Source organism: Procambarus clarkii, chromosome 37 (assembly GCF_040958095.1).
Source record: "Procambarus clarkii isolate CNS0578487 chromosome 37, FALCON_Pclarkii_2.0, whole genome shotgun sequence".
Lineage (NCBI taxonomy): Eukaryota > Metazoa > Arthropoda > Malacostraca > Decapoda > Cambaridae > Procambarus > Procambarus clarkii.
Genome location: NC_091186.1, coordinates 31,670,928 through 31,743,016, shown reverse-complemented (window position 1 = coordinate 31,743,016; position 72,089 = coordinate 31,670,928).

Sequence of the window (72,089 nt, the reverse complement as noted above, 5' to 3'; positions counted from 1 at the left end):
TGAGTGACAGCTGTCAGTGGCACGCCCAGGTGACTGGTAGGGCGGTACCTGGAGATGGATGTTGTACACGGGACCACACTGTAGTTATATAAAGTTTATATAAGTGTGTAGACTGACTCGGGTATGTAACCGGTCAGTGTAGAGATTTACCATATAAATGATCCAGTTGTCAATTCTATATAATCGGTCAGACTGGATTAGTGCGATGGAGTACCAGCATGTAAAATTATACCATTGTAGAGGTAGGCAGGCCAGTGGTGCAGGGAGGTCAGTGGATACCCTGAGGTCTGTGTAGTTAGCGATACATTTACCTGGTGATATAATTTTCATTGATTATGTGGATGCCATTTCTATGTGTTCGTTTGCATGTTTTTATGTACTGTGTTGTGTGGTGAGTCAGTAGATGAGAGTGCTGACTAATGATGCTAATTGCCTAATGATGCTAATTGCCTAATGATGTCATTAGCATGTGGGGTATGCTGACGGCATCATTATGCTGTAGGTTTGTGCAGTATTGTTATCAGATATACAATATTATTGCCCTGGGAGCTGTGTTGAGGGTTTAAGGGACCTCTATGATTATTCAGGGGAATTCACAGTACTTAATGAGAGCAGGCAATTGATTTGTTAATTGCCTTGCTGAGGTAAGTGTGTGCTCACAGTAGTCCTTTGCAACGGTTGCAAGATAAGGGGGGCAGTAATATTGGTATACTCTTGTTGTTGCACAACCGTGTGTCATTATTGTGTGGGCACAGTAATTAACGAGTTGCAGTAGCCGCAACCGTATGTGGGCAGTGCATTTGTGTTGTTGCATGCCATTGTAGTGTGACCTATGTAACACTGGGGTTACTTTGTTTCTTTAAGTTGTGTTGAGGACTTAAGGATTCAGTGAGTTAATTAGAAAGGGGTAATTAACTGGATAAGGGTGCACACTTATTGTTGAGTGAGTGAGAGGTGTTATGGGAGAACAGTGTTGAGCTTGAGTGAGATACGTCTCGGATGCAATTAATTGTCCGTGTGCCAACTAATTGACCACTCTAGCTAATTATGTAATTAGCCTTCTCATCAAGAATTCACGTAGTGAGAGAGGATCTGTCAGTATTTGTGTTAACGGAATTTGCTCGGGACTAATTACCTTTCTGGGGTATAGCAATTAGTGGCTCATGATAATTAGTGGAGTAATTAACGTCTGGAGTCTTGAGGACTCAGATGACTCGGTAAAGCGAGGTCATGGAGCTAGCATAACTCGTTATATTAATCATATCCTGTCTGAGGACAGTGGATTAATTGCACTCATGTTAATTAGGGGTAATTAACTCCTTTCCCGGGAATACACAGTGTTTGATGAGACCTGCTTAGGCAGTGCGGAGTGAGACGTATTTATGGATGATTAATTATCGGTCCTGGTGACAGTTAATTAATTGCTCGAAGTTAATTAGGGTAATTAACACTCACTATAGTAATTTTTGACACCGACTGTTGAGAAGCTACCAAATTAGGGTAGGCTTAGTTAACGTAACTCAATGGGGATGTAATTAGTGGTCCGTTTGACCTTAATTAAGAATTACTCACTGAATACTTGCAAGGAGTCAAGAGTGATGTAATATAAGAGTTTTGAGTTATTGTTAACAAGTTGACTTGTGTTATGAGAGACAAGTGTTAATGATTAACGTAGAGTACCTTCATGTTGTTGTCTATGAGAGACAATTGTTTCTGATTACCGTAGTACTTTGTTCCTGACTGCTGCATCAGTCAATTGACGTAATTAATCACATAATCAGTGGTAATTGATTAAGGGGCAATTTCTATTGTTTATCGTCTAGTGACGAGAGTAGAGTAACTTAGGGATACTGGAGCTGTGTCCTAGAATCCCACCTTGCCTGACTTTGTTTACTGTTTACAGTGCAACTTCTTGTAGGAAGTTGCAAAGAGTGTTCACACTGGGTTGTGATAGGGGGGAGTCACTGTTGGACTACCCGCCTAGTTACGGGGGTCACTCCTGTTTGGAAGGAGGACCCTTAAGCTTGTGATTAGAGTACCTGTCATGGAAGCCGTGACACTATTGATTGCATGCTTGTGTCTTCAGTGGGCATCATTGTCAGTTCACTTGTCAGCAGGATGGAGCCTGCTGTCATTTTTCAAGGGGCTGTTGAATAGCTGTGTTGCAATTGCCACTGGATGGACAATAACATAACCATTCGCTGTGGTGTAAGTTAGTCTGTGATATATTTTTTGATTTGCAATATTGCGTCATCAGTGGGCACACCTGTGTTCAGGTTAGTTCAGTATGCAGCCTCACAGCAAGGGTTGCTATTTAGCTGTTTGTTATCGTGCCACTGGATGGACATTAACGTAACGTAAACTCGGTAACGTAGTAGTTAGTCTCTTGTTATTAATAAATTGTTATGTTATAGAAAACGGTCTTTGATGTCAACCCTTCAACCATTCTTTTCCACCCATGTTCTGCTTTATACGATTAAATGTTGATGTGATCTTGATATGATGGCTGTCTTTGGGAATTCGAATTCCAATTCATAGCGCCACATCAAATATAAATATTTGATTGTGAGAACCCGTCGGTTACCCTTTATTAGTTTTAACGTCCTGTTTAACTAGGAGGAGCCAGCGGCCTATTGTGGACAGGTTTTCACCCTTAGTGGTGGTGGCCTGGCGGTTTGCTCCCGCTTTTCCTTTTTCTATTGGACTCATGCTTAACTGCCGTGAGCAGCCTTTAAACTTGTAGTCCACCTCCTAAGGGAGGTAGGCGTAGAAAAAATCTCACACCTGGCACTTCCACCACACTGCCACCCCTGGCACCATCACACTGCCACCCATGGCACCTCCACCACACTGCCAAACCTGGCACCACCACCACACTGCCACCCCTGGCACCACCACCACCACACTGCCACCCCTGGCACCACCACCACACTGCCACCCCTGGCACCACCACCACACTGCCACCCCTGGCACCACCACCACACTGCCGCCCCTGGCACCACCACCACACTGCCACCCCTGGCACCACCACCACACTGCCGCCCCTGGCACCACCACCACCACCACACTGCCACCCCTGGCACCACCACCACCACCACACTGCCACCCCTGGCACCACCACCACCACCACACTGCCACCCCTGGCACCACCACCACACTGCCACCCCTGGCACCACCACCACACTGCCACCCCTGGCACCACCACCACACTGCCACCCCTGGCACCACCACCACCACACTGCCACCCCTGGCACCACCACCATACTGCCACCCCTGGCACCACCACCACCACACTGCCACCCCTGGCACCACCACCACCACCACACTGCCACCCCTGGCACCACCACCACACTGCCACCCCTGGCACCACCACCACCAAGACACTGCCACCCCTGGCACCACCAACTTAACCTATCTTACCTAACCTAACTTACCCAACCTAACCTAACCTAACTTACCTTACCTACCTGTCCTAACTTAACGTAAATTACCAAACTTAACCTAACCTAACTTAACCTAACCTAACTTAACCTAACCTAACTTACCTAACCTAACTTACCTATCCTAATTTAACTAACCTAACCTAACTTACCTTACCTAACCTAACTTAACCTAACCTAACTTACCTTACCTTACCTATCCTAACTTAACTAACCTAAACTAACTTACCTTACATAACCTAACCAAACCTACCTAACCTAACCTAGCCTAGCTTACATAACCTAACCTAACTTACCCAACCTAACCTAACCTAACTTAACATAAATTACTTAACTTAACCTAACTTACCTTAACCTAACTTACCTATCCTAACTTAACTAACCTAACCTAACTTAACCTAACCTAACTTACCTAACCTAACTTACCTAACCTACCTATCCTAACTTAACTAACCTAACCTAACCTAACTTAACTAACTTACCTAACCTAACTTACCCAAACTAACCTAACCTAACTTAACATAAATTACCTAACTTACTTATCCTAACTTACATTACCTAACCTAACTTGCTTATCCTTACTTACATTACCTAACCTAACTTACTTTACCTAACTTACCTATCCTAACTTAACTAACCTAACTTAACTAACCTAACTTACTTCAGCAGCATCTTCCCCACTTAACCCCCTGCAGCATTTTCATCACATAACCCCCCAGCAGCATCTTCACCACATAACCCCAGCAGCATCTTCACCACATAACCCCAGCAGCATCTTTACTACATAACCCGAACAGCATCTTCACCACACAAATCCAGTAGCATCATCATTACATAAACCCAGCAACATCTTCACCACATAACCCCAGCAGCATCTTCACCACATAACCCCAGCAGCATCTTCACTACATAACCCCAACAGCATCTTCACTATAAAACTCCAGCAGCATCTTCATCACATAACCCAACAACAACTTCACCACATAACCCCAGCAGCATCTTCACCACATAACTCCAGCAGCATCTTCACTACATAACTCCTGAATCATCTTAACCACACAATCCTCAGCAGCATCTTCACCACATAACTACAGCAGCATCTTCACTACATAACCCCAGCAACATCTTCACTACATAACCCCAACAGCATCTTCACCACATTACCCCAGCAACATCTTCACTCATTACTCCAGCAGCATCTTTACCACATATCCCAGCAACATCTTCACTCATTACTTCAGCAGCATCTTCACCACATAACCCCAGCGGCATCATCACGACATAACCCAAGCAGCATCTTTATCACATAACCCCAACAGCATCTTCACTACATAACCCCAGCAGCATCTTCACCACATAACTCATGAATCATTTTAACCACACAATCCTCAGCAGCATTTTCACTACATAACCCCAACAGCATCTTCACTACATAATCCCAGCAGCATCTTCACTACATAACCCCAGCAGCATCTTTATTACAAAACCCCAGCAGCATCTTCACCAGTGTGACGGTGTCCCCCCCCCCCCTTATATTTCTCCCACGCCTGCAGTAAGAGTCATGTCCACTTTACCCGAGCGTTCTCTACGTCGCAGGCATCAGTTTGGTATATGTGGGAGAAAGTAGTGTTCTCGAAGTGCCGAGAAATTCATAAAAGAAGAGTACTTTGGGCTGTGGTTTAGGCCCTTTAGGAAGCCAATATGGCGCTGGCTCTTCTGTTTTCCCGCCAAAACTGTGTGACGTCAGTGACACCAGATTGGTCGCCGACAGCGACGTGGCACAGGGAGCCAATGAAAACCTCCCGTGGCGAATATGACGTCATGAAGGAACGGGGGTCCGGTCATCGCGCCGCGCTGGCGCCATCAGTCTAAGACAGCACGTCAAGGAGGTCGGACGTGCGCTGGGGGGTCCTGTCAGTTGGACAGTTTACCCCGTCTCTGGAGGTCTTACGCATCACCCGTGGTCTGCCAACACCTGTGGGGTCTTCCTTCGTTCATGTGTTGAACCGAAGAAGGAATTGACGGGATATTGAGCAACAAGTGCTCCAGGAACAGGTGTTGTGCAAGAGTGGAGTCTAGGCAGCGACGTATGCGACGGCTGATAGCTCCACAGTAATGACGTAGTGGATGAGCCAATCCTCCATGAGGGAATCAGTCTGACACGACACGTCAAGGTGGTTGGACGTGCGAAGATTGGTCCTGTCAGTTTGACAGTTGTTTCCCGCTCCCGTGGATTTTACGCGTCACCCGAAGTCTGCCAGTACTCTGTGAGGTCTTCCTTCGTTCATGTGTTGGACCAGAGAGGGAATCGACGGGATATTGAGCAACAAGTGCTCCAGGACAGGTACTGTGCAAGAAGAAGTGAAGTCTGTGCAGTGACGTATGCGACGTCTGAGGCAGTTCACCCGTTTGTGACGGCGTAGTGGCTGAACCGAGCCACTGGGAAGCAGAGGAAGAAGGAAACTATTCGGGAACCCGAACGACTGCAGCCGAGACGTAGGCGGGCAGCCGTAGCTGGGAGGAGAAGTTGACGGCCGGGAGACCGACTCCAACCCTACAAGAAGTCAAGGAGGAGCACGGACCTGCAGGGAAAAGGCACGGAGACGACGCGCTTACGGTGGGCCATTGATTGAGTTCCTGGAGGACACGACAGTGTATGTGTGGGGGCGTTCCCTACACGAGGCAGGAGCCAGGACCAGGAGCTACAACTCAACTCTCATCGGAGGATAGGTGGAAGTAGGTGATTCTAGTTTCCCTCCCAAATTCCCCTTTAGTCAGCTATATTATTTAGCCTGAGTATTTTGTATGTCGTGAGCAAGGCTCACCTATGTCACAGTAAGGCACCAGTGTGCAGAGTGGTACTATAAAGAGTACTCACGATATTTACGATTATTATTGGTGTATGCAGGCACCCGGAGAAATTGATGAATTTACTGTGTGGATAATGTCTTTCATGAGACTTTAATGTAATCATATAGTGAGAGAAAATATATATATATAATTATGTCAGTGTTTGGAGTCAGGCTATGTGCCCAGTAACTATGTTATTACCATTATTGATGTCTGACTCATCCATATATATATATATATATATATATATATATATATATATATATATATATATATATATATATATATATATATATATATATATATATATATATGTCTATGCTCGTGTATTGAATAATCATTCATGTGTGCAGTGATTAATTGTGTTATCCCCCACGGAAGGAATTACTGAGAACTCCAGTGATATATACTTCATAAGTTATCATTAAACGAAGGGCAGTGTGTAATACCATGACAGTGAATTATTGTCACATTTAATATAGAAATGTTTGATTGAGCCCAAGATCAGTGTAGCGAAGTATTTACGTGCTATTGTCGCAAATATTGTGTGTTCGAACTTCTAGTGATCTTTGAGAACTTAAAGAAATTGGCGCGTCACACCAAGCAAACAGATAAAGTAACATTCGCGCGGGGGGTAGTCGCCCAGCTGATTTTGACATTGACGAGAGGGGGAGTGTTGCCAGCTTAGTGAGTTCATATTATATGTGGGAACGAACGACTCCCGCCTGAAACAGCCGTTTGCTTATTGATATAATCTGGTGATGTCTTTGAATGAGTTTTAAGTAAAATACAAAGTACATCGGTGTTTCCATCATCCCCTCCATATTTCTTGTGGCTATATAATACCTGAAAGCAGAGAGTGATAGAAGTAAATACCTGCCTGTTATCAGATCTATTGAGTGGGTCCTTGCCACTGTTACCACAATTCAACAAAACCACTGATGTGTTACTGGACACCGAAAACACCAGTTGGCGACCTTGTGGTTAGTTGTAGAGCCCTATGACGGGGCGGGCATACAACAGTTAAGTGAACAAGTTGTGTTCCCACTCCTTCTCGATCAGAGGCCGGTTGGGATTGACTGGGATACTCTCCTGGCGTACAGTGGCGCCGCGAGGATAGAGTGAAGACCCGCAGGGCTACGGTGAGTGACCTTGAGTATACTGTTGCTCACCCGAGTAAACCCCAACATTGGCAACCTTGCCAGGATAACGATCAAGATAAAGGTTGCAGTTGTGGTACTTGGCAGTGGTATAAGGTATCAGGTACAGGTTATCACTCATAGCACAAGATGGAGGATAATAAAGTAACAAGGTTCATTGACAATAGAGATGAGCAGGTGCTGGAGGAGTGCACCAAGGCACAGTTACAGGCAATAGCAGACCATTTTGGGATAAAGCTGAGATCTTCCAGAGTGGGAGAGAGAAGACTGGAGATCATGGCACAGCTCAGGGCACGAGACGAAGCTTTGGGGGAGGAACGGCCACAAACACCTGCCAGTGTGGGAGAACACCTGAGCATTGGTGGGAGCAGCAGGGGATCCAGCGGCAGCAGGCACAGCGTTAAGCTGGAGATAATGAAGCTGCAGCTGGAAGCACAGCAGCGCAGAGAAGAGCGATAAGCACAGCTGAGGAGAGAAGAAGCACAGCTGCGCAGGGAAGAACAAGAGCGAGAAGCACAGCTGAAGCGTGAGGAGTGAGAGGCACAGCAACGCAAAGAAGAGCGAGAAGCAGAAGCACAGCTGAAGCGTGAGGAGCGAGAAGCGCAGCTGAAGCGTGAAGAGCGAGAGGCACAGCAGCGCAAAGACGAGCTAGAAGCTAGAATGAGACAGCAGGAGATAGAAGCTAACAAGCAGGTGGAGCTGAAGCGAGCTGAACTAGGACTAGGTGCACCTGCTCCGCCGCAACAGGAAGACCGCCGAGTGAGGGAGCGAGATCTGCCGGTCTTTATACCAAATGAAGCTGAAGGTTTCTTCGACCACTTCGAGAAGATCGCTACCTTGAAGAAGTGGCCGAGGGCGGAGTGGACGGAGCTGGTTCAGGGTAGGCTCACCGGTGAAGCTCGTGAAGCCTACAATATGCTTGACCTCCAAGAATGCACCGACTACGATGCTGTAAAGAGAGCTGTGCTCCATTCTTTCAAGCTCACGCCGGAATGTTACAGGAAGAGATTCAGGGAATGTACCCGTTCGCCAGGAAAGTCTTATGCGGAGACGGCGAGGGACATGGAGAGAAAGTTCCTTAAGTGGCTGGACTCTGAAGGAGCGAGGTCGGCTGAAGAGGTCAAGAGGCTAATGGTCATGGAGAAGTTTATGTCCGTGCTCTCTCCTGAGATCAGGGTTAGAGTAAAGGAGGCGGACATTAAGGACCTGAGAGCCGCAGCTGACAGAGCCGACATGCTGGAAGAAGCCCTGCGACCGCACCGAGAGGGACGGCACCGACCGCCCATACACTCCAGATATGGCAGAAGATATAGAAGGACGGACGGATGGAGGACAGGAGCGAGTTCTCCTGAGTCCCACCTCTCAAGTGGAGACAGGAGAGGCTCAAAGACTGCTGTGGAGCCGGTAGAGAAGTCCCAAGCTGAGAGCTCGAGAGTTGTTGCCGAAACCGAGGAGTCGATGAATGGCGCTACAACTGCGGAATATTCGGACATGTCGCGCGGGAATGCAGACACCCTGAGTAGCGGGGGAACGTTGCTTTCGTGAGGGTCGAGGACCCGATGGCCGAGTGGGTGCGGGATGAACCCGTACTGAGTGGGGAGAAGAGAGTTCATCCATTCGTGTGTCAGGGAACCGTAAGGATGGGGGACGCAGACCCCATCCCGGTGAAGTTAAGAGACACTGGGGCAGATTTTACCCTGGTGAGTGAAACCTTGTTCCCCGAGGGTTACGAGAGTACCGGTGTGGGGATGGCAAGTGTGACCACTGTGGGAGGCCCAGTGAGGATGCCCCTACACCAGGTGACTGAATTCTGATTATGGCTACCAGACACTAGTGGTGGGGGTCTGTGCCCAAGATGGAGGCACAGATCATATTGGGAAATGATGCATGTGGAGGATATGTCCTCCCGAATCTCGCGAAGGGCGAGGAGTGCATAGAGCACTATGAGGAGACAAGCGGAGTGTTAGACGCCTGTGGGGACGAGATAGGAATCGCCACGGCGGCGTTCCCGGTTTGTGCTGTGATGCCGAGGCAGTGCGAAGGACACAGAGGGTGTGGATCTGATAGTTCTGACGAGGAGACGTCCAACAGTCTGGAAATCGATCACCTCTTCATGGGACCCGGAGAACGAGTGGAGGGCGAAGGCAGCCCGGATGGTGAGGTGCAGGTGACCCTCACCAGTTCTCTAGGGGTAGACCGCACTCGTCTCGAAGAGCTGCAGCAGATAGAGTTCCCCGAATTGATTCATGAGGCCAATGGAGGACGTGTTGGTCCTGAGAGGGCCACTCATTGTTACGTACAGGATGGCATGCTGATGAGAGTGTTCTGCACAGAGCAGGGAACTGAGTGTGATGAAGCAGTAGGTCCTGCGTTTGCCATACATAACACAGTGGTGGAATCGTTAGGTTTCTCATCTTTCCAGCTGGTGTATGGACAGGGGGTGCAAGGTCCTCTGTCCATGCTGAAGGAACAATGCACATCAGGAGTGACCGTGGGAACGGTCAACGGATATGTAAGGAGCGTTTCGCATTGGCGGCAGGAATACTGGTTGGAAATTAAACTCATCCGATGGGAAGACAACGTAGTAGCAGATGCCCTGTCCTGTATGCACTAACCAGACATGACTCTTATTTTAAGGGAAGGGGTATGTGACGGTGTCCCCCCCCTTATATTTCTCCCACGCCTGCAGTAAGAGTCATGTCCACTTTACCCGAGCGTTCTCTACGTCGCAGGCATCAGTTTGGTATATGTGGGAGAAAGTAGTGTTCTCGAAGTGCCGAGAAATTCATAAAAGAAGAGTATTTTGGGCTGTGGTTTAGGCCCTTTAGGAAGCCAATATGGCGCTGGCTCTTCTGTTTTCCCGCCAAAACTGTGTGACGTCAGTGACACCAGATTGGTCGCCGACAGCGACGTGGCACAGGGAGCCAATGAAAACTTCGCGTGGCGAATATGACGTCACGAAGGAAGGGGGGTCCGGTCATCGCGCCGCGCTGGCGCCATCAGTCTAAGACAGCACGTCAAGGAGGTCGGACGTGCGCTGGGGGGTCCTGTCAGTTGGACAGTTTACCCCGTCTCCGGAGGACTTACGCATCACCCGTGGTCTGCCAACACCTGTGGGGTCTTCCTTCGTTCATGTGTTGAACCGAAGAAGGTATTGACGGGATATTGAGCAACAAGTGCTCCAGGAACAGGTGTTGTGCAAGAGTGGAGTCTAGGCAGCGACGTATGCGACGGCTGATAGCTCCACAGTGATCACGTAGTGGATGAGCCAATCCTCCATGAGGGAATCAGTCTGACACGACACGTCAAGGTGGTTGGACGTGCGAAGATTGGTCCTGTCAGTTTGACAGTTGTTTCCCGCTCCCGTGGATTTTACGCGTCACCCGAAGTCTGCCAGTACTCTGTGAGGTCTTCCTTCGTTCATGTGTTGGACCAGAGAGGGAATCGACGGGATATTGAGCAACAAGTGCTCCAGGACAGGTACTGTGCAAGAAGAAGTGAAGTCTGTGCAGTGACGTATGCGACGTCTGAGGCAGTTCACCCGTTTGTGACGGCGTAGTGGCTGAACCGAGCCACTGGGAAGCAGAGGAAGAAGGAAACTATTCGGGAACCCGAACGACTGCAGCCGAGACGTAGGCGGGCAGCCGTAGCTGGGAGGAGAAGTTGACGGCCGGGAGACCGACTCCAACCCTACAAGAAGTCGAGGAGGAGCACGGACCTGTAGGGAAAAGGCACGGAGACGACGCGCTTACGGTGGGCCATTGATTGAGTTCCTGGAGGACACGACAGTGTGTGTGTGGGGGCGTTCCCTACACGAGGCAGGAGCCAGGACCAGGAGCTACAGCTCAACTCTCATCGGAGGATAGGTGGAAGTAGGTGATTCTAGTTTCCCTCCCAAATTCCCCTTTAGTCAGCTATATTATTTAGCCTGAGTATTTTGTATGTCGTGAGCAAGGCTCACCTATGTCACAGTAAGGCACCAGTGTGCAGAGTGGTACTATAAAGAGTACTCACGATATTTACGATTATTATTGGTGTATGCAGGCACCCGGAGAAATTGATGAATTTACTGTGTGGATAATGTCTTTCATGAGACTTTAATGTGATCATATAGTGAGAGAAAATATATATATATAATTATGTCAGTGTTTGGAGTTAGGCTATGTGCCCAGTAACTATGTTATTACCATTATTGATGTCTGACTCATCCATATATATATATATATATGTCTATGCTCATGTATTGAATAATCATTCATGTGTGCAGTGATTAATTGTGTTATCGCCCACGGAAGGAATTACTGAGAACTCCAGTGATATATACTTCATAAGTTATCATTAAACGAAGGGCAGTGTGTAATACCATGACAGTGAATTATTGTCACATTTAATATAGAAATGTTTGATTGAGCCCAAGATCAGTGTAGCGAAGTATTTACGCGCTATTGTCGCAAATATTGTGTGTTCGAACTTCTAGTGATCTTTGAGAACTTAAAGAAATTGGCGCGTCACACCAAGCAAACAGATAAAGTAACATTCGCGTGGGGGGTAGTCGCCCAGCTGATTTTGACATTGACGAGAGGGGGAGTGTTGCCAGCTTAGTGAGTTCATATTATATGTGGGAACGAACGACTCCCGGCTGAAACAGCCGTTTGCTTATTGATATAATCTGGTGATGTCTTTGAATGAGTTTTAAGTAAAATACAAAGTACATCGGTGTTTCCATCATCCCCTCCATATTTCTTGTGGCTATATAATACCTGAAAGCAGACAGTGATAGAAGTAAATACCTGCCTGATATCAGATCTATTGAGTGGGTCCTTGCCACTGTTACCACAATTCAACAAAACCACTGACGTGTTACTGGACACCGAAAACACCAGTTGGCGACCTTGTGGTTAGTAGTAGAGCCCTATGACGGGGCGGGCATACAACAGTTAAGTGAACAAGTTGTGTTCCCACTCCTTCTCGATCAGAGGCCGGTTGGGATTGACTGGGATACTCTCCTGGCGTACAGTGGCGCCGCGAGGATAGAGTGAAGACCCGCAGGGCTACGGTGAGTGACCTTGAGTATACTGTTGCTCACCCGAGTAAACCCCGACACCAGATAACCACCGACAGCATCTTTACCACATAACCCCAGCAGCATCTTCATCTCACAACCCCAGCAGCATCTTTACCACATAACTCCAGCAGCATCTTCCCCACTTAACCCCCAGCAGCATCTTCACCACATAACCCCAAGCAGCATCTTCACCACATAACCTCATCAGCTTTTTCACCACATAGCCCCAGCAGGATCTTCACTACATAACCCGAACAGCATCTTCACCACATAACCCCAGCAGCATCTTCATTACATAACCCCAGCAGCATCTTTACTACATAACCCCAACAGCAGCTTCACTACATAACCCAAACAGCATCTTCACCACATAACCTTAGCAGCATCTTCATTACATAACCCCAGCAGCATCTTTACTACATAACCCCAACAGCAGCTTCACTACATAACCCCAGCAGCATCTTCACTACAAAACCCCAATGGCATCTTCACCACATAACCCCAAAAGCATCTTCACTACATAACTCCAGCAGCATCTTCACTACATAACTCCAGCAGCATCTTCACTACATAACCCCAGCAGCATCTTCACTACATAACCCCAACAGCATCTTCATTACATAACCCCAACAGCATCTTCATCACATAACCCCTTCAGCATCTTCACTACATAACCCCAGCAGCATCTTCACTACATTACCAAAGCCGCATCTTCACTACATAACCCCATCAGCATCTTCACTACTGTTGGGGTTTTCAGTTCTCTCTCTACTCGGTGAACAACCTTAACTGTACCTAATCCTGGCAAGGTCGCGATTGTTGGGGTTTTACTACTCTATTCTTACTCTGGGAAGATCACCAGTTATCTCAAAGATCACTCACTGTAGCCCTGCGGGTCTTCACTCTATCCTCACGGTGCCACTGCACGCCAGGAGAGTCTCCCAGTCAATCTCAACCGGCCTCTGATTGAGAAGGAGTGGGAACACGACTCGTTCACTTGACTGTCATGTGCCCTCCCCAACAATCGGGCTCTACGGTTAACCACAAGGTCGCCAACTGGTGTTTTAGGTGGCCAGTAACACCTCAGTGGACTGGGTGAATTAGTGGTAGCCTTGGCAAGGTCACACTCGAAAGACCAGGGATCAGGCAGGTACTTACTGTTATCACTCTATGCTTTCAGTATAATATAGCCACAAGATCAATGGAGGGGATGATATAAACACAATGGTAATTTTGTATTTTACTTAAAATGCATGAAAGATGTCACAAGGCCAAACAATAACAAATAAATCAACTGATCCTGGCTGCGGCCGGTAGTTCCCACGAATATTATGCACTCACTAAGTGGCAACACCTCCCCTCCTCGTCAAGTGTCACGATCAGCTGATCGCCTGGCCCCGCGCGAAAGTTTATTGTTTGTTTCCTAGATTCACGCGCGCTGTTTCTTTATGTTCTCCAATATTACTAGAAACTCGCACACTCGATATTGGCACAATAGCACGTATTACTTAGTTACACTGTACTCAGGCTCACACAGTCGTTTCTACAATCAATGCTACAATGACTCACTGTAATGGTTTTCACTGCCCTTCATTCAATGACATATTATGAAGTATTAAACACTGGAGTTTTCAGTACTTTCTCTCGTGGGCGATAACGCAATAACTCACTGTACTCACAAATGATTAATCACTGCATGAACATAGACATATATAATGTATATAAATCAAACATCAATAAATGGTAAATAAAATAGTTTCTGGGCACACAGCCTAACTTCCAAATACTGGCATAATATTATATATAATTTATCACTATATGTTCACATCCAAATCCGTAGAAAGATATACAAAACACAGTAAATTTATCACTTGTTCCGGGTGCCTGTACACACCAATAAACAACATAAGTATTATAAGTACTCTTGATAGTACTACACGGCAAACTGGTGCCTAACTGTGACACGGGTGAGACTTGCTCATGACATATAAAATCCTCAGGCTAGATAATATAGCCGACTAACATAGCTAACTAAAGGGGAATGGGGAGGGAAACTAGAAACACCTACTTCAACCTATCCTCCGATGAGAGTCGAGATGTAGCTCCTGGTCCTCGTGTCGGGAACGCCCCCACACACACGTCGTCGTGTCCTACCGGAACCACTCGTCGTCCCACCGTTTACGTCGTCGTCGCCCTCTTCTCTGCAGGTCCGTGCTCCTTCTCGACTTCTGGTAGAGTTGGAGTCGGTCTCCTGGCCGTCGACTTCTCCCAACAACGGCTGCCGCCTACGTCTCAGCTGCAGTCGTCCGGAATCCCCAATAGTCCTCTCCTTCCTCAGCTACCCAGTGGCTCTGTCAGCCACTACGCCGTCATGAACTGGTGAACTGCCACAGACGTCCCATACGTCACTGCACAGGCTTCACTTCTTCTTCTTGCACAGTACCTAACTGGAGCCCTTGTTGCTCAATAACCGTCAGTTCCCTCTCTGGTTCAGCACATGAACTAGGGAAGACCTCTCAGAGTACTGGCAGACTTCAGGTGACGCGTAAATCCACGGGAGCGGGAAACAACTGTCAAACTGACAGGACCAATCGTCGCACGTCCAACCTCCTTGACGTGTCGTGTCTTACTGATGGCGCCAGCGCGTTGCCCGGACCCCCTTCCTTCGTGACGTCACTTTCGCCACGGGAGGTTTTCATTGGCTCCCGGTGCAACATTGCTGTCGGTGACCAATCCAGTGCCACTGACGTCACACAGTTTTGGCGGGGAATCAGGAAAGCCAGCGCCATCTTGGCTTCCTAAAGGGCCTATACCACAGGCCAAAATATTACTATTTCACAAATTTCTCGGCTCTCCGAGAACACTTCACTCTCTCCCATATATCAAATTGAAGTCTGCTACGTAGAGAACGCTTGGGAAATGTGGACATGACTCTTACTGCAGGCGTGGGAGAATTATAAGGGGGGGAACACCGTCACATACCCCTCCCCTTTAAATAAGAGTCATGTCTGGTTAGGGCATGCGGGATAGGGCATCCGCTACTACGTCGTCCTTCCCCTTGATGTGCTTGACCTTGATCTTTGTCAGACTCTCAGTGTTGGTGAGACGGGGGCCGTCTGCCCTGGACCACTTTCTTTCCTCCTCCGGGAGTTCTCGGTCCCCCTGTACACACAGAACCGTCTTCCGCTGGGGTTCTCGGGACACCGTTCCGTCCTGCCTGGCGGCTCTTCCTTCCACAGTGAAGAAAGGTCTCAGGCGGTCTACGTGTCTGTTTCTTTCGGGGTCTGTCCGGCTTCCAATCTCGTACGACACTGGACCCAACCGTCGCATCACTTGGTATGGTCCCTCGAACCGCGACTCGGTCACCGTACCTTTACCTGGCAGCAAAACTATCACTTGGGATCCGACCTGAAAATCCCTTTGCGCAGCTCTCCTGTTGTACCACTCCGACATCTTACGCTGTGCCTCCTTCAGGTGTTTCCCAGCCAGTTCCTTCGCTAGGGTGAGACGTTCTTTGAACTTCTGGACATATTTATTCACCGTTCCCACGGTCGCTCCTGGTGTCCATCGTTCCCTCATCATAGATAGCATGGCATAAATAATATAGATAAATGGAAAGTAAGCCCGCTCAGGACCCACACGTCCTCCTTCGGCCTCACTAACCAATTCGGGGAACTCCTCCTGCTGCAACTCTCCGAGACGAGTGCGGACTACCCCTAGAGAACTGGTGAGGGTCACCTGCAACTCACCATTCGGGCTTCCTCCGCCCTCCGCTCGTTCTCCGGGTCCTACGCAGAGGTGATCTGTTCCCAGGCTGTCAGTCGTCTCCTCAGCCCCATCAGATCCACAACCTCCTTGTTCTTCGCGCTGTCTCGGCCTTACAGCACAAACTGGGATCGCCACCAGTGCGATTCCCTTCTCGTCCCCACAGGCGTTCAACTCTCCGCCTGTCTCCTTGTATTGTTCTAGGCACTCTTCGCCCTTCACGAGATGCGGGAGGACATATCCTCCACATGCGTCATTCCCCAAGATGACCTGTGCTTCCATCTTGGGCATTGATGTACAGACTCCCACCACAAGGGTCTGGCAGCCATAATCGGAATCCAAAGTTACCTGGTGTAGGGGCACCCTCACTGGGCCTCCCACAGTGGTCACACTTGCCACCCCCACACTGGCACTTTCGTAATCCTTGGGGAACAGGGTTTCACTCACCAGGGTAAAATCAGCCCCGGTGTCTCTTAGCATCTTCACTGGGATGGGGTCTGCGTCCCCCATCCTTACGGTTCCTTGACACATGAATGGGTGAGCTTTCTTCTCCCCATTCAGCACGGGTTCATCCCGCACTCCCTCGGCCCTCTGGTCCTCGAACATCACTAAAGCAACGTGTCCCCGCTGCTTAAAGCGTCTGCATTCCCGCGCGACGTGTCCGATTTTTCCGCAGTTGTAGCAGCGGACCCTTGGCGGAGACCATCCGCCACCGCTCGCCTTAGCACTGCCTTCAGAGGCCGTCGCTCCCTGTGTCCATCTCGCACCACTTGTCGTTTCCTTCGTTGCAGTAACAGCTCCCGAGCTCTCAGCTTGGTTCTCCTCTATCGGCTCTACAGCACCTTTTGTTCCTCTGTCGTCCCATCTCGAGCGGTGGGACTTGGGAGAACTCGCTTCTGTCCTCCATCCATCCGTCCTCCTATAATTCCTACTGCTTCCGGAGTACACGGGTGATCGGTGCTGTCCCTCTCGGCTTGGGCGTAGAGCTTCCTCTAACATGTCGGCTCGGTCGGCTGCGGCCCTCAGGTTCTTTATGTCCGCCTCCTTTACCCTCATCCTGATCTCAGGAGAGAGCACGGACATAAACTTTTCCATGACCATTAGTTCCTTGACCTCTTCGACCGACCTCGCTCCTTCAGAGTCCAGCCACTTAAGGAACTTTCTTTCCATGTGCCTCGCCGTCTCCGCATACGATTTTCCTGGCGACCAGGTACATTCTCTAAACCTCTTCCGGTAACACTCCGGCGTGAGCTTGAAGGAACGGAGCACAGCCCGTTTTACCGCATCGTAGTTGGTGCATTCTTGGAAGTCGAGCATAGTGAAGGCTTCGCGAGCTTCACCTGTGAGCCTCCCTTGAACTAACTCCGCCCACTCTGCCCTCGGCCATCTCTTCAGAGCAGCAACTCTTTCAAAGTGATCGAAGAAACTTTCGGCTTCACTAGGCACAAAGACCGGCAGGTCTCGTTCCCTCACTCGTCGGTCTTCCTGTGGCGGCGGAGCAGGTACACCTAGTCCTAGTTCAGCTCGCTTCATCTCCACCTCCCTGTTGGCTTCTATTTCCAGTTGTCTCATTCTAGCTTCTCGCTCGTGTTCTTCCCTGCGTTGCTGTGCTTCTCGTTCCTCACGCTTCAGCTGTGCTTCTCGCTCTTGCTCTTCCCGGCGTAGCTGTGCTTCTCGCTCTTCACGCTTCATCTGTGCTTCTGCTTCTCGCTCTTCTTTGCGCTGCTGTGCTTCTGCTTCTCGCTCTTCTTTGCGCTGCTGTGCTTCTGCTTCTCGCTCTTCTTTGCGCTGTTGTGCTTCTCGCTCTTCTTTGCGCTGCTGTGCTTCTCGCTCTTCTCTGCACTGCTGTGCTTCCAGCTGCAGCTTCATTATTTCCAGCTTAACGCTGTGCCTGCTGCCGCTGGATCCCCTGCTGCTTCCACCAATGCTCAGGTGTTCCCCCACACTGGCAGGTGTTTGGGGCCGTTCTTCCCCCAAAGCTTCGTCTCGTGCCCTGAGCTGAGCCATTATCTCTAGTCTTCTTTCTGCCACTCTGGCAGATCTCAGCTTTACTCCCAAATGATCTGCTATAGCCTGTAACTGTGCCTTGGTGCATTCTTCCAGTACCTGTTCATCTCGAGTGTCAATAAACTTGGTTACTTTATCATCCTCCATCTTGTGCTATAAATGATAACCTGCACCTGATCTCTACTACCACTGCCAATTATCACCACTGCAACCTTTACTTCAATCGAATCCTGGCAAGGTCGCCAATGTTGGGGTTTTCAGTTCTCTCTCTACTCGGTGAGCAACCTTAACTGTACCTAATCCTGGCAAGGTCGCCAATGTTGGTGTTTTACTACTCTATTCTTACTCTGGGATGACCACCAGTTATCTCAAAGGTCACTCACCTTAGCCCTGTGGGTCTTCACTCTATCCTCACGGCGCCACTGCACGCCAGGAGAGTCTCCCAGTCAATCTCAACCGGCCTCTGATTGAGAAGGAGTGGGAACACGACTCGTTCACTTGACTGTCATGTGCCCTCCCCAACAATCGGGCTCTACGGTTAACCACACGGTCGCCAACTGGTGTTTTAGGTGGCCAGTAACACCTCAGTGGACTGGTTGAATTAGTGGTAGCCTTGGCAAGGTCACACTCGAAAGACCAGGGATCAGGCAGGTACTTACTGTTATCACTCTATGCTTTCAGTATAATATAGCCACAAGATCAATGGAGGGGATGATATAAACACAATGGTAATTTTTTACTTTACTTAAAATGCATGAAAGATGTCACAAGGCCAAACAATAATAAATAAATCAACTGATCCTGGCTGCGACCGGTAGTTCCCACGAATATTATGCACTCACTAAGTGGCAACACCTCCCCTCCTCGTCAAGTGTCACGATCAGCTGATCGCCTGGCCCCGCGCGAAAGTTTATTGTTTGTTTCCTAGATTCACGCGCGCTGTTTCTTTAAGTTCTCCAATATTACTAGAAACTTGCACACTCGATATTGGCACAATAGCACGTATTACTTAGTTACACTGTACTCAGGCTCACACAGTCGTTTCTACAATCAATGCTACAATGACTCACTGTAATGGTTTTCACTGCCCTTCATTCAATGACATATTATGAAGTATTAAACACTGGAGTTTTCAGTACTTTCTCTCGTGGGCGATAACGCAATAACTCACTGTACTCACAAATGATTAATCACTGCATGAACATAGACATATATAATGTATATAAATCAAACATCAATAAATGGTAAATAAAATAGTTTCTGGGCACACAGCCTAACTTCCAAATACTGGCATAATATTATATATAATTTATCACTATATGTTCACATCCAAATCCATAGAAAGATATACAAAACACAGTAAATTTATCACTTGTTCCGGGTGCCTGTACACACCAATAAACAACATAAGTATTATAAGTACTCTTGATAGTACTACACGGCAAACTGGTGCCTTACTGTGACACGGGTGAGACTTGCTCACGACATATAAAATCCTCAGGCTAGATAATATAGCCGACTAACATAGCTAACTAAAGGGGAATGGGGAGGGAAACTAGAAACACCTACTTCAACCTATCCTCCGATGAGAGTCGAGATGTAGCTCCTGGTCCTCGTGTCGGGAACGCCCCCACACACACGTCGTCGTGTCCTACCGGAACCACTCGTCGTCCCACCGTTTACGTCGTCGTCGCCCTCTTCTCTGCAGGTCCGTGCTCCTTCTCGACTTCTGGTAGAGTTGGAGTCGGTCTCCTGGCCGTCGACTTCTCCCAACAACGGCTGCCGCCTACGTCTCAGCTGCAGTCGTCCGGAATCCCCAATAGTCCTCTCCTTCCTCAGCTACCCAGTGGCTCTGTCAGCCACTACGCCGTCACGAACTGGTGAACTGCCACAGACGTCCCATACGTCACTGCACAGGCTTCACTTCTTCTTCTTGCACAGTACCTGACTGGAGCCCTTGTTGCTCAATAACCGTCAGTTCCCTCTCTGGTTCAGCACATGAACTAGGGAAGACCTCTCAGAGTACTGGCAGACTTCAGGTGACGCGTAAATCCACGGGAGCGGGAAACAACTGTCAAACTGACAGGACCAATCGTCGCACGTCCAACCTCCTTGACGTGTCGTGTCTGACTGATGGCGCCAGCGTGTTGCCCGGACCCCCTTCCTTCGTGACGTCACTTTCGCCACGGGAGGATTTCATTGGCTCCCAGTGCCACATTGCTGTCGGTGACCAATCCAGTGCCACTGACGTCACACAATTTTGGCGGGGAATCAGGAAAGCCAGCGCCATCTTGGCTTCCTAAAGGGCCTATGCCACAGGCCAAAATATTACTATTTCACAAATTTCTCGGCTCTCCGAGAACACTTCACTCTCTCCCATATATCAAATTGAAGTCTGCTACGTAGAGAACGCTTGGGAAATGTGGACATGACTCTTACTGCAGGCGTGGGAGAATTATAAGGGGGGGAACACCGTCACACTACATAACCCCTTCAGCATCTTCACTACATAATCCCAGCAGCATCTTCACTACATTACCAAAGCCGCATCTTCACTACATAACCCCAGCAGTATCTTCACTACATAACCCCAACAGCATCTTCATTACATAAGCCCAACAGTATTTTCACTATATAACCCCAGCAGCATCTTCACTACATAACTCCTGAATCATCTTAACCACACAATCCAATCAATTTGCGGTTCACTTCATGTGTTGTTGGGTGGTATGTCTTCAACACTGCACTCTGCCCTACACACACACATGTACATATAGACACCTACAAGGCACATGGTTTACACTCACACGTAGTGTAGGGGCACTATATGGGGTGTCCTGGCAGTCTCTCATATAAACACACTAGTCGCACACACAAACCGCGACCTTGGGTAGGGAGGGCACAAAAACTATTTTTCACGCGCGTGGTGCCCGAGGCTCCAGGTATCGTGGGGGCGGCTCACCTACCCCACGACTCTCCCCTCACCAAACCTCGATATTGCCACATTAACAATTACTGCCTTAATTTTTGGCCAATCCACACATCCAGGGCCTACCACAGTTGGTAGGAAGGACGGTGCACACTTATTAACGCTGTAGCTGACCTATTTGGCGCACTGAAGACTAGACCTTAGGCCTATGTCAAACCGGAGGATGGATACATCCTGTCTGCTCCTCCTCTAGCTTTAGGGCAACTCCTAAAAGAAAGAAAAATACCGTGCTATCACTAGAGCTTTGTGTTAAACAGTGAATTCACGAGAGAGGCCACGTGGGAAAGCCCACTAGGCTTTGTTTACATTTGGGTTTCAGTGATCAGTGGTACAGTAAATTAGTGAACTGTAACACAACAGACACAACGATACAGTGACAGACTCCAGAGCTTTGTGTTAGATAGAGAAGAACCACCATCATCAATCTATGGGAACTTAGTGAATCACCACGTGAGAGGCGATGATGGATCACCATCGCCATCCAAACATCGTCATTACTCATCTAGTTGTGTGAGCGAGAGGCTGACTGGCAGGTACCCTTCTCTGGTCAACTCTTCAGGTGTACAGAGTGAGGTAAAATATTATCAAATTCTTGTTCAGTATATCATATACATTTAAAACCTCAAAGTGGCTCATTTTGGGTAGAGGTTGACATTTACGGGACCCTCATAACACACCCACGCATGCACTCACACGTACGTTTGCACGCACACGTCCGTTTGCACACACACGTACGTTTGCATGCACCCACACGCAAAAACAAACACACACAAACACACAAACGTTCAGTCAGGCTAGAATGGATTAACAACTTATGTGGAAGGGGGATATGACCTAACTCCTAATCCAGCCACTCTTTTACCCCCCCCCCACTCCACCTCCCCACACTCTCTATCTCTCTCTTTCTTTCCCGATCTCCCTCTCTCTCTTCTCTCCCTCTCTTTCTTTCCCGATCTCCCTCTCTCTCTTCTCTCCCTCTCTTCCCCCGCTCCCCCTCACCTCCCCTCTCTCCATCTCCTCCCTCGCTCTCCCTACCCTCCCTCTCTCTCCCCCTCTCCTTCCTCCTTCTCCCTCTCCTTCGTCTCTTCCCCTCTCCTTTCTCTCCCCCCTCTCCTTTCTCTCTCCTCCTCTCCTTCCTCTCTCTCCCTCTCCTTCCTCTCCCTCCCCTCTCTGCCCATACACACACACACACACACACTCCTTCCCATCATCTGACCACCTGACCTGAAGTGACATCTCCGCTCCCTCCCACCCCGCCCCTAGTTTCCCAGGAATCGCCTCCCCTACAAACACACACACACACACACACACACACACACACACACACACACACACACACACACACACACACTGCACCCCTCTTCCACTCACCCCCAAACCCCACCCAATCCTCACCCCTCATATGCACCTCCAGCCCACATTTAACCCCCTCACCTTGTGACCCCCTAACACCTTCCCCCATCTCCCTCATCCCCTCTTCTACCCAAAAACACCCACCTACCCCCGATTCCCCCCTAACTAATACACCCTCTCTTCCACTCCCAGCACCTATGCTCCATTCTCCTCTCAGCCCTCTGCCCTCAATATCCCTCTCCCCCCCCCCAACCTCTCAACCTCTATCTGACTCTCAGTCTCACTCTATTTCTCAACCCCCCAATGCCATTCAGACTCTCCCTAACTTTCAGACCCATTTTGCCCTTCCTACCCCATAGATGCCCAGACCCCATTTGCCTACCAGGCACTCCCAGGCACCCCTCTAGCACTCCCCCCCCCCAAGACACCCCCACAGCCCCCACTCGCCCCCAGACACCCCCCAGTACCCCCTAGACCCTCAGCGAAAGAGGGAACTCTGGCACCAGAGTTTCCAAGAAGAGTCTCAAGGTTTGGTACACCAATGCTGATTGGATATTCAATAAAGCAGAAGAGATAAAAGAAAGAGGTAGTGAGGCAGACCCAGACATAGTGGCAATAGTGGAAACTAAAATAAATGGTATGATCTCGGATGCAATCTTTCCAGAGGGGTATCAGGTGATAAGAAAGGAAAGGACACAGAGACAGGGAGGAGGAGTGGCACTCCTAATAAAGCGGAAATGGAAGTTTGATGAGCTGGAAAGTTCGGGTACCAATGAAGGCACGAAATCCATACATGGAACTCTGACAGTGGATGGGAAGAAGATGATTATCTTGATACTCTACAATCTCCCACCAAACAGTAGAAGGCCCAGGCAGGAGTATGAGGAAAGCAACAAGGCATGTATAGATGAACTGCAGAGGGCAGCAACTATAGCGCATAGAATGAAAGCAAAGCTGCTGGTCATGAGGGACCTAAATCACGGAGAGATAGATTGGGAAACGAGGAATCCGGGGAGGATACCTGGGGAGCAAAGCTGGTAGACGTTATTGACAGGAATTTCCTAACACAGGATGTGAAGGAAGACACTAGGGAAAGAGGAGGGGATACGCCCAGCCTATTAGACCTCGTTTTCACCCAGAATGTAGAAGACATCGAGAATTTAAAACATGAAATACCACTAGGAGCCAGTGACCATTGTGTCCTAGCCTTTGACTACATGATGGAGCTTAAAATTGTGACCAAAGGACAAGAGGTCCGAGTAAGGAGACTTGATTACAGAAGAGGGGATTACAGGAGGATAAGAGACTACCTGGGAGAAGTGCTGTGGGAGGAAGAGATTAGAGGAAAAAACGCAAAATATGATGAACCAAGTCATATGGAAATGCAAGGAGGCTGAAGATAGATTTATTCCAACAATAAAGGAAAAAAGCAGGAGGGAATATAATAACCCATGGTTTAATAGACAGTGTCAGGAGGCAAAAGTGAGAAGTAGGAGGGAGTGGAGGAAGTATAGAAAACAAAGGACAGAGGACAACAGGATTAGATGTTACAGAGCTAGGAATGATTACATAAGATGAGTGTCGGAAAGGAATTATGAGAATGATATTGCAATCAAAGCGAAAAAGCAACCTAAATTACTACATAGCCATATAAGAAGGACGATGTCGGTAAATGACCAAGTGACAATACTAAGGATAATAGAAGGGGCATATACAGAAAGCGACAAGGAAATCTGCGAGGTACTGAATGCAAGTTTCCATGGAGTGTTCACAACCGAGTCTGAGTGACTCCCATTGTTAGAAGAGATTACCCTAGATGAAAGACTATTAGATATAGAGGTGATAGCAGAGGAGGTAATGAAACAGTTCACAACACTGGATGCAACTAAAGCGGTTGGACCAAACAAAGTATCACCATGGAAACTTAAAGAGGTAGCGCAGGCACTCAGCATGCCTCTGGCAATGATCTTTAATGAGTCACTTATGTTGGGAGAATTGCCCAGTTGCTGGAAGGAGGCAAATGTCGTACCGATTTTCAAGAAAGGTAATAGGAAGGAGGCACTTAACTATAGACCCGTATCACTGACAAGCATCCCCTGCAAAATACTTGAAAGAATAATTAGGCTATTCGAGAAAGAGACCTGGGAGTGTATGTGACACCTAATCTAACTCCTGAGGTACATATAAATAGGATAACGACAGCAGCGCACTCTACACTGGTGAAAATTAGAACTTCATTCAGAAACCTAAGTGAGGAGGCTTTTAGGGCGCTATACACTGCCTACGTGAGACCAGTCTTAGAGTATGCCGCGCCAACATGGAGCCCCCACCTGAAGAAACGCATAAGGAAACTGGAGAAAATTCAGAGGTTTGCGACGAGGCTTGTCCCAGAGTTACGAGGGATGGGATATGAAGAGCGTCTGAGGGAACTGAACCTTACGTCACTAGAGAAAAGAAAGAAGAGAGGAGATATGATAGAAACATATAAAATACTCAGGGGAATTGACAAAGTGGAAATAGATGAAATGTTCACACGTAATAATATCAGAACGAGGGGAGATGGGTGGAAACTGGAAACTCAAATGAGTCACAGAGATGTTAGGAAGTTTTCTTTTAGCGTGAGAATAGTGGAAAAATTAAATGCACTTGGGGAACAGGATGTGGAAGCAAACTCTATTCATACTTTTAAAATTTGGTATGGTAAGGAAATGGGACGGGAGTTATTGCTGCAAACAACCGATGGCTGGAAAGGCGGGATCCAAGAGCCAATGCTCGATCCTGCAAGCACAAATAGGTGAGTATACACACACACACTAGGGTTAGTGTAGACTAACAAACACTAGTGAAAATAAAAGGGATCAAGCAGGATGGTAAGAAAACAGAACACAGGTGGAGGAGAGGAACAGGACGAGTCATACATGGAGATGACTGTTTGCGCATGGAGGGAAATCACTGAGGAACTGAAAGACATGAGAGGACTCATAAATACACTGCAGAATGAACAAAATACAGCGCAAGTGGAGATAACAAACCTAAAATCAGGATCTCCTCAGAATGTGGCCCAGGGGACCAACCCCCAGGTACCAGAAGATGCAGCAATGGTAGGGACCCCTACAATGGGTGCCACCTTTGCTGAAATGCTGAAGAGCACAGGAGCAATGTCCGCAGTCAGGGAAGTTGTAATGAAAGCAGTAACCTCAAAGGAGGCAGCTAGATGCACGAGCCAGTTACTGGAAAGGAAAAAACCTGTAGTAGTAATAGGTGTTAAGGAACAAGAGGGTTCCACAAGGGAAGAATGGAGGTCTAAGGACAAAGCTGCAGTGGCAGGGATACTAAAGGAGATAGGTCTGGAAGGGGCTGAAACAGACATAGAGAAGTTTTTCCGAATTGGCCAGTACAACAAAGACAAAGACTGGGTGATCAAGGTAGTGCTAAAAAATCAAGTGCATCAAAGAGAACATACTAGCAAAAAAGAGCAAACTGAAATATGTAACGAATTACAGACAGGTATTCCTTCAGAGGGACATGACCAGGACAAAGATAATACAGGCAGCAGATGCAAGGAAAAGGCGCAGGCAGAGGGAAGAGAGCCAGGGAACCTCAACCCCCAACCCAGCAATCCCAGTGGGGAGTGTGGAACCCCAACCCAGCACCTCGGGAACCCCAGAGGGGCCTGCAACATCCCAACTCACCACCCTATAGGTGGGGAGTTCCAATATTCCACCCAATTCCACCCTCCCTCCCTACCTTGAGTACCTCCTTCCCTCCCACCCCCTGGTCTTCCTCCTGCCCCAAGCCGGCCCAGACATGAACTAAGTCCTCCATCCCCCACCCCAGTTCTAAGCCATCCTCCCCCTGCCCCTCCTTCCCCCACACCCCCACCTCCCTCAGAACCCCTGGTAACTACCCCACAGGAGGATGAGCCTACCCAAGCAGCAATGCCCATGGAACAGCTTCCTGCACTAGTGGGGAGGGTGGGTGAAAATGGACATAGGAAAGTGAGCTTCAAGGTAATATACTCAAACATCGATGGGATTACCAACAAAGCAAGTGGCATGAAAGGGTGCAGGAAGAAAACCCAGATGTAATAGGACTCACAGAAACAAAATTGTGAGGAGTCATAACAAATGATGTGTTTCCAAAGGACTTTTATATAGTAAGGAAAGAGAGAGATGGGAGAGGAGGAGGAGGAGTAGCTCTGCTGATAAGGAAAGACTGGAGCTTTGAAGAGATGGAAATTCCAGGCTGCGACGGATTCAGAGATTACATAACAGGAACTATGACAATGGGTGGACCTAAGATAATAGTGGCAATCATTTACAACCCTCCATGAAATGACAGAAGACCCAGTCAAGAGTTCGACAGAAACAACATGGCTACCATTAACATAATAGAGAGAGCAGCTTCAGTTGCTTGCAGGAGGGGATCCAGACTCTTAATCATGAGGTATTTCAAACATTGAAAGATAGACTGGGAGAACAGGAACCCACATGGATATGAAGACACATGGAGATCTAAACTTTTGGAAGTGAGTACAAGGAACTTTCTGAGCCAACATGTCAAGGGGCCCACAAGAATGAGAGGAAATGACGAACCAGCTAGACTCGACCTGATTTTCACCTTAAATGACTCAGAAATAAGGGAAGTTAAATATGAAGCCCCCATAGGAATGAGTGACCACAGTGTATTGATATTTGAGTATCTGGTAGAAATAGGGATAACCTGTCAAGGATGGGATTGGAAGGAAAAAGACTAAATTACCGAAGAAGAAAATATGACGAGATGAGGAACTTCTTAATGGGAATACCATGGGAAACAGAACTCAGAGTAAAGACTGTACAGGACATGATGGATTATGTCACTCAGAAGTTTTTTTTATTATTATTTTCTACCACAGACGTGGGCCGCACAGTTACAATGTTAAGCAGCATATATACATTTTCTTCTGTCCTCCATGGACAGGGTTAGAGATGTGTTAAACATATAGTTCAGGGGTTTATTGAACAATCAACTACAGAAGGTGATTCGGTGTTTAGCTAACCTACATACGTAAATACATAGATACACAGATTTACGTATGCCCTACATAAAGTGTTCGATGTGTCTATTACATAGTGTCATTAATGTGCATTTACAAAGGTGAAATGTAATTCTGATCAGCTTCCATATATACTTTATACACATACATATACATACACACACACACATATACGTACATATATATATACATACATACATACATATATACACACACACATGCATTCACATTCATTTGTCTCTTTTACTCTGACAGGGTGAGATAGCTGATAGAGAAACTAGTGTGCAATTAAGCACTTAATCACTGAAGGTGATTAAGGTGCTTTTACAAGCTCAGGTTATATAGTTACATCACATACAGACATTGTATAATTGATACATTACATGGTTAATCTTGGGAACATGTCCAGTATATCATCAAGTGTTCCAGTACTCATATAGTAATTACACAGTTCAGCATACCTTAGCCCAGGAGGGCGAAAGTCAGTCAATATGGGACATTCTACAATATAATGTTCAAGAGAGTGCATGTTTTCTCTTTCACATAGTTGGCAAATTGTGTACTCGACATTTGGGGTTTGAGAAAGCTGCCATATATGTCTATATCCCAGGCGTATTCTGGCCACTATAACATCACATTGCGGGTTCTTGTTCTATTAGTCCCATATGTGAATGTCTCCTCACGATATCTATCATAATATTTAATGCTACAACTTTCAGGAGGCTGCAGACAGGTTTATCCCAGTCTAAAAAGTGAAAAATTAGAAGCAACAGAAGAATCCGTGGTTCAACCAGGAATGTGCGGCAGCAAAGCAATTGAGTAAAAGAACATGGCGAAACTACAGGAAAAACAGAACACCAGAGAGCAGGGAGAGATACCAGAGAGCCAGAAATGAGTACATCAGAGTGAGGAGAGAAGCAGAGAGGCAGTACGAAAATCACATCGCGAGTAAAGCTAAAACCCAACCAAAACTGCTCCACAGCCACATCAGGAGGAAAACAACAGTGAAGGAACAAGTGATGAAACTGAGAAAAGGGGAGAACAGATACACAGAGAACGACAAAGAGGTGTGTGAAGAACTCAACAAGAGATTCCAAGAGGTCTTCACAATAGAAGAAAGAGAGGTCCCTGCACTAAATGAGGAGGCAAACCGAACAACCTTGGAGGAAATTTACATCACCAGTGATGAGGTCAAAAGGAATCTGTTGGAGCTGAATGTGTCAAAGGCTGTTGGGCCTGACAGAATCTCACTGTGGAATCTAAAAGAAGGTGCAGAAGCACTAAGTGTGCCACTCGCTATGGTGAATAACAGGTCACTGGAAACGGGAGACTTTCCGGAAAGCTGGAAGACAGCTAATGTAGTCCCAATTTACAAACAGGGTGACAGGCAAGAGGCACTGAACTACAGGCCAGTTTCTCTAACTTGTATACCATGCAAGGTGATGGAGAAGATTGTGAGGAAAAGGCTTGTAGATCATCTGGAGGGAAACAGCTTTGTAACACACCATCAGCATGGGTTCAGAGATGGTAAATCGTGCCTCACAGGCCTAATAGAATTCTATGACCATGCAACACAAATTAGGCAGAAAAGAGAAGGGTGGTCAGACTGCATTTTCTTGGACTGTCAGAAAGCCTTTGACACAGTTCCTCACAATGGCTGTTACAAAAGTTGGAGCAGCAGGCAGGAGTAAAAGGTAACGTGCTCCAGTGGATAAAGGAGAATCTAAGCAATAGGAAACAGCGAGTAACTGTGAGGGGAGAGACATCATAGTGGCGAGATGTCACCAGCAGGGTTCCACAGGGCTCTGTACTCGGACGCATCCTGTTTCTAGTATATTTAAACGACCTTCCAGAAAGTATAGACTCATTCCTCTCAATGTTTGCTGATGATGCAAAAATTATGAGAAGAATCCAAACAGGTGAAGATAGACAGAGACTACAGGACTACCTGGACAAACTGGAGGAACGTTATAGAAAATGGCTGCTAAAGTTCAACTCAGGAAAGTGTAAAGTAATGAAATTAGGAGAAGGGAGCAGAAGGCTGAACACAAGGTACCATCTGGGAGGTGAAATCCTACAAGAGGCAAATAGAGAGAAAAATCGGGGGGCGATATGACACCGAACCTGTCCCCAAAGGCCCACATCAAAAGAATATCATCAGCGGCTTATGCTAGACAAGCCAATATAAGAACTGCCTTAAGAAACTTGTGTAAGGAATCGTTCAGGACCTTGTATACCACTTATGTAAGACCAATCCTGGAGTATGCAGCTCCAGCCTGGAGTCCATACCTAGTTAAACACAAGACGAAGTTAGAGAAGATGCAGAGGTATGCCACCAGACTCGTCCCGGAACTGAGAGGAATGAGTTACGAGGAAAGACTAAGGGAGCTAAACCTCACAACCCTAGAAAACAGAAGAGTAAGGGGAGACATCATAACTACCTACAAAATTCTCAGGGGAATTGACAGAGTGGACAGAGACAAACTCTTTAGCGCGGGTGGAATACGAACAAGGGGACGCAGGTGGAAACTTAGTACCCAGATGAGCCGCAGAGACGTTAGAAAATATTTTGGGTGTCAGGGTAGTTAACAAATGGAATGCATTAAGTAATGTTGTAGTAGAAGCAGACTCTATACACAGTTTCAAATGTAGATATGATAGAGCCCACTAGGCTCAGGAATATGTACACCAGTTGATTGACAGTTGAGAGGCGGGACCAAAAAGCCAGAGCTCAACCCCCGCTAACACAACTAGGTGAGTACATGTACACAAACACGCACACACTGACAGGGGGACAAAGACAAACTCCCCCGGTCGCTGCTGGGCTGCAGATCCTCTCCCCCGGTCGCTGGATGGCTGCAGATCCTCTTTCCTGGTCGCTGCTGGGCTGAAGTTCCTCTCCCCCGGTCACTGCTGGGCTGCAGATCCTCTCTCCCGGTCACTGCTGGGCTGCAGATCCTCTCCCCCGGTCACTGCTGGGCTGCAGATCCTCTCCCGGGCGCTGCTGGGCTGCAGATCCTCTCCTTCGGTCGCTGGATGGCTGCAGATCCTCTTTCCTGGTCGCTGCTGGGCTGAAGTTCCTCTCCCTCGGTCGCTTCTGGCCTGCAGATCCTCTCCCCCTGGTCGCTGCAGATCCTCTCCCCGGGTCGCTGCAGATCCTCATAGTTTTCATAGAGCAGTTATAATAATGTGATTAGGTTGGCGAAGCTGGTTGTTGTATGGTGAAAAATTAATGGGTTGTTGTGAAAATGTTGTGGGTGTTGGTGAAGATGTTGTGGATTGTGGTGATGATGCTGAGTGTTGAGGTGAAGATGTTTTGGTTAGTGAAGATGCTGCTGGGGGTTGTGTGATTTTTTGGTGGTGAAGATGATGCTTGGGGTTGAGAGAAGATAATATGGTTGGTGATGAAGATGCTGGAGGGTTGTGTGAAGAAGTTGTGGGTTGTTGTGAATATGTTGTTGGTGGTTGAGTGAAGATGATATTGGTTGTTGTGAAGAGGCTGCTGGGATTGTGTGAAGATGCTGCTGGGGTTATGTGGTGAAGATGCTGCTGGTGTTATATGTTTAAGATGCTGCTGGAGTTATGTGATGAAGATGCTGCTGGTGTTATATGTTTAAGATGCTGCTGGAGTTATGTGGTGAAGATGCTGCTGGGGTTATATGTTTAAGATGCTGCTGGAGTTATGTGGTGAAGATGCTGCTGGGGTTATATGTTTAAGATGCTGCTGGAGTTATGTGGTGAAGATGCTGCTGGGGTTATATGTTTAAGATGCTGCTGGAGTTATGTGGTGAAGATGCTGCTGGTGTTATATGTTTAAGATGCTGCTGGAGTTATGTGGTGAAGATGCTGCTGGTGTTATATGTTTAAGATGCTGCTGGAGTTATGTGGTGAAGATGCTGCTGGGGTTATATGTTTAAGATGCTGCTGGAGTTATGTGGTGAAGATGCTGCTGGTGTTATATGTTTAAGATGCTGCTGGAGTTATGTGGTGAAGATGCTGCTGGGGTTATATGTTTAAGATGCTGCTGGAGTTATGTGGTGAAGATGCTGCTGGTGTTATATGTTTAAGATGCTGCTGGAGTTATGTGGTGAAGATGCTGCTGGTGTTATATGTTTAAGATGCTGCTGGAGTTATGTGGTGAAGATGCTGCTGGAGTTATATGGTGAAGATGCTGCTGGGGTTATATGTTTAAGATGCTGCTGGAGTTATGTGGTGAAGATGCTGCTGGAGTTATATGTATAAGATGCTGCTGGAGTTATGTGATGAAGATGCTGCTGGGGTTATGTGATGAAGATGCTGCTGGGGTTATATGTTTAAGATGCTGCTGGAGTTATGTGATGAAGATGCTGCTGGGGTTATGTGGTGAAGATGCTGCTGGGGTTATATGTTTAAGATGCTGCTGGAGTTATGTGGTGAAGATGCTGCTGGGGTTATGTGATGAAGATGCTGCTGGGGTTATATGTTTAAGATGCTGCTGGAGTTATGTGGTGAAGATGCTGCTGGGGTTATATGTTTTAGATGCTGCTGGAGTTATGTGGTGAAGATGCTGCTGGAGTTATATGGTGAAGATGCTGCTGGGGTTATATGTTTAAGATGCTACTTGAGTTATGTGGTGAAGATGCTGCTGGGGTTGTGTGGTGAAGATGCTGCTGGGGTTATATGTTTAAGATGCTGCTGGAGTTATGCTATGAAGATGCTGCTGGGGTTATATGTTTAAGATGCTGTGGTGGTTATGTCTTGAAGAAGAAGCTAAGGGTTGTGTTGTGAAGATGTTGATGGAGTTATGTGGTGAAATTGCAGCATGAGATTGTTTGGTGATGATGCTTCAGGTGGTTGTGTGATGAATGATGCATGTGGTTGTGTGGTGAAGATTCTGCTGGCGGTTGAATGATGAGGATGGTTGTCAGGGTTGTGTGGTGAAGTTGCTGCAGTTCGTTGTGTGATGAAGGTGCTATTAGGGGTTGTTTGGTGCAGATGACCGTCGGGTGTGTGTGGTGAAGATGCTGCTCAGGGTTGTATGGTGAGGATGTTACTGGAGGTTGAGTGAAGAGTAAAATGGTTGTTGTGAAGATGGTGGTGAGGGTTCAGTCAAGAGTATTTGTTTCTTTGTCAAAATTATTCAGAGGGTTGTGTCGTGAAGCTGATACTTGGGGTTGTGTTGTGAAGATGCGGTTGTATGTTTTGTAGTAAAGATGTTCCTTGGGGTTGAGTGATGTAGATGCTTCTGGAGGTTGTGTGAGGATGTTGTGGAATGTTGTTAAGATGCTGCTTGGGGTTGAAAGATGATATGAGTTGTGATGAAGATGCTGCTGGGGTTTCCTGAAGATGTAGTGGGTTGTTGTGAAGATAATGCTGAGGCTTGTATGATAGAGATGCTGCTGGGGATCGAGTTGAGATGTTTTGGGTTTTGGTAAAAATGTTCCTGGTGTTTGAGTGGAGATGCTATTGATGGTTGTGTGGCGAAGATGCTGCTGATGGTTGTGTGGTGAAGATGCTGCTGGGGTTGTTTTCTGAAGATACTTTTCTGGGGTAGAGTTAAGATGTAATGGCTCGGGAAAAATCCCTGCAGGGGGTCTGCAGGGGGTTATGTGAAGTTCTTGTAGGTTGTTGTGAAGATGCTGTAGGGTGTTGTGTGGTGTAGGTGATGCTGGGGATTGTGTGGGGAAGATTTTGCTGGGGAATGAGTGGTGAACGTGCTGCTAAGGGATGTAAGGTGAGATGCGGATTGGGGTTATGTGGTGAAGATGGTGCTGGAGGCATGAAGTAAAATTGCTTCTAGGGTTGTCTGGTGAAGATGACGCTTGGGTTGTGCGGTAAAGATGCTGCGGGTGGGTATGAAGATGCTGCAGGATATGTAGTGAAGATACTGCATGGGGATCTGATCTGAAGGTGCTGCTGGAGATTGAGTGAAGATGATATGTGTTGTTGTGAAGATGCAGCTGGGTGTTGTTTTGTGAAGATGCTGCTGGGGGATGAGTGAGGATGTTTTGGGTACTTGTAAAGATGCTACTCAGGGTTAAGTGTAGATGATACAGGTTGTGAAGATGCTCCTGGTGGTTGTGCGGTGAAGATGTTGAAGGTTGTCGTGAAGATTGTATTAGGGTATTAGTGAAGATGATGAGGGTTTATTGTGAAGATGCGGAAAGTGAGTTGTGTGTTGAAGATGTAGCTAGGGATTATGATGAAGATGCTGCTGGGTGTTGTGTGGTATAGATGCTGCTGGGGTTATGATGTTAAGACGCTGCTGGTGTTATGTTGTGAAGATGCTGCTGGGGTAATGTGGTGAAGATGTTGCTGGGGGTTTTGTGGTGACGATGCTGATGAGGGGTTGTAGTGAAAATGCTGCTTGGTGTTATGATGAAGATGATTCTGGGGGTTGTTATGAGCATGCTGCTGGTGTTATATGTTTAAGATGCTGCTGGAGTTATGTTGTCAATATGCTGCTGGTGGTTGTGATGAAGATGCTGCTGGTGGTTGTGAGGTTATGTTGCTGCTGCGGGTTGTGTGGTGTAGATGTTTCTTGGGGTTGTGTTATGAAAATGATGCTGGGAGTTGAGTGAAGATGATATTGGTTGTTGTGAAGATGTTGCTGGGTGCAGAGTGACGATTATATGAGAAGTTGTGAAGATGCTTCAGGGGGTTGTGTAATAAAGATGATAGTGGGAGTTGTATGGTAAAGATGATATGGATTGTTGTGACGAACCTTCTGGGGGTTGTGTGGTAAACATGCTGCTAAGGAATGTGATTTGGGATAAGGAATGTGGATTTGTATGAAGTTGCTGCTGATGATTGTCAGGTGAAAATGTTGCCTAGGGGTTGTATTGTGAGTAGTTGCTGTGGGCTGTGTGGGTGAAAATGTTGCCTAGGGGTTGTATTGTGAGTAGCTGCTGTGGGCTGTGTGGGTGAAAATGTTGCCTAGGGGTTGTATTGTGAGTAGTTGCTGTGGGCTGTGTGGGTGAAAATGTTGCCTAGGGGTTGTATTGTGAGTAGCTGCTGTGGGCTGTGTGGGTGAAAATGTTGCCTAGGGGTTGTATTGTGAGTAGCTGCTGTGGGCTGTGTGGGTGAAAATGTTGCCTAGGGGTCGTATTGTGAGTAGCTGCTGTGGGCTGTGTGGGTGAAAATGTTGCCTAGGGGTTGTATTGTGAGTAGTTGCTGTGGGCTGTGTGGGTGAAAATGTTGCCTAGGGGTTGTATTGTGAGTAGCTGCTGTGGGCTGTGTGGGTGAAAATGTTGCCTAGGGGTTGTATTGTGAGTAGCTGCTGTGGGCTGTGTGGGTGAAAATGTTGCCTAGGGGTTGTATTGTGAGTAGCTGCTGTGGGCTGTGTGGGTGAAAATGTTGCCTAGGGGCTGTATTGTGAGTAGCTGCTGTGGGTTGTGTGGGTGAAAATGTTGCCTAGGGGTTGTATTGTGAGTAGCTGCTGTGGGCTGTGTGGGTGAAAATGTTGCCTAGGGGTTGTATTGTGAGTAGCTGCTGTGGGCTGTGTGGGTGAAAATGTTGCCTAGGGGTTGTATTGTGAGTAGCTGCTGTGGGTTGTGTGGGTGAAAATGTTGCCTAGGGGTTGTATTGTGAGTAGCTGCTGTGGGCTGTGTGGGTGAAAATGTTGCCTAGTGGTTGAATTGTGAGTAGCTGCTGTGGGCTGTGTGGGTGAAAATGCTGCCTAGGGGTTGTATTGTGAGTAGCTGCTGTGGGCTGTGTGGGTGAAAATGCTGCTTGAGGTAGTGTGAAGATGATATTTGTTGTTTGGTGAAGATGCTGTTGTGGGTTGTGTTTTGAAGATGCAGCTGCTGGGGAGTTGTGCGGTGAAGAGGTTGCTGGAGTTGTGTTGTGAAGATGTTGTTTGTTGGTTGTTGTGCATATGTTGTTTTAGGTTGTGATGTGAAGATGATGATGTTGCAAAGATTTTGCTATGCTGTTGTTGATAAGACTCTGCTAAGATGTTAGGGTTCAGACAGCTGAGTGGACAGCGCTTCGAGTTCGTAGTCCGGAGGTTCTGGGTTTGATCCCCAGTGGAGGCGGAAACAAATCGGCAGTTTCTTTCACCCTGATCCCCCTGTTACCAAGCAATAAATAGGTACCTGGGAGTTAGCTGCTACGTGCTGCTTCCTGGAAGTGTTTAACAAAAAGGAAGTCTGGTCGAGGACCGGCCCGCGGGGATGCAAAGCCCCGAAAATCATCTCAAGATAACTCAAGAGATGGGTTATGTGGTGAAGATTCCGCTAGGGGTTGTATGGTGAAGAGGCCGCTGGGAATTGTATTGTGAAGATGCTGCAGGAATTTGTATGGTGAAGATGCTGCAGGAAGTTGTATGGTGAAGATGCTGCAGGAAGTTGTATGGTGAAGATGCTGCAGGACGTTGTATGGTGAAGATGCTGCTGGGGGTCGTGTAATGAAGATGCTGTAGGGAGTTGTATGGTGAAGATGCTGATGGGAATTGTAGGGTAAAGATGCTGCTGGGGGTTGTATGGTTAAGATGCTCCCAGGGGTTGTATGGTGAAGATGCTGCTGGGGGTTGTATGGTGAAGATGTTGCTAGGGGTTGTATGGTGAAGATGCTGCTGGGGGTTGTATGGTGAAGATGCTGCTGGGGGGTTGTGTGGTGAAGATGCTGCTGGGGGTTGTGTGGTGAAGATGCTGCTGGGGGTTATATGGTGAAGATGCTACTGGGGGGGGGGTATGGTGAAGATGCTGCTGGAAATTGTATTGTGAAGATGCTGCTAGGGGTTGTATGGTGAAGATGCTGCTGGGGGGTTGTATGATGAAGATGATGCTGGGGGTTGTATGGTTTAGATGCTCCTAGGGGTTGTATGGTGAAGATGCTGCTGGGGGTTGTATGGTGAAGATGTTGCTAGGGGTTGTATGATGAAGATGCTCCTAGGGGTTGTATGATGAAGATGCTGCTGGGGGTTGTATGGTTTAGATGCTCCTAGGGGTTGTATGGTTTAGATGCTGCTGGGGGTTGTATGGTGAAGATGTTGCTAGGGGTTGTATGGTGAAGAGGCCGCTGGGGGTTGTATGGTGAAGATGCTGGTGGGGGGTTGTGCGGTGAAGATGCCGCCAGGGGTTATATGGTGAAGATACTGCTGGGAGTTGTATGGTGAATGCTGATGCGGTTTGTGTGGTAAAGATGATGATGTAGGTTGAGTGATAAAGAAGCTGCTGTGATGATGATGCTGCTGGGGGTTGAGTAGAGATGTTTTGAGTTGTGGTGAAGATGCTGTAGGAAGTTGTATTGTGAAGATGCTGCAAGAAGTTGTATTGTGAAGATGCTGCAGGAATTTGTATGGTGAAGATGCTGCAGGAAGTTGAATGGTGAAGATTAAGGTTGTGTGGAGAAGTTTTTGTTTGGTGTTTGTTATGACCACTGTGACGATGCCCTCTCCAGTTTCTCCCATATGTCAGCTGTAAGAGTCATATCAGCTTACATGCAGGTTCTCTGAGGTGCAGGGAATCTTTTGAGGAATGATGCTTCCAAATGGTTGCTTATTTGGGGAGAAATTTGCATTTGTAAATTTGCAGGAAAGTGGAAAAGTTACGCCCTGGGTACAACAAAATGGCGCCTCCTGGCCTGCAAATCCTCCATTTTGTGTATGACGCCCACCGGTCGGTGATTTGCTGGCTGAAGTCACATGACTTCTTTGACCAATCAGAGCCCGCCCCTGGGTATGTGACGCCACCGAGAGACCTGGCCCGCCGCCTGCAGAGCGCCAGGCGCTCAGAGATACATGGCGCTCTGTTGAGAGCGGACGTGCGCCGATTGAGATTTCGAGTTCCGAGGTCTAGGACCCTCCTTAAGCGGATATACACAGCCTGACAAGTATATAGTGACTACCAAGGACTGCAGTTCTTCAGGGAAGTGCGAGGAAGCCTAATCCAGCGGTGTAAGGGCGACGTGGACCGTGAGTTGATTTGTCTTGGAGAAGTTGAGAGAGAGTTACTACAGCTGGAGGAGTGAGTGACTAGCCGTCAGTGGAACTCCAAAGCATTCAGAGCTGTTGTGATTGGATCACGCCCACTAGGAACTCAGAAGGGAGGAGATGCATCCTGATCCTTGAGTGTGGTCTAGGTGAAGGAGTGCTTGAGGGCACGACGTGTGCAGTGACGACTGGACGAGCCAACGCCCAGGAACTTCACTCAGGGAATGAGCACGGAGATGAAGAGGATCTTCACGACGCCATGGACTGGAGATGCTTCTGTAACACTGAGGAACGACGCGAGGAACGGAGTACCCAGCGATCGGCGACTGGATCCTAGGCGTCTGAGGACAGAATTAGTTAAGGTAGATCATTTTTCCCTCCCATATTTCCCTTGGTTGTTAGGCAAGATAGGCCTATTATTATGCTTAGGTATATATTAGAGAGCATATAAGTCATAGGAGAAGATTAGGCTGTGGGACAGCAGGTGTATATCATTCTGGTGAATGGTGAAGACAGCGTGTGGCCGGCTTGTGAAGAATTGAGGGACGAAGCTCATGGAGCCGCGCAGTGATCCCTTTAATTCATCAGCTGATGCGAGCTGCTGGCGGCCACCAGAGAAGCACTGCTGTCACCATTATTATTATTATTATTTCCTTAAGTCCATACATGTATCTCGTGTATTGTAGTTTACTTTGAGTAAAGTTATTATTATTTTGTCACTGCTTTTGGTGTAACCTCCATCTCATTGAGCTTTGTGGATAAATGACATATGAGTATACTGTACTGTTACTGGCATGACATAGAGAGAGACCTTGTGTTGGCAACACAATACTACATTTGAACACTGGTACTGGCATTCCCTAGAGAGTGACCCTGAGAGGGCAACATGACTGTATATTTGAATTCTAGTACTGGCAGCATATAGTACGGTCCTATGCTGCTGTAAATATATTATATTCGAACTACCGGCGTTGCTGGGACGTGGAGAGAATTACCCAGCTGGCGGCCAGAAGGTAAGAGGAGGAAGTGAGGCTACGGCCGGAAGTTCTGCAAATTCCCTGCACACATAGGTGGGCATGCCCGGTGGGAGAGTCACATACTGCAGGATTGAGCTTAGCAGTGTGGGCTGGCGCTTCTCCTCTTCCCCCTTGGGTGCAAGGTCAAATGGTGGCCGGTCTTGAGGCATTACTAGGAGAGCTCCCTGGGGGTGATATGTGATACCCCTAGTGGAGGGAGTAAAGTCCCACGGCGTGAGGTTATAGGATCAGTAGCAAATTCCCGCGCTGTTTAACTTTAACCTCATGTAACATAAGGCCAGGGTGAGCGGCGCGTAACGCCACGTATACTGAGGCTGGTGTATTGATGTACTCAAACTATTGAGTGATATCTGGGCAATAGCTTGAAAAACCTCCTTGTATGCTTATTATATATAATGCTAAATAAATGTTCTATAGGAAACATTATGTTGACCATGATGGAGAATATATACCTTTAGCTCTCGGATGTATTACTCACATGCATACTGTGTAATTTCCATTTCTTCAACGCATCTGTGGCATTATGGTTCAGAGTTTTTGACCGTATTTGTGTTATTTGACTGCAAGGATTATTGTCATGTTGACGTAATGTATACCATGGATCATTTCTACTGTTGTGCATCATTTATACCAGGTGGTAGGTGCTTTTATATGTCTTAGTGAGGTGGTATTCTGAGGAACGTAGGTAATGCCAAGGTGCTGTATATGATATTGTTTCCTCATACCTCATTTTTTACTGGTTGTGACACCACCACCCTGTATTGGTATTAGCAGCATAATAGGCGCTAGTGTCCCACTGCACCAGGATAGAGCCTGGTGTCAGCTAGTGCTGATTTTATGCAGTTTCCAGACCTGTGATCACGCCTAGCTATTGAGAAGCTGGATAAGAAATTGTGTGTGAGTTAGTAGACTGTTTTCTTTTTTTTAATGTTATGTGGATTTATATTAATGCCCAGTAAACTGGAATATTTTTTTGCTAGCCTTTCACTCCCCTAGAACATTGATTGATATTTGGCCAGGCTATGTTTTCCAGTGATGCTGAAGGTTACTCCCTCATAACACTAAAGTGGGGGCACCTACCGTCAGCTGTCATAACATAACATTTATGTGGGGTCCCTGTCTGGGATCTCATAACAACCTGCTTCAACCTCATTTTCTTCCAGATTATAACGCATTGTATACTTTATTCCCAAGAAGACATGGTCGCATTTACCCACGGATGGAAGGTACTAAATGTCAAATATATCTTCCTCTTTCCGGGTAAATATCGAATCCAGCACAGAGTACGAAAGTCTTGGTGTAAATTTTTACATAAACTTGACAAATTACGTAAGTGTGGGTTTTTATCCTCTGTTATTATGTCTGCGAGAAAATATTATCGTTGTTATTATTAGTATTTGATTATTTCAGTGTACACAGAAATCACAGTAATGTGATATATCAAATGAACAAATTAATTTATTTGTTCATTTGACATATCACGTTATTGTGATTTCTCTATTGGGACGGTGTTCCCCCCCTTTATATTTCTCCCACGCCAGCTGCAAGAGTCATATCTACTTTACCCGAACGTTCTCTGCCTTCCAGAGAACAATTTGACATATATGGGAGCATGAGGTGTTCTCGCATAGGAGAGAAATTAACTAAAGAAGAGTGTTTTGGCCAGTGACTTAGGCCCTTTTGGACGCCAAGATGGCGCCGACTCCTACGTGTTCGCGCAAAAATGTTATGATGTCAGTGGCACCAGATTGGCCAAAGGCGGTGACGTGGTACAGGGAGCCAATGAGAAACGCCCCTGGAAAGTGTGACGTCACGAGTGGAGGTAGGTCCGGGCCGTGCGACCCGTCGCGCCAGGAGTTAGATACGACACGTCGTCAAGGGCGGACGTGCGATAAGGGGGTCATGTCAGTCTGACAGTATTCGCTCCTCTCCAGTGAATATACACATCACCAGTGGTCTGCGAGCATCCTGTGAGGTCTTCCTAAACTCCGTGAGGCGGACAGAAGAAGGAATTGATGGGAAATGAGCAACAAGTGCTCCAGTGACAGGTGCTTAGCAAGAGTGAAGCCTGGGCAGTGAAGTCAGAGACGACTGTACAGTTTCACCAGTCGGGTGATAACGTAGCAGCTGAGCCAGTTCACCGTGAGGAAGAAGAACAAACTAGCTGTGAATACGAACGACTGCAGCCGGGAGTAAGGGCTGCCGACGTAGTTGTGAGGAAGAGGCGACGGCCAGGAGACCGACTCCAACCCTTCAAGAGGTTGTGGAGGAGCACGGAGCCTGCAGAGGAAAGCAGCACGGAGAAGACGCGTTTTTGGGCGTTGGTTGAAGTCCTGGGAAGAGCATCAGTGTGTGGGGGGGTGTTCCCTACAGCAAGTCGTGAGCCGGGACCAGGAGCTTCAATTCAACCCTCAACAGAGGACGAGTCCACATCATTTATGGTGGAAGTAGGTAATTCAGTTTTCCCTCCCATTCCCCTTTAGTTAGCGATTAGCCAGAGTATCTTCTATGTCGTGTGCAGGGCTCACCAATGTCTATGTTTCTAGTAAGACACAGTTGTGAAGGGAGATGCTATAGAGCTCTCACGAGATATATATATATAGTGTGTGATTGCACCTGTGGTTTGATGAAGAGATTACTGTGACGAGGACATTTATATTTATGTCATTAATATTATAAGTTCGTGCCAGAAGTTATGTGTATTAATATACAATTTAATAGTGTAAGGCTGTGTGCCTAGAGTTACCTCGTTATTATAAATATTGATAAAGTGAACTATATATACTGGAGTTATTAAATAGTATATTCATATGTCTAGTGGTTAACTGTGATTATGCCAGTCTTGTGATATACTGTGAATACGAGAGAATAATAGGCGCCTCACGCCAATAGTGTGAGTATAGTGAGGAAGTGAACAGTGTGAGGAGTGTGAGTGGGTGTGGCATCCCGCGAGTTACCGAACGTTCGGTAACACTGCACATGGAGCGTGGGAACGCATGTCAACTGGGAGTGTTGCCATTCCCGCAGTGTTCCAGAATTGTGAAGAGGCGGAGAGAAGGCTGCTCATTTATTCCTTTGCCATGTTGTTGATGCAGAGTTATGATTCTTTGATCTTTTAAGTAAACTACAAAACCACCGCCGAGTTTGTGTCAACCCTCCATTTCCTTGTAGCTATTGAGACTATCTAAGAGTGAGTGATTTAAAAATATACTTACCTGTTACCAAATTAATTAGTATTCCCTGGGGGCCACTACTATATTACTACTATTCCACTGAGGTGTTACTGGACACGGTAAACACCAGTTGGCGACCTATAGTGAGCGGTAGAGCCCTCTGTCGGGACGGGCACATGATCAAGTGAAGTGATCGTGTTCTCACTCGTCTTTAGGCTACGAGGCCAGCCGGAGACGGACTGAGAGACTCTCCTGGTGAACAGTGGCACCGTGAGGATCGATTGCAGACCTGTGGGGGCTACCGTAAGTAACGTTTATTACTACTAATACTTGGTGGTGACTGGCTAGAGAGAGAGACACCCCGACACTATGTACTGAAGTAGAGGCAGGGGTAGAACTATTTGGTTGACAAAACCCGAGTGCATAGGGGGAAAATTGTGTGAAACCCCGGTTAGGCTTCAGTGGAAATGGAAGCTTCAGGATCCTCGTGAGGGTAGTAGTAGCACTCCAGGTTGCAATTCTTTTGACCATGTAATGGTACAGTTGACTGGGGCGCATCTGGGAACACTCAGTGCATAGGTTCGAACCCTCAATAAAGCCCTTTTGGATTTGTTCATTATTATTAATATTATTTGATAAACCCTTTAATTATGGACAGCATTTCGGGCATAACTTAAGCTAATGAATTTGGGAACTATATCAATACAGGTTCTTGGTGTTAATTTTAAGATAATACATTGTATAATATAATATTGGTTTACTAAATGTGAATATTGTTTATTTCATTTACTGTATATAGGTCTATATATCATGCCATATTGCATAGCGTGAGGAGTATAAACATTTATATTGTCATGCCATGCAAACCATGCATGACAGGGCGGATCTTATTGAAACCTTTAAAATACTGAACAGTTTGCAGGATCTCGATCCTGTCAATTTCTTCAAAAGGTCAGATGTAACACGAACAAGGAGCAACGGGTTCAAGCTCAACAAGCCACAATGTAGGACACAAAACAAGAGATGCTTTTTCAACCATAGGGCTATAAACCCATTCAACTCCCAACCCGCTGAAGCCATCAACGCCAAAAATCTTCTAGGTTTTAAAATTCAGCTGGAAAAGACCATCAGAGCAAGTGGGGGGGGGGGGCGTTGACAAGCCGCCAGTTTCCTGTCCTCATCGAAGCCACTAGTATTAGTGGCCCCTCAGGTAAACTCTGGTAAATATCCATACACTATATAACAATTGTCTATCTAACTCCTAAAAAAAAAATGTCTTGGGAATGTCAGTCATTCTACATTTTCATGTTGTATTTGGCGTGATAGCATTATTATTGTATTTAACATCAGATTGTTAAAGCAGATGTCAATGAATTTCCTACCTGCATTGTTATTTGGTAAAATATAACCAGTGCATTAGATTTATTTACATCAGCACAGGATCCTGTTCATTGCTATTCATATGTATGCTAATTTAGATCTCTATCTTTAAGCAAACACGGTAGCTGGGTTGAAGCGGCACATTTTGGCAGGAACATTTATTACGCGGGATCATGTCTCCCCTGCCGCTACAGACCTCATTGCTCGCCTCCTGGTGCAAGAGCCAAGTGAGAGGCCTGGTACTGACACTACTGCTGCTCCCACCTGGCTAGCAACAGCCCCCTCCCAACCCACGCCACTGCCGCTATGTGTCTTGGTACTTACCCTATCTGTTCAGGATTCAGCTGATGTAGAGGTAATATAGGAGTCATTTATTTAGGAAACCCAATTTCGGATGCTTTTTGGTTCAGTCATGTTTGTTTTTTCTGATTTTGCTCATTAATTTTTGGTTACAGTCACTTGTTGACCAGACCACACACTAGAAGGTGAAGGTAAGCAGAACTGGCACTGTGGGATAAACCAAACGTCGAGTTAAGGGGCCTAAATGAATGCTCATATGGACGTGCATAAGGCCAGTATGATTTTTTTTATGACATACACATATGCCATTGTTATTATAAGAAATATTTAATGTTTATCAGTGCAAAGGCCAAAGATACATAAAAATATACCGACGAGGTACACACACACACACACACACACACACACACACACACACACACACACACACACACACACACACACACACACACACACACACACACACACTGAATGAAACTGAGTGCCCAAATGAGCCACAGAGATATTAGAAATAACTTTTTTAGTGTCAGAGTGGTTGACAAATGGAATGCATTAGGAAGCAATGTGGTGGAGGCTGACTCCATACACAGTTTCAAGTGTAGATATGATAGAGCCCAGTAGGCTCAGGAACCTGTACACCTGTTTATTGACGGTTGAGAAGCAGGACCAAAGAGCCAGAGCTCAACCCCCGCAAGCACAACTAGGAGAGTACAACTAGGTGAGTACACACACACACACACACATACAAACACATACACACACACATACACACGAGACATGATCACAACCTACATAATCCTCAGGGGAATCGACCGGGTAAACAAGGATAAACTATTCAACACTGGTGGTACACGAACAAGGCGACACAGGTGGAAACTCACATGATCCACAGGGACGTTAGAAGGAACTTTTTCAGTGTCAGAGTAGTTAACGGATGGAATGCATTAGGCAGTGATGTGGTGGAGGCTGACTCCATACACAATTTCAAATGTAGATATGATAGAGCCCAGTAGGTTCAGGAATCTGTACACCAGTTGATTGAAAGTTGAGAGGCGGGACCAAAGAGCCAAAGCTCAACCCCCGCAAGCATAAATAGATGAGTAAAAATAGGTGAGTACACACACATTGCCACTGGAGAGCCGATGGCCAAGCGGACAGCTAGTTGAACACATGATCCTGTGGTCCCGGGTACGATCCCGGGCGTCGGCGAGAAACGATAGGCAGAGTTTCTTTCACCCTATGCCCCTGTTACCTAGTTGTAAATAGATACCTGGAAGTTAGTCAGCTATCACAGGCTGCTTCCTGGGTGTGTGTGTGTGTGTGTGTGTGTGTGTGTGTGTGTGTGTGTGTGTGTGTGTGTGTGTGTGTACTCACCTATATGTACTCACCTATATGTGCTTGCAGGATCGAGCATTGACTCTTGGATCCCGCCTTTCTAGCTATCGGTTGTTTACAGCAATGACTCCTGTCCCATTTCCCTATCATACCTAGTTTTAAAAGTATGAATAGTATTTGCTTCCACAACCTGTTCCCCAAGTGCATTCCATTTTTCTACTACTCTCACGCTAAAAGAAAACTTCCTAACATCTCTGTGACTCATCTGAGTTTCCAGTTTCCACCCATGTCCCCTCGTTCTGTTATTATTACGTGTGAACATTTGATCTATTTCCACTTTGTCAATTCCCCTGAGTATTTTATATGTCCCTATCATATCTCCTCTCTCCCTTCTTTTCTCTAGTGTCGTAAGGTTCAGTTCCTTCAGCCGCTCTTCATATCCCATCCCTCGTAGCTCTGGGACAAGCCTCGTCGCAAACCTCTGAACCTTCTCCAGTTTCTTTATGTGTTTCTTCAGGTGGGGGCTCCATGATGGCGCGGCATACTCTAAGACGGGTCTCACGTAGGCAGTGTAAAGCGCCCTAAAAGCTTCCTCATTTAGGTTTCTGAATGAAGTTCTAATTTTCGCCAGTGTAGAGTACGCTGCTGTCGTTATCCTATTTATATGTGCCTCAGGAGTTAGATTAGGTGTCACATCCACTCCCAGGTCTCTTTCTCGAATCGTTACAGGTAGGCTGTTCCCCTTCATTGTGTACTGTCCCTTTGGTCTCCTGTCACCTGATCCCATTTCCATAACTTTACATTTACTGGTGTTAAACTCCAGTAGCCATTTCTCTGACCATCTCTGCAGCCTGTTTAAGTCCTCTTGGAGGATCCTACAATCCTCGTCTGTCACAACTCTTCTCATTAATTTTGCGTCATCTGCAAACATCGACATGTATGATTCCACTCCTGTAAACATATCATTTACGTAAATTAGAAAGAGGATTGGTCCCAGCACCGATCCTTGAGGTACTCCACTTGTTACTGTTCGCCAGTCCGACTTTTCGCCCCTTACCATTACCCTCTGGCTCCTTCCTGTTAGGTAGTTCTTCACCCATACTAGGGCCTTTCCGCTTACTCCTGCCTGCCTCTCAAGTTTGTATAGCAGTCTCATGTGCGGTACCGTATCAAAGGCCTTTTGGCAGTCAAGAAATATGCAGTCTGCCCAGCCTTCTCTGTCCTGCCTTATTCTTGTTACTTTATCATAGAATTCTAAAAGGTTTGTTAGGCATGATTTCCCTGTCCAGAACCCATGTTGGTGCTTGTTTACAAACCCAATGCTCTCCAGGTGCTCAACAAGTCTTAGCCTAATTATTCTTTCAAGTATTTTGCAGGGGATGCTTGTCAGTGATACGGGTCTGTAGTTAAGTGCCTCCTCCCTATCCCCCTTTTTGAAAATCGGTACGACATTTGCCTCCTTCCAGCAACTGGGCAATTCTCCCGACATAAGTGACTCATTGAAGATCATTGCCAGAGGCACGCTGAGAGCCTGCGCTGCCTCTTTAAGTATCCACGGTGATACTTTGTCTGGTCCAACAGCTTTATTTGCATCCAGCGTTGTCAACTGTTTCATTACATCCTCTGCTGTCACCTCTATATCTGATAGTCTTTCATCTTGGGTAATCTCTTCTAACAATGGGAGCTGCTCAGGCTCGGTAGTGAACACTCCATGGAATTTTGCATTCAGTACCTCGCAGATTTCCTTGTCGCTTTCTGTATATGCCCCTTCTGTTTTCCTCAGTCTTGTCACTTGGTCATTTACCGACATCTTCCTTCTTATATGGCTATGTAGTAATTTTGGTTGCTTTTTCGCTTTGACTGCAATATCGTTCTCATAATTTCTTTCCGACACTCGTCTTATGTTAATGTAATCATTCCTAGCTCTGTTACATCTAATCCTGTTGTCCTCTGTCCTTTGCCTTCTGTACTTCCTCCACTCCCTCCTGCTTCTCACCTTTGCTTCCTGACACTGTCTATTAAACCATGGGTTATTATATTCCCTCCTGCTTTTTCCCTTTATTGTTGGAATAAATCTATCTTCAGCCTCCTTGCATTTCAATATGACTTGGTTCATCATACCTTGCACTGTTTTTCCTCTAAGTTCTTCCTCCCACTGCACTTCTCCCAGGTAGTCCCTTATCCTTCTGTAGTCCCCTTTTCTGTAATCAAGTCTCCTTTCCCGGACCTCTTGTCCTTTGGTCACAATTTTAAGCTCCATCATGTAGTCAAAGGCTAGGACACAATGGTCACTAGCTCCTAGTGGTATTTCATGTTCCAACTGCTCGATGTCTTCTACATTCTGAGTGATAATGAGATCTAATAGGCTGGGTGTATCCCCTCCTCTTTCCCTAGTATCTTCTTTCACATGCTGTGTTAGGAAATTCCTGTCAATAACGTCTACCAGCTTCGCTCCCCAGGTCTCCTCCCCGCCATGGGGATTCCTCGTTTCCCAATCTATCTCTCCGTGATTTAGGTCCCCCATGACCAGCAGCTTCGCTCTCATTCTATGCGCTAAAGTTGCTGCCCTCTGCAGTTCATCCATACATGTCTTGTTGCTGTCCTCGTACTCCTGCCTGGGCCTTCTACTGTTTGGTGGGGGATTGTAGAGTATCAAGATTACAATCTTCTTCCCATCCACTGTCAGAGTTCCATGTATGAAGCTTGTGCTTTCATTGGTACCCGGATTTTCCAGCTCATCAAACTTCCATTTCCGCTTTATTAGTAGTGCCACTCCTCCTCCCTGTCTCTGTGTCCTTTCTTTTCTTATCACCTGGTACCCCTCTGGAAAGATTGCATCCGAGATCATGCCATTTATTTTAGTTTCCACTATTGCCACTATGTCTGGGTCTGCCTCACTAACTCTTTCTTTTATCTCTTCTGCTTTATTGGCTACCCCATCAGCATTGGTGTACCAAACCTTGAGACTCTTCTTGGAAACTCGGGTGTCAGAGTTCCCCCTTTCACCAGGGGTCTGGGGGGAACTGGGGGGTGTCTGGGGGGCAAGTGGGGGCTGTGGGGGTGAGTGGGGGGGTGCTAGGGGGGTGCCAGGGAGTGCCTGGTAGGCGAATGGGGTCTGGGCATCTAGGGGGGTAGGAAGGGCATAATGGGTCTGAAAGTTAGGGGTCTGAATAGCATAGGGGGGTTGAGAAATAGAGTGAGACTGAGTCAGATAGAGGTTGAGAGGTTGGGGGGAAGAGGGCTACTCAGGGCGGAGAGTTGAGATGAGAATGGAGCATGGGTGCTGGGAGTGGAAGAGAGGGTATATTAGTTAGGGGGGAATCGGGGGTAGGTGGGGGTTTTGGGGTAGAAGAGGGGAAGAGGGAGATGGGGGAAGGTGTTAGGGGGTCACAAGGTGAGGGGGTTAAATGTGGGCTGGAGGTGCATAGGAGGGGTGAGGGTTGGGTGGGGTTTGGGGGTGAGTGGAAGAGGGGTGCAGTGGAAGCTGGGATGGAGTAGATGGAATTGAAGTCAATGGGGTAGAAGGGGCAGGGGAGTGGGAAGGGGTATTTGGGGAGGGGGGGATGGGAAGGTGGGTTTGGGGAGGGCATTGCTTGACCCACTGGGGTCGCTGACAAGTGTGATGTAGCAGGGGCAGGGGAATCGTTGTGGAGGTGCAAATGTGGAAGGGACAGGGGGGTTTTGGGAGGCTGAGGCAGGGGGGATGTATAGGAGGGCTGAGTTGGGGAGGATGCGACCTGGGAGATGACCTGGGAGGTGACCTGGGAGGTGACCTGGGATGTGACCTGGGAGGTGAGACTACCTGAGAAGCTAGTACGTTGTCGTTGTTGCCATCTATTTTTGTGGGCTGTTTGCTCATCTTTCGTCATAAACCTCTCTATAAACACATTGTAATGGGTTTCACTTCCTCTGAGTAAATGCTTGCTCCTCATTATGTACTCCACTGCCTCCTCATTGGAGAATTGCACAGAACAGGTCTATTCTTGGTACAATTGTAGGGTCCAACCCGTCGATTGATATCCACCTCGCGTTCTGCCATCTCTGCTCCAATACACCTCAATATCTCGTGCAATTCGTATTTTTCTGTTTCTATTCTCTCTTGTCTAGTTGGTGCCCTAGATTCGAATAATCCATGTATTATAATAGACCGTCTCCTCAGTAATTCATTGTCATGCTGGTAGCCTGTCCCCTGGGGATTCCCCATCCCAACCGCAGTCACTAACCCATCTCCCACTAATCCTCTATCCTTAGCCATGCTGCTAAACCTTCCTAATTCGTTTGTGATACGAGCACATTCCCTCTCCCAGTCCTCTCTTCCCTTCCTAATCTCTTCCTGAACATAGAGCATAAGTTCTTGTTTCTGCCTCTCTACCGCATCCTGTATTTGCTGAAATACCTCACTTTTAATCCCCTGGATTAGATCCTCCAACCAATCACTCCTTCTCTCTACAAATTTCCCTATTAATTTGTCTATAAATCTGTCCTCCTCCTCATCCCTGCTGGTGATTGACCTTGAACCCCTTCTAGTCATTGCAGTAACAATCCAGCCAAAAAGGCGCTCCTCAATACCTTGCACAATCTGCTAACACAATAGGTGAGTGAATCTCCAATCGTCGTCCCACGTGCTGGTATAAGGGTTGCTGCCGAGGTGAGGTCACGCGGTCAGAGGTCGGTGAGGTCTGGTTTCACACTGCACAGTATTTCCTCAACTATTTTGAATTACGCTAATTAAACTGTTTTTCTTCACTACCTTATAGCTCTGGTCAAAACCCAAGGTTTTTTCATTCACTTGTACATTCACTTATAGTCTTTTTCACTTCGAAGTTGCCTGATTACCCCTCCCACTCCACTAGTGATCCAGGAGCTCCCAACCCACGTCCACCCAACACGATGGTCACAAGACAAGACAAGGTCACACACACGATGTGCGTGTGTGTGTGTGTGTGTGTGTGTGTGTGTGTGTGTGTGTGTGTGTGTGTACTCACCTATATGTACTCACCTATATGTGCTTGCAGGATCGAGCATTGACTCTTGGATCCCGCCTTTCCAGCTATCGGTTGTTTACAGCAATGACTCCTGTCCCATTTCCCTATCATACCTAGTTTTAAAAGTATGAATAGTATTTGCTTCCACAACCTGTTCCCCCAAGTGCATTCCATTTTTCTACTACTCTCACGCTAAAAGAAAACTTCCTAACATCTCTGTGACTCATCTGAGTTTCCAGTTTCCACCCATGTCCCCTCGTTCTGTTATTATTACGTGTGAACATTTCATCTATTTCCACTTTGTCAATTCCCCTGAGTATTTTATATGTCCCTATCATATCTCCTCTCTCCCTTCTTTTCTCTAGTGTCGTAAGGTTCAGTTCCTTCAGCCGCTCTTCATATCCCATCCCTCGTAGCTCTGGGACAAGCCTCGTCGCAAACCTCTGAACCTTCTCCAGTTTCTTTATGTGTTTCTTCAGGTGGGGGCTCCATGATGGCGCGGCATACTCTAAGACGGGTCTCACGTAGGCAGTGTAAAGCGCCCTAAAAGCTTCCTCATTTAGGTTTCTGAATGAAGTTCTAATTTTCGCCAGTGTAGAGTACGCTGCTGTCGTTATCCTATTTATATGTGCCTCAGGAGTTAGATTAGGTGTCACATCCACTCCCAGGTCTCTTTCTCGAATCGTTACAGGTAGGCTGTTCCCCTTCATTGTGTACTGTCCCTTTGGTCTCCTGTCACCTGATCCCATTTCCATAACTTTACATTTACTGGTGTTAAACTCCAGTAGCCATTTCCCTGACCATCTCTGCAGCCTGTTTAAGTCCTCTTGGAGGATCCTACAATCCTCGTCTGTCACAACTCTTCTCATTAATTTTGCGTCATCTGCAAACATTGACATGTATGATTCCACTCCTGTAAACATATCATTTACGTAAATTAGAAAGAGGATTGGTCCCAGCACCGATCCTTGAGGTACTCCACTTGTTACTGTTCGCCAGTCCGACTTTTCGCCCCTTACCATTACCCTCTGGCTCCTTCGTGTTAGGTAGTTCTTCACCCATACTAGGGCCTTTCCGCTTACTCCTGCCTGCCTCTCAAGTTTGTATAGCAGTCTCATGTGCGGTACCGTATCAAAGGCCTTTTGCAGTCAAGAAATATGCAGTCTGCCCAGCCTTCTTTGTCCTGCCTTATCCTTGTTACTTTATCATAGAATTCTAAAAGGTTTGTTAGGCATGATTTCCCTGTCCAGAACCCATGTTGGTGCTTGTTTACAAACCCAATGCTCTCCAGGTGCTCAACAAGTCTTAGCCTAATTATTCTTTCAAGTATTTTGCAGGGGATGCTTGTCAGTGATACGGGTCTGTAGTTAAGTGCCTCCTCCCTATCACCCTTTTTGAAAATCGGTACGACATTTGCCTCCTTCCAGCAACTGGGCAATTCTCCCGACATAAGTGACTCATTAAAGATCATTGCCAGAGGGTCGCTGAGAGCCTGCGCTGCCTCTTTAAGTATCCACGGTGATACTTTGTCTGGTCCAACAGCTTTATTTGCATCCAGTGTTGTCAACTGTTTCATTACATCCTCTGCTGTCACCTCTATATCTGATAGTCTTTCATCTTGGGTAATCTCTTCTAACAATGGGAGCTGCTCAGGCTCGGTTGTGAACACTCCATGGAATTTTGCATTCAATACCTCGCAGATTTCCTTGTCGCTTTCTGTATATGCCCCTTCTGTTTTCTTCAGTCTTGTCACTTGGTCATTTACCGACATCTTCCTTCTTATATGGCTATATAGTAATTTTGGTTGCTTTTTCGCTTTGACTGCAATATCGTTCTCATAATTTCTTTCCGACACTCGTCTTATGTTAATGTAATCATTCCTAGCTCTGTTACATCTAATCCTGTTGTCCTCTGTCCTTTGTCTTCTGTACTTCCTCCACTCCCTCCTGCTTCTCACCTTTGCTTCCTGACACTGTCTATTAAACCATGGGTTATTATATTCCCTCCTGCTTTTTCCCTTTATTGTTGGAATAAATCTATCTTCAGCCTCCTTGCATTTCAATATGACTTGGTTCATCATACCTTGCACTGTTTTTCCTCTAAGTTCTTCCTCCCACTGCACTTCTCCCAGGTAGTCCCTTATCCTTACTGTAGTCCCCTTTTCTGTAATCAAGTCTCCTTTCCCGGACCTCTTGTCCTTTGGTCACAATTTTAAGCTCCATCATGTAGTCAAAGACTAGGACACAATGGTCACTAGCTCCTAGTGGTATTTCATGTTCCAACTGCTCGATGTCTTCTACATTCTGAGTGATAATGAGATCTAATAGGCTGGGCGTATCCCCTCCTCTTTCCCTAGTATCTTCTTTCACATGCTGTGTTAGGAAATTCCTGTCAATAACGTCTACCAGCTTCGCTCCCCAGGTCTCCTCCCCGCCATGGGGATTCCTCGTTTCCCAATCTATCTCTCCGTGATTTAGGTCCCCCATGACCAGCAGCTTCGCTCTCATTCTATGCGCTAAAGTTGCTGCCCTCTGCAGTTCATCCATACATGTCTTGTTGCTGTCCTCGTACTCCTGCCTGGGCCTTCTACTGTTTGGTGGGGGATTGTAGAGTATCAAGATTACAATCTTCTTCCCATCCACTCTCAGAGTTCCATGTATGAAGCTTGTGCTTTCATTGGTACCCGGATTTTCCAGCTCATCAAACTTCCATTTCCGCTTTATTAGTAGTGCCACTCCTCCTCCCTGTCTCTGTGTCCTTTCTTTTCTTATCACCTGGTACCCCTCTGGAAAGATTGCATCCGAGATCATGCCATTTATTTTAGTTTCCACTATTGCCACTATGTCTGGGTCTGCCTCACTAACTCTTTCTTTTATCTCTTCTGCTTTATTGGCTACCCCATCAGCATTGGTGTACCAAACCTTGAGACTCTTCTTGGAAACTCGGGTGTCAGAGTTCCCCCTTTCACCAGGGGTCTGGGGGGAACTGGGGGGTGTCTGGGGGGCAAGTGGGGGCTGTGGGGGTGAGTGGGGGGGTGCTAGGGGAGTGCCTGGTAGGCGAATGGGGTCTGGGCATCTAGGGGGGTAGGAAGGGCATAATGGGTCTGAAAGTTAGGGGTCTGAATAGCATAGGGGGGTTGAGAAATAGAGTGAGACTGAGAGTCAGATAGAGGTTGAGAGGTTGGGGGGAAGAGGGATACTGAGGGCGGAGAGCTGAGATGAGAATGGAGCATGGGTGCTGGGAGTGGAAGAGAGGGTATATTAGTTAGGGGGGAATCGGGGGTAGGTGGGGGTTTTGGGGTAGAAGAGGGGAAGAGGGAGATGGGGGAAGGTGTTAGGGGGTCACAAGGTGAGGGGGTTAAATGTGGGCTGGAGGTGCATAGGAGGGGTGAGGGTTGGGTGGGGTTTGGGGGTGAGTGGAAGAGGGGTGCAGTGGAAGCTGGGATGGAGTAGATGGAATTGAAGTCAATGGGGTAGAAGGGGCAGGGGAGTAGGAAGGGGTATTTGGGGAGGGGGGATGGGAAGGTGGGTTTGGGGAGGGCATGGCTTGGCCCACTGGGGTCGCTCACAAGTGTGATGTAGCAGGGGCAGGGGAATCGTTGTGGAGGTGCAAATGTGGAAGGGACAGGGGGGTTTTGGGAGGCTGAGGCAGGGGGGATGTATAGGAGGGCTGAGTTGGGGAGGATGCGACCTGGGAGGTGACCTGGGAGGTGGCCTGGGAGGTGACCTGGGATGTGACCTAGGAGGTGAGACTACCTGAGAGGCTAGTTCGGTGTCGTTGCTGCCATCTATTTTTGTGGGCTATTTGCTCATCTTTCGTCATAAACCTCTCTATAAACACATTGTAATGAGTTTCACTTCCTCTGAGTAAATGCTTGGTCCTCATTATGTACTCCACTGCCTCCTCATTGGAGAATTGCACCAGAACAGGTCTATTCTTGGTACAATTGTAAGGTCCAACCCGTCGATTGATATCCACCTCGCGTTCTGCCATCTCTGCTCCAATACACCTCAATATATCGTGCAATTCGTATTTTTCTGTTTCTATTCTCTCTTGTCTTGTTGGTGCCCTTGATTCGAATAATCCATGTATTATAATAGACCGTCTCCTCAGTAATTCATTGTCATGCTGGTTACCTGTCCCCTGGGGATTCCCCATCCCAACCGCAGTCACTAACCCATCCCCCACTAATCCTCTATCCTTAGTCATGCTGCTAATCCTTCCTAATTCGTTTGTGATACGAGCACATTCCCTCTCCCAGTCCTCTCTTCCCTTCCTAATCTCTTCCTGAACATAGAGCATAAGTTCTTGTTTCTGCCTCTCTACCGCATCCTGTATTTGCTGAAATACCTCACTTTTAATCCCCTGGATTAGATCCTCCAACCAATCACTCCTTCTCTCTACAAATTTCCCTATTAATTTGTCTATAAATCTGTCCTCCTCCTCATCCCTGCTGGTGATTGACCTTGAACCCCTTCTAGTCATTGCAGTAACAATCTAGCCAAAAAGGCGCTCCTCAATACCTTGCACAATCTGCTGTGTGTGTGTGTGTGTGTGTGTGTGTGTGTGTGTGTGTGTGTGTGTGTGTGTGTGTGTGTGTGTGTGTGTGTGTGTGTGTGTGTGTGTTGTGAAAAAAAGTAGTAGTAGAAACAGTTGACTGACAGTTGAGAGGTGGACCTAAAGAGCACATCTCAACCCCCTCCGCAAGCACAACTAGGTGAATACAACTATGTGAATACACACACACACACACACACACACACACACACACACACACACACACACACACACACACACACAGGCTGACTCCATACACAGTTTCAAGAGTAGATATGATAGAGCCAAGTAGGCTCAGTAACCTGTACATTAGTTGATTGACAGTTGAGAGGCAGGACCAAAGAGCCAGAGCTCAACTCCCACAAGCACAACTAGGTAAGTACACACACACACCCTTCCCCTCACGCTACCTGCCCCCACCAAAATGCTCACCCAAAACCCCATTCTGAACCTATCACCCCTCCCCCATTCCCACCATGTCCCCCCCTCCCACCTTCCTCCCCCCTGTCTCCTCTCCCCCTTCATCCCATACCCTCCCTATCCCGTGTCCTCCATGTCCCCCCCCCTATCTCCTTAACCCACACCCTACCTGTCCCCCCCTTCCCTTGCACCCCCATCCCCCACCCCAAAATCCTCTGGGACCCTGCAAACCACCTCACAAATCTTCTCACCTAGGGAACAGCTTTCCCCACCAGCAGAATGCTCACCAAGAAGGGGACTAGAAAATAAACAGAAGAAAGTGAGCTTCAAGGCAATGTACACTAACATAGATGGGATTACAAATAAAGCAAATGAGCTTGGAGAATAGGTACTATAGGAAAACCCAGGCATAATAGCCCTCACAGAAACAAAGCTAACGAAAACGATAACAAATGCAGTGTTCCCACAGGACTATTACGTTATGAGGAAAGAGAGAGAGTAGGAAGAGGTGGTGGTGGTGTAGCTCTGCTGGTAAGAAATGGCTGGGATTTTGAGGAGATGGTTATTCAGGGCTGTGAAGGTTTCAGTGACTACATATCAGGCACCATAGCAATTGGAGGACAGAAAATTATAGTAGTAGTCATATATAACCCCCACCGAACAACAGAAGACCCAGACAGGAATATGATAGAAACAACATGGCCACTATCAATATAATAGAGAGAGCAGCTTCTGTGGCTAGCAGGAACGGATCCAAACTACTAATAATGGGAGACTTCAACCATGAGAAGATAGATTGGGGGAACAGAGACCCACATGGAGGATCAGACACATGGAGAGCTAAGCTGCTGGATGTGGCAACAAGAAACTTTCTAAGTCAACACGTCAAGGGACCGACAAGAACGAGAGGAGGGGATGAACCAGCCTTGCTTGATCTGATATTTACCCTAAATGAGTCGGATATAAGGGAAGTTAAGTTGGAAGCCCCCTTGGGAATGAGTGATCATAGTGTATTGTGCTTTGAGTACCTGGTTGAGCTAGGAATTATCTCCCCCAAAAAAGAACTGGGAACTCTGCTGGGCAGCAGATCCTCTCCCCCGGTCGCTGCTGGGCTGCAGATCCTCTCCCCCGGTCGCTGCAGGGTTGCAGATCCTCTCCCCCGGTCGCTGATGGGCTGCAGATCCTCTCCCCCGGTCGCTGCAGGGTTGCAGATCCTCTCCCCCGGTCGCTGCTGGGCTGCAGACCCTCTCCCCGGGTCGCTGCTGGGCTGCAGATCCTCTCTCCCGGTCTCTGCTTGGCAGCAGATCCTCTCTCTCCACTGGTCTCTGCTGGGCAGCAGATCCTCTCCCCCGGTCGCTGCTGGGCTGCAGATCCTCTCCCCGGTCGCTGCAGGTTGCAGATCCTCTCCCCGGTCTCTGCTGGGCAGCAGATCCTCTCCCCCGGTCTCTGCTGGGCAGCAGATCCTCTCCCCCGGTCGCTGCTGGGCTACAGATCCTCTCCCCGGTCGCTGCAGGTTGCAGATCCTCTCCCCGGTCGCTGCAGGTTGCAGATCCTCTCCCCCGGTCGCTGCTGGGCTGCAGATCCTCTCCCGCGGTCGCTTCTGGGCTGCAGATCCTCTCCCCCGGTCACTGCTGGGCTGCAGATCCTCTCCCCCGGTCACTGCTGGGCTGCAGATCCTCTCCCCCGGTCACTGCTGGGCTGCAGATCCTCTCCCCCGGTCGCTGGTGGGCTGCAGATCCTCTCCCCCGGTCACTGCTGGGCTGCAGATCCTCTCCCCCGGTCACTGCTGGGCTGCAGATCCTCTCCCCCGGTCGCTGGTGGGCTGCAGATCCTCTCCCCCGGTCGCTGGTGGGCTGCAGATTCTCTCCCCCGGTCACTGCTGGGCTGCAGATCCTCTCCCCCGATCACTGCTGGGCTGCAGATCCTCTTCCCCGGTCACTGCTGGGCTGCAGATCCTCTCCCCCGGTCACTGCTGGGCTGCAGATCCTCTCCCCCGGTCACTGCTGAGCTGCAGATCCTCTCCCCCGGTCACTGCTGGGCTGCACATCCTCTCCCCCGGTCACTGCTGGGCTGCAGATCCTCTCCCCCGGTCACTGCTGGGCTGCAGATCCTCTCCCCCGGTCACTGCTGGGCTGCAGATCCTCTCCCGGGGCGCTGCTGGGCTGCAGATCCTCTCCTTCGGTCGCTGGATGGCTGCAGATCCTCTTTCCTGGTCACTGCTGGGCTGAAGTTCCTCTCCCTCGGTCGCTTCTGGCCTGCAGATCCTCTCCCCCTGGTCGCTGCAGATCCTCTCCCCGGTCACTGCTGGGCTGCAGCTACTCTCCCCCGGTCGCTGGTGGGCTGCAGATCCTCTCCCCCGGTCACTGCTGGGCTGCAGATCCTCTCCCCCGGTCACTGCTGGGCTTCAGATCCTCTCCCCCGGTCACTGCTGGGCTGCAGATCCTCTCCACCGGTCGCTGGTGGGCTGCAGATCCTCTCCCCCGGTCACTGCTGGGCTGCAGATCCTCTCCCCCGGTCGCTGCTGGGCTGCAGATCCTCTCCCCCGGTCACTGCGGGGCTGCAGATCCTCTCCCGGGGCGCTGCTTGGCTGCAGATCCTCTCCTTCGGTCGCTGGATGGCTGCAGATCCTCTTTCCTGGTCGCTGCTGGGCTGAAGTTCCTCTCCCTAGGTCGCTTCTGGCCTGCAGATCCTCTCCCCCTGGTCGCTGCAGATCCTCTCCCCGGGTCGCTGCAGATCCTCATAGTTTTCATAGAGCAGTTATAATAATGTGATTAGGTTGGCGAAGCTGGTTGTTGTATGGTGAAAAATTAATGGGTTGTTGTGAAAATGTTGTGGGTGTTGGTGAAGATGTTGTGGATTGTGGTGAAGATGCTGAGTGTTGAGGTGAAGATGTTTTGGTTAGTGAAGATGCTGCTGGGGGTTGTGTGATTTTTTGGTGGTGAAGATGATGCTTGGGGTTGAGAGAAGATAATATGGTTGGTGATGAAGATGCTGGAGGGTTGTGTGAAGAAGTTGTGGGTTGTTGTGAATATGTTGTTGGTGGTTGAGTGAAGATGATATTGGTTGTTGTGAAGAGGCTGCTGGGATTGTGTGAAGATGCTGCTGGGGTTATGTGGTGAAGATGCTGCTGGTGTTATATGTTTAAGATGCTGCTGGAGTTATGTGGTGAAGATGCTGCTGGAGTTATGTGCTGAAGATGCTGCTGGTGTTATATGTTTAAGATGCTGCTGGAGTTATGTGGTGAAGATGCTGCTGGTGTTATATGTTTAAGATGCTGCTGGAGTTATGTGGTGAAGATGCTGCTGGTGTTATATGTTTAAGATGCTGCTGGAGTTATGTGGTGAAGATGCTGCTGGTGTTATATGTTTAAGATGCTGCTGGGGTTATGTGGTGAAGATGCTGCTGGGGTTATATGTTTAAGATGCTGCTGGAGTTATGTGGTGAAGATGCTGCTGGTGTTATATGTTTAAGATGCTGTTGGAGTTATGTGGTGAAGATGCTGCTGGGGTTATATGTTTAAGATGCTGCTGGAGTTATGTGGTGAAGATGCTGCTGGGGTTATATGTTTAAGATGCTGCTGGAGTTATGTGGTGAAGATGCTGCTGGGGTTATATGTTTAAGATGCTGCTGGAGTTATGTGGTGAAGATGCTGCTGGTGTTATATGTTTAAGATGCTGCTGGAGTTATGTGGTGAAGATGCTGCTGGTGTTATATGTTTAAGATGCTGCTGGAGTTATGTGGTGAAGATGCTGCTGGGGTTATATGTTTAAGATGCTGCTGGAGTTATATGGTGAAGATGCTGCTGGGGTTATATGTTTAAGATGCTGCTGGAGTTATGCTATGAAGATGCTGCTGGGGTTATATGTTTAAGATGCTGTGGTCGTTATGTCTTGAAGAAGAAGCTAAGGGTTGTGTTGTGAAGATGTTGATGGAGTTATGTGGTGAAATTGCTGCATGAGATTGTTTGGTGATGATGCTTCAGGTGGTTGTGTGATGAATGATGCATGTGGTTGTGTGGTGAAGATTCTGCTGGCGGTTGAATGATGAGGATGGTTGTCAGGGTTGTGTGGTGAAGTTGCTGCAGTTCGTTGTGTGATGAAGGTGCTATTAGGGGTTCATTGGTGCAGTTGACCGTCGGGTGTGTGTGGTGAAGATGCTGCTCAGGGTTGTATGGTGAGGATGTTACTGGAGGTTGAGTGAAGAGTAAAATGGTTGTTGTGAAGATGGTGGTGAGGGTTCAGTCAAGAGTATTTGTTTCTTTGTCAAAATTATTCAGAGGGTTGTGTCGTGAAGCTGATACTTGGGGTTGTGTTGTGAAGATGCGGTTGTATGTTTTGTAGTAAAGATGTTCCTTGGGGTTGAGTGATATAGATGCTTCTGGAGGTTGTGTGAGGATGTTGTGGAATGTTGTTAAGATGCTGCTTGGGGTTGAAAGATGATATGAGTTGTGATGAAGATGCTGCTGGGGTTTCCTGAAGATGTAGTGGGTTGTTGTGAAGATAATGCTGAGGCTTGTATGATAGAGATGCTGCTGGGGATCGAGTTGAGATGTTTTGGGTTTTGGTAAAAATGTTCCTGGTGTTTGAGTGGAGATGCTATTGATGGTTGTGTGGTGAAGATGCTGCTGATGGTTGTGTGGTGAAGATGCTGCTGGGGTTGTTTTCTGAAGATACTTTTCTGGGGTAGAGTTAAGATGTAATGGCTCGGGAAAAATCCCTGCAGGGGGTCTGCAGGGGGTTATGTGAAGTTCTTGTAGGTTGTTGTGAAGATGCTGTAGGGTGTTGTGTGGTGTAGGTGATGCTGGGGATTGTGTGGGGAAGATTTTGCTAGGGGGTGTACTCACCTAGTTGTGCTTGCGGTGGTTGAGCTTTGGCTCTTTGGTCCAGCCTCTCAACCGTCAATCAACAGAGTACAGGTTCCTGAGCCTATTGGGCTCTATCATATCTACACTTGAAACTGTGTATGGAGTCAGCCTCCACCACATTGCTTCCTAATGCATTCCATTTGTCAACCACTCTGACACTAAAAAAGTTCTTTCTAATATCTCTGTGGCTCATTTGGGCACTCAGTTTCCACTTTTGTCCCCTAGTGCGTGTGCCCCTTGTGTTAAATTGCCTGTCTTTATCAACCCTGTCGATTCCCTTGAGAATCTTGAATGTGGTGATCATGTCCCCCTAACTCTTCTGTCTTCCAACGAAGTGAGGTTCAATTCCCGTAGTCTCTCCTCGTACCTCATACCTCTCAGCTCGGGTACTAGTCTGGTGGCAAACCTTTGAACCTTTTCCAGTTTAGTCTTATACTTGACTAGATATGGACTCCATGCTGGAGCCGCATACTCCAGGATTGGTCTGACATATGTGGTATATAATGTTCTGAAAGATTCCTTACACAAGTTTCTAAAGGCCGTTCTTATGTTAGCCAACCTGGCATATGCTGCTGATGTTATCCTCTTGATATGAGCTTCAGGGGACAGGTCTGGCGTGATATCAACCCCCAGGTCTTTCTTAATCCTTCTTATAATTTTGGCGTCGTCAGCAAACATTGAAAGGAATGAGTCTATACCCTCTGGGAGATCATTTACGTATATCAGAAACAGGATAGGTCCAAGCACAGAGCCCTGTGGGACTCCACTGGTGACTTCACGTCATTCTGAGGTCTCACCCCTCACTATAACTCTCTGCTTCCTATTGCTTAGGTAGTCCCTTATCCACTGGAGCGCCCTACCAGTTACTCCTGCCTGTTTCTCCAGCTTATGCATCAACCTTTTATGGGGTACTGTGTCAAAGGCTTTCCGACAGTCCAAAAAAATGCAGTCCGCCCATCCTTCTCTTTCTTGCTTAATCTTTGTCACCTGATCATAGAATTCTATCAAGCCTGTAAGGCAAGATTTACCCTCCCTGAACCCATGTTGATGGGTTGTCACGAAGTCTCTTCTCTCCAGATGTGTTACTAGGTTTTTTCTCACAATCTTCTCCATCACCTTGCATGGTATACAAGTTAAGAACACTGGCCTGTAGTTCAGTGCCTCTTGTCTGTCACCCTTTTTAAATATTGGTACTACATTAGCAGTGTTCCGTACTTCTGGTATATCTCCCGTTTCCAGTGACCTACTATACACTATGGAGAGTGGCAAGCAAAGTGCTCCTGCAAACTCTTTCAATACCCATGGTGAGATTCCATCCGGCCCAACAGCTTTTCTCACATCCAGCTCCAATAGGTGCTTCTTGACCTCATCTCTTGTAATTTCGAACCTTTCCAAGGTCACCTGGTTTGCTGCCACTTCTCCTAGCGCCGTGACTTCTCCCTGTTCTATTGTAAAGACCTGCTGGAACCTTTTGTTGAGTTCTTCACACACCTCTTTGTCATTCTCTGTGTACCTGTCCTCGCCCACCCTAAGTTTCATCACCTGTTCCTTCACTGTTGTCTTCCTCCTGATGTGACTGTGTAGTAGCTTTGATTCGGTCTTGGCTTTATTAGCTATATCATTTTCATACCTTTTCTCAGCTGCTCTTCTCACACTAACATACTCGTTCCTGGTTCTCTGGTATCTCTCTCTACTTTCAGGTGTTCTGTTATTACGGAAGTTCCTCCATGCCCTTTTGTTCAGCTCCTTTGCTTTCATACATTCCCTATTATTATAGACTGTGGGTTGGTTATTGTCGTCGTTGATCCTTCTCTACGGACAACCCAACCCACAACTCGGCAGAGTGCTTTTACTTCACTGGGAGATTGATCCCTCGATTGGGAGATTTCAATTGATCCCTCGTGCAACCTTCCAAGTCCTCAGGCTTGCCTGACTCCACAAACGCTTGCACCTTATCCATCTTGTCCTGTGAGTCTTCCCAAGAGAGAGAGTATACACCTGCGGTCACGCAGTTTATTTCAGCAAGGGTGTACAAATCCACTCTTGGACAGGGTGTGGGTGTGTCAGTTCACACTCTCCTGGACACAGGCCCCCAATTTATTATAGACTGTGGGTTGGTTATTGTCGTCGTTGATCCTTCTCTACGGACAACCCAACCCACAACTCGGCAGAGTGCTTTTACTTCACTAGGAGATCACACTAGGCGTTTCTGGCTCTTGGAGAGGGGCTCGACGTCACACGTTTAGGGGATGCGGCTCCAACACTAAGCCTCGTTGTCACGTGCACACACCCACTCGAGCCGCTGTGACTCCCCACTCTCTCCTTAGGTGATATGATCTCCTCGATCCCCCTTTGACTTATTAATATTACCTTCTACCCTGTCCACAGCAGTGGTTCTTGGTTCTTTCTCTCTCTCTCTCTCCTTCTTTACTACCTCCTGGGAAGCCTCACTAGGACAAGGGCAAACACCAGCAAATTGTGATACATTTACTGGACAAAGCACATACACAATACATACACACATATAATAATAATGAATCCTATACTCTATAATATTACAATCAGGTTGCACTCCAACACCATCAGAACTCTATTATCAGCTTATCAAGTGGTATCCTATCTCCTGGTTCACCACCTGATACTATCAACCTCCTCAAGTTGATCAAGTCTACATACACTGTTACACCATCAGCAAGATAACATATATATAGAAAATCAGCATTTGAATGCAATAACATATATCAGTATAAATGTTCATTGATACACAACAATGATCAATCGATCACTCTATCAGTCCTAGAACGCATACGTCTGTAGGTAATCCAGCCTACGACTGTAACTCTAAACTTCAGTGTAAAACACTCCTTGACATCAGAATACCAACAATCACTCACCTCTCACTGCGTCTTGCACGCCACTGACAACCAAACACTATCAACTCCCTACAAGTAATCCACCAGTACTTCCCTTCCACCTCTGGAAGTTCACTACCCTAATATCTTTAGGTTCTTCCGGGCTTCACTACCAGGATCCTCTGCAGCTCCTCCAGGCTGCTATCATGAAGTTTCCTTGAGCAACTACGGTGCTTCACCCTTCTGCTAGGTTCCTCCACTGCTCTCTTGGCCGCTACACCACCTCTACAGAAGCACGTGACACTCCTCTTCACTGCTTCTCCTCACAGCTCGAGGTCCTCTGCTTCACTACCTTGGAGTCTCATCAATTACTTCATCTAGGCTGGCTTCGAAGTTCTCAGCAACTTCTTCCCCAAAGACAAACCTGCAACCCATCGACACTCCAATAAAAATGTTTCCCATTAACACATGAACAAAAATAATCACACAATATGTTTGCCTCCAACCTCTATCTGTCCTCTATATACAGTGAGAGTGGACTCCCCCGTTTTGGGCGGGTCCATACTCCACCTCGCCCGGCGGCGGTCCTCACTCGCTGGGAGGGTCTTCCTCCGTCAGGAGCCAGGCTCCCTCAGTCGCCCGCCAGCGCTCAGAGGGGATGGACGTCGCTCCGTGTTCCTCCCTCTCCACTCTCTTATTTCAGGCCTTCTGCCTCATTAAAACATGTCTAACTTATAAATAAACATCGCTACTGTCGCTGGGCACACGACCAACTACAAGCAATCACTATGAACTGGCGTATATCGTGCTTACCACAGATCGTCTGGTCGAGGGCGCTTCTTCCTCTGACGAGGCTTGGTCAGGGCGCTCCACGGCCCACAATAATGCCTCCGGGCGGCTTAATATTCACTAATTATCGCCCACGACTTGAGACCACACGTCCCCAGCTCGATTCCACAGCTGGTACGTCTGCACACTTCTCTTCTCTTCGAGATATATCACTAGGGGTTCCCTTCTGACGGGAGCTCAAACGGAGCACGGCTTCCCCCTGCGATGTCTGGCACTCAAGTGAGGTCAAGGTCCTCCGGAAGCGAGCCTCACGCCTCCAGCAAAATGTCCACATCTCCTCGCCAGTCATTTATCTGTTTTCTTCTTCATTGCCCATAATCTCAAACTGTTATACATATCCAAGCAACTATTTTACATATGGATTATTACCTCAATATTTGCTAGACCTTCTAATCAGGTCAGGCTTGATGAATAACTCTCAAAGAGGGAGACTCGTTTCTCCTGCAGGCTGAGATCATAACACTCCCCTCCCCTTATTTTTGAGAGTTATTCCAGTGGCAAAGCTCTGGATAATACATCAGCCACCACACTGTCTCGTTCTTCACCCGATATACTCTCGTAGGAGTCTACAATTAGTTCGTTGCACCTTGCAACATCCGGCTCACAACTCGCCAGAAACATGATCTTCTCACAAACGATCCGACACCTCTGGCACCTCTTGGCTAGGCTGTCCTCCTAGGACGCCTGCAATCCATTGGTCCACTCTACTAATTGTTTCCACCCTCCGTTTCCTCGTCTTCTTCTCTTCACGTCCAGAGTCAGACATCTACTCTCTGTACCTCCTCTGTCGTCTTCATACTTCCATCTACTGCCATTATACTTCCGTCTCCTGTCGTCATACTTCACTCGCTCGTCTTCACCGACGATTCTCCCTTTCGTCTCCTCATTTATCTGAGACATCATCCTGTTTGACTTCCATCGAGTCCTCGGCTTTCTTCTACTCCTCCATGCTTGTATCATCATCCTCTTCCCACATTTCTCATCTTTATACAACTCCATTTCTTCTCCTTCAACTCTTCTTCGTTCCTTAAAAGTTTCTTCGCGCACTATACTACATCCAACAGCACTCGACCGTACATGTCGCTTTACCTCTCCTAGAGTGCTCGTAAGCATCTCTCCACACATACTGTCTCTTCTCCTTTCATTTTCCCGGCTATTACTCTTCTTCATTATCTTTTCTCCACGATTTCTGTGAAACATGTCAACTCTTGACATCTCAAACAACTTAACTCCACTATCCATATGCTTCTGTGCTCGTGGACAACTTGACGCTCTACTCCCGTCCTCAGTATGTCCACATCCTTCCTCATTCCTACTCAGCACAGTTGCATTCGCCTTCCGACTCTTAATTTCAGCAGTCTGGGCTTTACTCAGGTTCGCTCTCTTCACATGATTCTTCTTCTACTGGCCCATCTTCACTTTTGACCTCACCGAGACTTCATTTTCCTGGGCTGGACCTTCATCAAACAGCCAGGATATATCTACGTCGATATCTTCTACCGGTTTAATTGACGCTGTCTCATCTCCTCCAGCGTCTTCCTCGTCGGCCACCTCTGTCTTCATCACTACCGAGACAGGGTTTTCAATGGCTTGGCGGTAACCTGACTCATCTCCTCGGATGTCAGTCAGGTTCACACTCTCAGGTGTCCCACTCGTGCCGTGGCCTTCTGGGCACTCCTCTGGCACAGTCTCCACTATGACTCTTGTCAACACCTTTGTCCCGCACAAGTCATTCCCCAGGATCATTTGGACTCCTTGAATAGGTATGTCGGGGCATACTCCCAACATCACCTCTGCCGACACATATTCCGACCTTAGCTGGACAGTACATACGGGCATGTCACTCTCAGACAATAACCCATATACTCTCATCTTACTCCTGCCAGCTAACCGTCGATCATTCCCAATCAGGCTTCTCGCAATCAAGCTCTGATTAGCTCCGGTATCTCTTAAGATACCAACTTCTACCTCAGGTTGGCCTCCTATACTGATCCAACCTTTGCTCATGAACGGCCTATACCTCTCGTTCACTAAGTTCGCTCTCTGTGGTTTGTCTCGGAACACATTAGTATATTTACCTCGGGGTCACACATGGCCAGGGTCACAACTCTCTTGCCCTGCCGACAATCTCGCATCACGTGACCCAATCCGTTACAATTGTAACATCTCATCTGGGAAAAGTCTCTTCTATATGTACCAGAGTAGCTCTGACTCTGCCCACTCGTATTGGAGTTCCTCGGGCCAGACGTACTACTCGCACTCTGTGGGGCTTTACTGGACTCTTGATTCCCTGGATAACGATTAGTTTCTCGTTTAGCTCCTCCATCCTCACTTTCAGACGAAGTGCGCGACCTACTCTTCTGAGTTTTAGGGTACTTACTTTTATCTGCCCATTTATCAAAATTTTTCTCACCCCAGACTCCTCTGGGTCTTTCATAATTTCTTCCTCCCCAGACTCCATTGGATCTGCCATTGCTGCGTCTCGCCTCGCTTCTCACTCTGTTCTCCCTCAAGCTCTTGTATGCTTCGGTAATCATATCCGCCCTATCTGCGGCATCTTTCACCTCCTTTATCCCTGCTTCTTGGATCTTGAACTTTGTTTCAGAATGCATCATCTCCAAGAACTTCTCCATGACCATCAGTTGCTTCAGGTCAGCGTAAGATCCAACTCCAGCAGCCTCAATCCACTTCTGGAATCGTCTTTCCAGATCTCTTGCTGTCTCAGCAAACGTACACGCTCCAACTTTGATCATCTCTCTGAAGCGCTTCCTATAAGCTTCTGGGGTTAACTGAAACGAGCGCAATATGCTGCTCTTTACCGTGGCATAATCCTGGCACTCTTCCAGTAACAATTGGGTGTATGCCTCCCTGGCTGCACCGGTCAATCTTAACTGGACCAGCTGGGCCCATTCCTCCTGTGGCCACTCCTTGATGCTGGCTACTTTCTCAAAATGCTCGAAGAAGCTCTCTGCCTCTTCGGGAACAAACAAGGGAATGTCCTTCTCCCTAACCCTAACATCTGGTGGGTGTGATACCTGGGTGGTGCTCTCTGGCAACCCATGTTCAATCCTTTGCTCAGCCAAGGTTCTATTCGCTTCTATCTGCATTTGTTTTGCAGATAGAAGTGACTATCTTTTTCTTTTTCGACCTGGGCTTTTTCTTTTTCGGCCTGGGCTTTTTCTTTTTCGACCTGGTCTTTTTCTTTTTCTATTTCCAGTCTGGTTTTCTCTTTTTCTTTCTCGGCTTCATTTTTCATCTGGAGTTCTAATTTCATCTTTTCCACCTGGAACGTTCTCTCCTTGTCCTCTCGTTGTTGCTGCATCTGGAGCTCTAACTGGAATCTCTCCAAGCTCCTATTTCGGCTACTCCTGTTACTGCGGCTACTCTTGCTGCTCCTACTCGATCCCTGGGATCTCACTTCATCCTGCCCATCATCCTCCTTTCCACTTTCAGCTCCTTTCTGGGCTCCTTGTTCTGCCGCTTCATTTTTGGCTCTTAACTGCCTCAGGATCTCATCCTTCATCCCAGCTACTTTAGATGCTTTCAACCTAATGCCACATTTTTCTGCTATCTGTTTCAATTGATCCCTCGTGCAACCTTCCAAATCCTCAGGCTTGCCTGACTCCACAAACGCTTGCACCTTATCCATCTTGTCCTGTGAGTCTTCCCAAGAGAGAGAGTATACACCTGCGGTCACGCAGTTTATTTCAGCAAGGGTGTACAAATCCACTCTTGGACAGGGTGTGGGTGTGTCAGTTCACACTCTCCTGGACACAGGCCCCCAATTTATTATAGACTGTGGGTTGGTTATTGTCGTCGTTGATCCTTCTCTACGGACAACCCAACCCACAACTCGGCAGAGTGCTTTTACTTCACTAGGAGATCACACTAGGCGTTTCTGGCTCTTGGAGAGGGGCTCGACGTCACACGTTTAGGGGATGCGGCTCCAACACTAAGCCTCGTTGTCATGTGCACACACCCACTCGAGCCGCTGTGACTCCCCACTCTCTCCTTAGGTGATATGATCTCCTCGATCCCCCTTTGACTTATTAATATTACCTTCTACCCTGTCCACAGCAGTGGTTCTTGGTTCTTTCTCTCTCTCTCTCTCTCCTTCTTTACTACCTCCTGGGAAGCCTCACTAGGACAAGGGCAAACACCAGCAAATTGTGATACATTTACTGGACAAAGCACATACACAATACATACACACATATAATAATAATGAATCCTATACTCTATAATATTACAATCAGGTTGCACTCCAACACCATCAGAACTCTATTATCAGCTTATCAAGTGGTATCCTATCTCCTGGTTCACCACCTGATACTATCAACCTCCTCAAGTTGATCAAGTCTACATACACTGTTACACCATCAGCAAGATAACATATATATAGAAAATCAGCATTTGAATGCAATAACATATATCAGTATAAATGTTCATTGATACACAACAATGATCAATCGATCACTCTATCAGTCCTAGAACGCATACGTCTGTAGGTAATCCAGCCTACGACTGTAACTCTAAACTTCAGTGTAAAACACTCCTTGACATCAGAATACCAACAATCACTCACCTCTCACTGCGTCTTGCACGCCACTGACAACCAAACACTATCAACTCCCTACAAGTAATCCACCAGTACTTCCCTTCCACCTCTGGAAGTTCACTACCCAATATCTTTAGGTTCTTCCGGGCTTCACTACCAGGATCCTCTGCAGCTCCTCCAGGCTGCTATCATGAAGTTTCCTTGAGCAACTACGGTGCTTCACCCTTCTGCTAGGTTCCTCCACAGCTCTCTTGGCCGCTACACCACCTCTACAGAAGCACGTGACACTCCTCTTCACTGCTTCTCCTCACAGCTCGAGGTCCTCTGCTTCACTACCTTGGAGTCTCATCAATTACTTCATCTAGGCTGGCTTCGAAGTTCTCAGCAACTTCTTCCCCAAAGACAAACCTGCAACCCATCGACACTCCAATAAAAATGTTTCCCATTAACACATGAACAAAAATAATCACACAATATGTTTGCCTCCAACCTCTATCTGTCCTCTATATACAGTGAGAGTGGACTCCCCCGTTTTGGGCGGGTCCATACTCCACCTCGCCCGGCGGCGGTCCTCACTCGCTGGGAGGGTCTTCCTCCGTCAGGAGCCAGGCTCCCTCAGTCGCCCGCCAGCGCTCAGAGGGGATGGACGTCGCTCCGTGTTCCTCCCTCTCCACTCTCTTATTTCAGGCCTTCTGCCTTATTAAAACATGTCTAACTTATAAATAAACATCGCTACTGTCGCTGGGCACACGACCAACTACAAGCAATCACTATGAACTGGCGTATATCGTGCTTACCACAGATCGTCTGGTCGAAGGCGCTTCTTCCTCTGACGAGGCTTGGTCAGGGCGCTCCACGGCCCACAATAATGCCTCCGGGCGGCTTAATATTCACTAATTATCGCCCACGACTTGAGACCACACGTCCCCAGCTCGATTCCACAGCTGGTACGTCTGCACACTTCTCTTCTCTTCGAGATATATCACTAGGGGTTCCCTTCTGACGGGAGCTCAAACGGAGCGCGGCTTCCCCCTGCGATGTCTGGCACTCAAGTGAGGTCAAGGTCCTCCGGAAGCGAGCCTCACGCCTCCAGCAAAATGTCCACATCTCCTCGCCAGTCATTTATCTGTTTTCTTCTTCATTGCCCATAATCTCAAACTGTTATACATATCCAAGCAACTATTTTACATATGGATTATTACCTCAATATTTGCTAGACCTTCTAATCAGGTCAGGCTTGATGAATAACTCTCAAAGAGGGAGACTCGTTTCTCCTGCAGGCTGAGATCATAACACTATTAAACCACGGATTCTTCCTTTGGTTCTCTGTTTTTTCCTGTTGGGCTGGGACAAACCTGCTTACAGCCTCCTGACATTTTTGGGTGACATAGTCCATCATGACTTGTACGGACTTGGTTCCGAATTCTGTGTCCCAATGTATATCCCATAGGAATTTATTCATCTCCTCATAGTTTCCCTTTCGATACGACAGCCCTTTGTTTCCCAGTTCTTTTTTGGGGTTGATAATTCCTAGCTCAACCAGGTACTCAAAGCTCAATACACTATGATCACTCATTCCCAAGGGGGCTTCCAACTTAACTTCCCTTATATCCGACTCATTTAGGGTAAATATCAAATCAAGCAAGGCTGGTTCATCCCCTCCTCTCGTTCTTGTCGGTCCCTTGACGTGTTGACTTAGAAAGTTTCTTGTTGTCACATCCAGCAGCTTAGCTCTCCATGTGTCTGGGCCTCCATGTGGGTCTCTGTTCCCCTAATCTATCTTTCCATGGTTGAAGTCTCCCATGATTAGTAGCCTGGATCCGTTCCTGCTAGCCACAAGAAGCTGCTCTCTCTATTATATTGATGGTGGCCAAGTTGTTTCTATCATATTCCTTGTCTGGGTCTTCTGACATTCGGTGGGGGGGTTATATATGACTACTACTATAATTTTCTGTCCTCCAGTTGCTATGGTGCCTGATATATAGTCCCTGAAACCTTCACAGTTCTGAATTACCATCTCTTCGAAACTCCAACCTTCTCTTAGTAGCAAAGCTACACCACCTCCTCCTCTCCCTTCTCTCTCTTTCCTCACTACATAGTAGCCCTGTGGAAACACTGCGTTTGTTATGGTGTGTGGTGAAGATTTTGCTGGGGAATGAGTGGTGAACGTGCTGCTAAGGGATGTAAGGTGAGATGCGGATTGGGGTTATGTGGTGAAGATGGTGCTGGGAGGCATGAAGTAAAATTGCTTCTAGGGTTGTCTGGTGAAGATGACGCTTGGGTTGTGCGGTAAAGATGCTGCGGGTGGGTATGAAGATGCTGCAGGATATGTAGTGAAGATACTGCATGGGGATCTGATCTGAAGGTGCTGCTGAAGATTGAGTGAAGATGATATGTGTTGTTGTGAAGATGCAGCTGGGTGTTGTTTTGTGAAGATGCTGCTGGGGGATGAGTGAGGATGTTTTGGGTACTTGTAAAGATGCTACTCAGGGTTAAGTGTAGATGATACAGGTTGTGAAGATGCTCCTGGTGGTTGTGCGGTGAAGATGTTGAAGGTTGTCGTGAAGATTGTATTAGGGTATTAGTGAAGATGATGAGGGTTTGTTGTGAAGATGCAGAAAGTGAGTTGTGTGTTGAAGATGTAGCTAGGGATTATGATGAAGATGCTGCTTGGTGTTGTGTGGTAAAGATGTTTCTGGGATTATGATGTTAAGACGCTGCTGGTGTTATGTTGTGAAGATGTTGCTGGGGTAATGTGGTGAAGATGTTGCTGGGGGTTTTGTGGTGACGATGCTGATGAGGGGTTGTAGTGAAAATGCTGCTTGGTGTTATGATGAAGATGATTCTGGGGGTTGTTATGAGGATGCTGCTGGTGTTATATGTTTAAGATGCTGCTGGAGTTATGTTGTCAATATGCTGCTGGTGGTTGTGATGAAGATGTTGCTAGTGGTTGTGAGGTTATGTTGCTGCTGCGGGTTGTGTGGTGTAGATGTTTCTTGGGGTTGTGTTATGAAAATGATGCTGGGAGTTGAGTGAAGATGATATTGGTTGTTGTGAAGATGTTGCTGGGTGCAGAGTGACGATTATATGAGAAGTTGTGAAGATGCTTCAGGGGGTTGTGTGGTAAACATGCTGCTAAGGAATGTGATTTGGGATAAGGAATGTGGATTTGTATGAAGTTGCTGCTGATGATTGTCAGGTGAAAATGTTGCCTAGGGGTTGTATTGTGAGTAGCTGCTTGTGGGCTGTGTGGGTGAAAATGTTGCCTAGGGGTTGTATTGTGAGTAGCTGCTGTGGGCTGTGTGGGTGAAAATGTTGCCTAGGGGTTGTATTGTGAGTAGCTGCTGTGGGTTGTGTGGGTGAAAATGTTGCCTAGGGGTTGTATTGTGAGTAGCTGCTGTGGGCTGTGTGGGTGAAAATGTTGCCTAGGGGTTGTATTGTGAGTAGCTGCTGTGGGCTGTGTGGGTGAAAATGTTGCCTAGGGGTTGTATTGTGAGTAGCTGCTGTGGGCTGTGTGGGTGAAAATGTTGCCTAGGGGTGTATTGTGAGTAGCTGCTGTGGGCTGTGTGGGTGAAAATTGTGCCTAGGGGTTGTATTGTGAGTAGCTGCTGTGGGCTGTGTGGGTGAAATGTTGCCTAGGGGTTGTATTGTGAGTAGCTGCTGTGGGCTGTGGTGGGTGAAAATGTTCCTAGGGGCTGTATTGTGAGGTAGCTGCTGTGGGTTGTGTGGGTGAAAATGTTGCCTAGGGGTTGCATTGTGAGTAGCTGCTGTGGGCTGTGTGGGTGAAAATGCTGCTTGAGGTAGTGTGAAGATGATATTTGTTGTTTGGTGAAGATGCTGTTGTGGGGTTGTGTTTTGAAGATGCAGCTGCTGGGGAGTTGTGCGGTGAAGAGGTTGCTGGAGTTGTGTTGTGAAGATGTTGTTTGTTGGTTGTTGTGCATATGTTGTTTTAGGTTGTGATGTGAAGATGATGATGTTGCAAAGATTTTGCTATGCTGTTGTTGATAAGACTCTGCTAGAGATGTTAGGGTTCAGACAGCTGAGTGGACAGCGCTTCGAGTTCGTAGTCCGGAGGTTCTGGGTTGATCCCCAGTGGAGGCGGAAACAAATCGGCAGTTTCTTTCACCCCTGATCCCCTGTTACCAAGCAATAAATAGGTACCTGGGAGTTAGCTGCTACGTGCTGCTTCCTGGAAGTGT